Here is a 72,089-nt window from a genome sequence, read left to right on the forward strand (position 1 = left end):
ATTTTATCAATGCATTGGCATGAGATTCAGAAGATAACAGCAAGGATAACATCGAGATCTTAGACGGGGTATGGCCCAACTGTTCTACCACATCGAAATCACTCTTGCGGATGATTTTCAGCACTTCTTCCATTTCTTGTTTGGCAACATCTTCGGGAGTAACTTCGACCGGTGTCTCTGACTGAGAAGGATTGACTGGTTCCTTTCCTCGAGTTTCAAGGACAGGAGGTGAGATTTCTGGAGAGAAGATCCTTCCGCTTCGAGTAATTTTACTAGTCCCAACAATGCCACTAGTATTAGCAGCATTATCCACTTGCTTCACGCCATGGACGTAAACATCACCGCCATAATTCCACGGAATAGCTTTGCTTGAGGAATACGGGATCGGGCCAGGTGCAATGATGATTAGGGGAGCAACCCTGGGCTCAGCAGTAATCTTCACAGGCGCCCTGGTAGCGGTAATCTTCACTGGAACTTTGGACCTAGCAATCACAGATATTTCTTCAATAGGGTTTTCCGCCTTAGGAATCCTTTCGAAGAGAACTGTACGATCGTCCATCAGCCGTTGAATACCATTCTTCAATTTCAAACAGTCCTCGGGCCGAAGTATGCGGAGATTGCAATCTTCAGCACAACCTGGAAATAAACCAGCTTGCAATAAATTCCTCTTTATGATCGGGAGAGGAGATGTTAAGTCCGCCACATTGGAAACGTGATCGTCATCATCCACGGCATTAACCGTCTTGTCATGATTAGGCATAGGGGCAGTGATGACATTAGGGGTCTCCGGAGGCTCAAACTCAATTTCTCCAGCTTCGATCATATCCTGAATCTTATTCTTCAATGACCAGCAATCGTTTGTATCATGCCCGGGGCTATCGGAGTGATATGCACACCTGGCATTAGGGTTATAACGAGAAGAGGTAGTGTTGGGATTCGTAGGAGGATCTCTGAGGGTGATCAAATTTGCCTTTAGCATTCCCTGCAGTGCCTGTGCCAAGGTCATATTGATCCTGGTAAACTGCCTTCTTGGCCTGTCTTGTTTGGGCTGGAAGTTTTGAGATGGTGGTGCTGCAATCGTAACTGCTCCAATGTCGTGGTCACGGTTTTTCTTGTTACGACCCTTTTGACCGTACACAGCATTTGATTCGTTCCTCCCCTGATAGGACCTTTTGGTGCTTACAGAGGTAGCCGCCTGTATCTTTCCACTTCGGATGCCGCTTTCAACACGTTCACCTGTCAATATAAGTTCAGTGAAACCTGATGAAGAACTTCCCAGTAGATGGCTGTAGAATGGGCCGGTCAGTGTGCCCATGAACATATCCACCAATTCTCTGTCAGTCATAGGGGGTTTGACTCTGCCAGCCAAATCTCTCCACTTTTGAGCATATTCTTTAAAGCTTTCTTTAGATCCCATAGTCATATTCTGCAACTGTAGCCGGGTAGGTGCTAGTTCAGAGTTATACTGGTACTGTTTATAGAAAGTTGTTGCTAAATCAGTCCAGGTGCGGATGTCAGAGCTCTCGAGCTGATAATACCATTCCAACTGTGTGCCAGCCAGGCTCTCTTGGAAGAAATGGATCCATAGCTTCCTGTCAGTGGTATGCGGCTGAATCTTTCTCACATAAGCTCTCAGATGCATCTGAGGACAAGACGCACCATCGTACTTAGTGAAAGTGGGGATTTTGAATTTGCGAGGAATGGTCACATCGGAGACCAGACCCAAACTTTCGAAATCCAGACCGGGCGCCTTCTGACCCTCCATAGCTAGCATACGTTCTTCCAGCAACTTGTACTTATCATCTCTTGGAGAGTACTGTTCATTTTCATAATCTTCATCGTCATCCTCAGGGTTGGAGAAATCAGCATTCTCTTCCTCTGAATCATTCTCCGCCCCTTCTTCTGGACCATTCGGGATTCCAAACTTGACTCCTGCGGCCTGTCCTTTACGCCTTCTTCCCGGGTTAATGAAACTCACAGCTTTCTTGTCTTTCTTCTTTTCGAGCAAAAAAGCCTTCAGTTCCTCCTGCCCCTTGGATAAGCTTAGCATCATCTCCTTGAATTGAGCATTCTGAGTCTGGAGATCTTTGACAGTTTGTTCGAGATCCATTTTTCTTTTTGTAATCGAATTGTGAGAACATTGAACTTGTAAAATACCTGTTATGCAGTGTTATGTTATGTTATGCAATGCATGAAATGTTTTCAAGGACTTTTGGAATTTAACTTTGCGTAAATCACCAACGAGAGAGAAATGTTTATTGCTAATTTCTTTGATCAATGTTCATTACAAAAGGAATAATAATAAAAATACAATGAAAGCTCAAGTCTCCCAGGGGCGACTTCTTTTTGGGCGAAGATACGCATTGAGTCTTCGTTCCTCATTAAGCTGACTGGTAAGTTCTAACACTTTCTTCCTTTCTGCGACGAACTGAGTCTCGAAAGTATCCCTTTCTTCTCTCAACTGGATCCAGGATCTCTTTAGTTCCTCAACATTGGTAGGCATATCTGGATAAGGAATGATCTGAGGAGCACCTCCTTCAGCTTCAGGTTCGACAATCTGAGGTCCGATTGCAAGATATGGCATGACAAGTTCACGAGCTCTGGCGCGTACCCATCTGAGATAAGGTTCCATAGGAATAAAAAATTTCTGTCCTAACGTACCTCTCTTCACCATGCCCCAAGCTCGTACAAATCTTTGACGGAGGCCTTGGGAATCGTTGTCATAGTCGAACACAATGCCTTCGATGATCATTTCATGTGGACCATCTCTTCGAGCACAACCAAACTGTCGCAGAGCTAAAGCAGGATTATAAGTAATACCTCCTCTTATTCCTAGGAGTGGTACATTAGGGAACTCGCCACAACGGTCAATGATGGTAACATTTTCCTTGAACTGAGGACACCAACAGATGTCTGGGTGGGAGAGCGACATTATCCTTTGAGACCATTTCAAATTCTGCTCGTTCTTCAAGACTGATTGAGGAAGGTGCGAAATAAACCACCTAGACAACAAAGGTATGCAGCACATGAGAGTCCCTTGCTTCTTCATGGTACGAGTGTGGAGGGAATGCAAAATGTCTCCCAGCAAGGTAGGTACAGGGTTATGAGTGAGAAATATCTTAATAGCATTCATGTCTATGAATTGGTCTGGATTAGGGAATAACACCAAGCCATAGATTAGCAATGCCAGGATGTCTTCGAAAGCACGGACATTCATAACTTTTAAGAATTCTCGGGCCTTATTTGTCAGGAATTTGGCAAGTAAACCCTTAACTCCACTCCTTGTTACCCAATTAGCCTCAATGTCGGACTTCGTCATGTGTAAAGCTGCGGCAACTTCTTCAGCCTTCGGAACCTTTTCTAAACCACTGAAAGGTATTTGATCAAGGATAGGTATCCCAAGCAGTCTGGAGAATTCTTCCAGTGTAGGTACCAACTGATAATCTGGGAATGTGAAGCAATGATGTTTAGGGTCGAAGAACTGGAATAAAACTCTCATCATATCTTCTTTGAAACCAGTGGTAACCAAATTGAGGAGAGAACCGTGTTTCTTGATGAACTGGGCATGATCGAAAAGTTCTGACACTAAGTTCTTGAGTTGAGGAGAGATTGCTACAAGATTAATCCGGATGGTCTTCCTGGGAGCCATAGCTTTACAAAACAGAGCAAAGTTAAATCCCTAAGTCCTTGAAATGGTTAGTACAATGTTATGATGTCATGATGTTATGATGTTATGATGTTATGAGGTTAAATAAATAACAAGCGCAAGCAAGTCACACAACCATCATTCCTAGGTTTTAAGGCTTGCATGAGTTCCATAGGTAAGTACCCTCCCCACTGAAGTTTAGTTGGTTCAACCTGTCCTAGAATAGTAACCGGGTTCTAAAAGGATCTCCAATCATTGACCTTCCCTCAAGTCCACTTCAGTGCAACACCAAGTGGTTGACCGAAGCTTCCCTAAAGTCCAATCTCAAGGAGTGTAGTATCGAGTCTCAACCAACCCCAGTCGGAACCGAAGTCAGTTATCTCACTACTTTCTAATGGCCAGGATGAGTCAATTAGGGTTCTAAAAGTCTGGTTAATGCTTTAATGACACCACGCAGATGCCAAATTTTTCCTCAAGTAAACATGAGGAACATCAGGACATCCAAAGTGTCACATTAACCGTAGCCATCATTTTAACCATTCCAGTATACGCCGGATAGTCGCGATGATCTATTGCTACTTACCTAAGGTACACTAGATCCGGGTGTAGGATCTTTCACTCAAGAATACCCAAGCAATCCCTTAAAAGTAAATCAGACAATTTTAAATAAGTGATCTTGTTTTTTAAGGTAACCTCTCTTGTAATAATCCCCAGCAGAGTCGCCAGTTCTGTCATACGGTGAACTGACTTGGGGTGTTTTTCTTTTTATCGCAATGTCGCGGATAGCAAGAGTCGCCACCGACTTTTCTTTTATCCAATAAGGAAAGGTGGAAAAGAACAGGAAAGACCTTAATAGATTTTGGGTTCGGGAGGTACATTATACAAAGGGAAGGTGTTAGCACCCTTTGTATCCATGGTTATCCATGGGCTCTTAATTGCTGGATCACTTATATTTTTGTCTGAAAAGTGTTCGTGAATTGTTAAAAAAAATGTTTCGAAAAGAGAGTTTAACTTTGTAATGATTCTCGTATGAATGTATACAAAGTATTTATCTCGTTGGATTTTGAAAACGGTTTAGAAAATGTAACTTGGTAATGATTCTAGTATGAATGTATACCAAGTGGTGATTTTCTAGGACTTGCAAAGTGTGAGGGGTGGAAAATGTTTTAGGTTATGATCCAGCAATTGAGAGTTATACCTTCCTAAGGTCGTTATGAACGTTTCCTATCCTTATGAGGGTAAAACTGTCCTTACTATTGAGAAGTAAGTAATTTTACCCTTTGGATGTTTAAGGGTCGTTATAGGGTCATCGATAGGTCATTGAAGGCAACAGTTGTAAGGATACCTTAGCATTCGAAGGGACGATTATCATTTAACCGTAGGCTACACCGAAGGGTCATCGAGGGACAAAAATCATATATTCGAGGCAACATCCGAGGGACCATGATTTATTTTATGATGATTTGATCGAAGGGTCTTTGCTAAGTGTATCCCCACATTCGCGGGACATGACCGTAATATCGTAAGGCAAAAGAGAGGTCCAAGATCACATATTTAAAGGCCATGTTTTAAAGTTAATTAAGTAATTAGGGTGAATCTCCACATTAAAATCAATACATTAAAAATAATACATTAAAATTAATACATTAAAATTAATTAAGCAATTTAGGGCAGCTCTTCACAAGGGTATCCCACAAATAAAGTGGAAGACCTAAACAACAATCTTTTCCTGGGGTGTGTGAACCTTTGCAACATTCAGCAAACGGGTTAGAATACCAAATCAGGGTGCAATCGATGATTACACCGCAAAAGAAATCACAACAGTAATATGATCAGATAAACAATGGCTGGCTATGATAAAACATGAGTGAAAAATCAGAATAGAAAAGTCGGCTACTGTCAGGTTCGCGCCTGCCTCGCCTAGCGAAGGCTTAGCGAATACTCGCTTCATGCTCGCTTAGCGACGTGCTAGCGAGCGACTGCGGATTCTGGTTTTGATATCAGTACAATTTCAACCAATTTTATGCCTTATGGCTTTCATTACAGCAATTATATGGTTAATCATTTAAGGTATTCAAGTGCACACTACAATTCACATGACAAACTTAAGATATTTTCATAAATTTAATCATAATGCCATATGCAAATTAAGAACATAAGGTAGTAATAGCAATTGTAACCTTGAATTGGCCGACCGGATCGAATTGAGCGGAAGTGACCTTGCTGCCGCCGGCTTTTCCTTCAGGGTTTCTCAGAATTCTCAGGGTTAGCCTCCAGGGTTTTCCGTCTGTGAGCGCGAGGGTTTGCTTGCTAGGGTTCTCCTTTCGTCCTTTTTCGTTCTCTCCTTTTCATTACTGAAGTGCTGGTATTTATAATGCTCTTTTTCATGACCTAATGGGCTCAGAATGAAGCCCGAAATTTTCTGTTGTCTGTCAGCTTCGCTAGGCGAGCGTGTAGCGAACGTGTAGCGAACGTTCGCTAGGCGAGCGTGTAGCGAACGTGTAGCGAACGTTCGCTAGGCGAGCTTGTAGCGAACGCGTAGCGAACAGGCCAGTTTGGGCCATTTTCTGGATTGGGCCATTCGTGAGCTGGGCCTTTGTTCCTTTGAGATCAGTGTCATAAAAATGAGTCGGAGTGCCCTGAAAAAATGTCTTGAAATATTAATGGGCAAATTTTGGGGTATGACAGTAACCTATGTGTTCCGCAGGAAAATTTGCAGGAAAACTGGACATGCATATGAACATGATGAAGATCATGAAGATCTTCATCCCAATTTTTCCAGAAAAATTCAAACACTCCAGAAATGAAAAATGAAAACAGCATTGTGTAGATCTTTCATCATACAATCAAAATCCATAAACATTTCATGAAAAAACAATCACACATGCACGGATCGAAGCAAATAAAAATCATCACCAAAACTTTAAATGCATGGATCTAACTCAAATCAGCATGAAATCACTCCATTTTTGTTCCAGAATTACCACCAATAAAAGATCTACACATTTAGCATAATGATTTACAAAATTAGAGAGGTCGAAAATGTAACCTCTTGATGAGCAGCAACTGAAATCACGTATTTCCAAGGTTCTTGATGCTCCAATTCCTCTCCAATATGCTTATAGAAGTAAATGATGATGAAATGAAAGCTTAACAATGCATGAAATAAGCTCAATCTTCAATTGCCATGGATGCTTCACTCTTTGAATATGAACAAAACAGGCACGATTTCTCTTGAATCTTGGTCCAAATGTGCTCAACAACACTTCCTGATGATGAATTAAGCAAGAGAAATTGTTCTTGTTTGAAGAATTTTGCAGAAAAAAGTGAGAGAAAATTTTGAGAATTTGTGAAATCTAGATCTAGAATTGGTAATTGTGATGAAAACAGTTATGATTAAGCATATATACTCTATGCTAATCATGTTTAGGAAAGGATTAGGGCAAATGCACATGTGATTAAGGAGTTTGTGGTGCGAATGCAAAAAATGAGATTTCATGCTCCATGCACCTCTATGCACATGAACAGTGCATGTGCTTGGTCCAAAACCACTAAAAATGATTCCATGCACACATTGAAATGGATTTATTATGCATATGTTCCATAAAAATGAGTTTATGAAATTTCTTCCCAAAATCTTCATGAATGAGCCAATGCCATGCAAATGAGAATTCATGTCAAATGATGATATGCTTGGAAAATAAATGTTATAAGGATCAATATGCAAAAAGAACCACTCAAATTGGCCTTTTGGTTTGAAAGTTATGCTCATTTGAAGTTTAAACCCCACTTTGCCATGATTGAACCATATCTCCTCAACCACACATGAGAAATTCATGATCTTGGACTTTTTGGAAATGGGAGAGAAAGATCTTCAACTTTCATGTTCAACAAAATTTCATTTGAAGCTTTCTTGATGATGTAATCTTGAGTTGAAGTTGGTCAAAAAACCTTTCCATTTTTGGAAACTTCAAATTACAGGTCACTTGCTATTTTTGGAAAGTCTTGATATGGCTTCAAATTCTTCAATGTTGATGTTTGAAATGTCAAATGAGACTTGTTTACACATGATTGAAGCATCTCTAACCACTTCCCACCTCCAAATCCACAGTTGAACTGACAGTTGACTTCTATTGACTTTTTAGGGTTTTAGATGATTTGCACATGGACTGATGATCTCTGAGTCTCCAATACTTGGCCAAATCACTTCAAAATGATCCTTGAATCATGTGAACTCATGGGAACCACCCTAAGGCTTTGATCTCATGGAAAAATGCACTTGTTGCCTTGCACAGTTGAATCTCCTAACCAGTCTTGCCTGATGACATGATGGACTATGCAATGACAATGCAATGTTAATGACCTAAAATGAAAATGTATATACAAATGAGAGGTGCAAATTTGAGGTGCTACACCCAGCAGGGTGGAGATTGGAGAGATATCGAGTTCCTCGACAGAGTTGCTCGTGTTGTCCCCTGAGGGGGATATTTCTTATACATTCATCATTTAGAGAAGCATAGCATAATGCATAACTCATTGCGTAGCATTTCCATGGTTATGGAGCATTACGCTGTAAAAAAATCATGCATCAGCATTGCAAGCATAAGCTAGTCTCAAGCCGTGGTTATCGTTTGAGAATTGGTTTAGCTGGTTGGTGAAGATGTTACTCTGAGGAGTTCGGCATCGTGATTCTGAATCGACAGTATTCCCCAGTAGTGCGATATTGGAGGAAGAATTCCCGTCGTGCGGAGATGGAAGTTGGAAGATGTTACTCTGAGGAGTTTAGCATCGTGATTTTGGATCAACAATATTCCCCAGTAGTGCGATATTGGAGGAAGAGTTTCCGTCGGGTGGAGATGGAAATGAAGATCGAAGAACGTTACGCGATCAGCGCGAAAATCGGGGTTCAAATGGAGAAAAGGAAGTGCTACGGCATTTTCTGGAGAACGGGGTTCAACTGGAATTGAAGATTGTATCCGGGATGAGGTCCTCAGGATTGTCTTCTGATCATGTGTCACCTTAGACTTTGACTGAGGCCAACAGAAGTCGTTATGGGTGTCTTCTAAGGAAGAAATGCACATGTTACCTTCCTTTTGTGAAGGTATACCCTCTGATATGTCGCCATCAGAGTGGTGTTTGGTGTTATTTCCGACGTTGCCAACGGAATTAGCACGGGGTTCAAATGGAGAACGGGGTCCAAATGGAGAAAAGGAGACACGGGGTGTTTTCTGGAGAATGGGGTTCACAACAACGATCGCGAGTTATCGTCAGGCGACTGGGGTTCAAATGGAGAACGGGGTTCATTGTTTGGCAACATAGGTGACATGAAGTCGTCGGGGTTCAAATGTGGGGATCAGCAATCATCCGCGCGGAAGAAAATATTAGTTTTGGGGTTCAAGAAAAGCAAAAAAAAATCGAAGAAGTTTTGGGGTTCAAGAAAAGAAAAAATAATAATAATAATTCCCAGCGAAGCGCAAATTGTTCGTCTGTTCTTGGTATTCAACCACTCTTCACTCTGATCATCTAAAAGTTGAGGTTGTTCATATCGACAGGTTCACAGTGGATTGAACAGGGGCAACTGTAACACCTCAAAATTTGCCCTCCTCTCTTGAGACTAGTTTAACACATTGCATGTCATATTTTAGAGCATTAGGCATTGCATTTTGTATATCATTTGGAAATAAGAAGGTCATCCTCCAAAGTCTTTTCAGAAGATGGGAAGTTACATGATTCAAGCCTGAGGGTCTCTATGAATTGATGATCAACCATCTGAGGGTTTGCACTTCAATTAGGGTTTCCTGATCCTTCAAGAGTCTTGAGCATTATCTTGTTTGCAAGGATATATTACCATCACCATGGTTCTATCATCATCCAGGGTTTCATTGTTCATGCTCAAGTTCCTTTAGATTAGGGTTTTGACCTCTGGTCAACCCTAATCAATGACTTTCTTCCAACTAGGGTTTCTCAAGGAGATGAGGTATTTGTTGGGGATGAAGATCACATGATTGCTATGAGGAGCTTACATGATCTAGGGTTTCATTTTTGAGCAATTTCCCCAAGGGGTAGAGGCTCAAGATGATCAGGGCATTTCAAGGTCATCTGAGGACCAAGCAAGTCAACTGTGCAGTCAACTAAGGGCTATGAGGTGGGGAAATGAGTTGAGACACCTCAATCATGTTCAAAAGAGGTCCATTTGTCATTCTAAACATCTATCTTGAAGATTTTGAAGTCATGGCAAAAGTTTCCAAAAATGGAAAGTGACCTCTAATTTCAAGTTTCCAAAAATGGCAAGTTTTTGGTTCACATTCAACTTGACTTTACAACATCAAATAAGCTTCAAATGGATTTTTGGTAAACATGAAAGTTGAAGATCTTTCTCTCCCCTTTTCAAAAAGTCCTATATCATGTCCATCTGATAATTGGTTAAGAAGTTATGGCCAAATGATCACCAAGTATGCATGGAAGTTCAACATGGCATAACTTTTGATTCAAGACTCCATATTGGTCCACTCTTTTTGCAAAATACTTCTCATGACCAAAGCTTTCCAAATAAATCATTTTCTTACATGAAAGAAACTCATATGATCATTTTTTCATACATGTGCATTTTGGAGGGAATTTTGATAATTCAAATTTGGATGATCATGCAAGCCAAATACCATTCAAATCTTGTTTATTGGTTGATTTTAAGTGAAATCATACCCTTGCATGGTACTGTTCACGTGCACATGGCCACATGCTAGCTCATTTTTGCAAATTTGCACATTACTTCAAAATCCATTAATCATGATTAACCAAGGCATAAGTGGATTAGCATTGTGATTAACACCTCATATAAATAGCAAACCCTAACTGTTTTTACTCAGAACAGAATTTGAGATCTAGAATTTTCCATTTCCCTCCATTTTTCTTTCTCTTAGAAAATCCAAATTTCTTCACATAATTCCTCAATTTCTTTGCATATTCTTATTGATCATGGAATTCTGAGCAAGGATCATCATCTGGATAGGACAATTGAGCTGGTTTTCGTGCATATCAAGAGTTTGAACATGGAGATGGAAGCTTGAAATTGAAGCAGATCTAGGAGTTTTCGACGGTTTCTTTGTGCTTAAAGCTTCAAGGCAAGGTTATTAGAGTAAAGCTAGAGCTCTAGAGCATCTGAGGACACGAGTTTAGATCATTGCAATTTCAAGTAGGTTGAATTCGATCCTCTTATTTTGCCAATTTCTTGCCATGAATGTATAGATCTTGTTACACTGAGCATGATGATATGATTTGTTTTGAAAATGGATGAGAAATGAGCTTGATATATGAACTGGAATTTTTGATGTCAATTATGTTTTGCTTCGATCCGTGAGATTTAGTAGGAATTAGGTTAAATGAACATGATATTTAGAATCAGAATTGAAAGATCTTTTGAACGGTATAAATTTCATTAAATTCTAGAAAAATCTTCATGAGTCTCCGCCGCAGACGGCCGGAGAAGACGGTTGCTCCACCGTCTGCAAATGCTAGGGTTTTGCCTGGCCTTTGATTGAAACGCTGCGTTTCAGGTGAACGCTTTGAGCCTTGGTGCGTGCGTTCGATTCCCTGGCCTATGTGTTTTCAGAATTTCGTTTGAATTTCTCACTTCCCTTGCTTGCGTGTTATTGACTATGTGCTAGCGTGTAGGAATGATAGGTTGCCATGCTTTTGACTTGCTTGTGTGTACATTTGACTGCTGACAGTGCATGCCATGTCAATTAATGATGCGCTGCGTTTCATTAGGCTTCTGGACCTGGTGTGCGTGCGTTCGATTCCTCGCTCATGCATGTTTCTGAATTTCATTTGTTTTCTCCATTCCCTGCGTGTGTTCGAACCTGGCTGGATGCATATGCTGATTTTATTCAAATCTTTTCTTTCCCTCCTTTATTTCATGTTTATTTCATTTCATTTCTTCAATTTTAAAAACCATAAAAAATAGTAGATTAATCCAAATTGATCCCAATTTTTTATCACATTCTTGTTTTGATCTCTAGTTTTTTATAGCATTTATTTCATGATTTGTTTGTTGCTGTTTTTTTAATTGTGAATTGTTGATTGAACCTTATGCCAAATTGACATGTTACATTAAATGCTTTGTGAAATGCTATGTGTTGATCCAATTGATCTGAAATTTGATATGCTTGATCTTCACATGTGCTATGATTTTTGAGCTTTGGTTTGGAATTTTTATCATATGCTATCACTGTTTTGGACACATGGAGATGTAGTGTTACAATTTGTGTCACATTTTTTGGATGTTGCATTTGTGCATTTTTGTTCACCTATCATTTGAGCTCTTCTGGATTTGATTTTTTGCACATTGCTTGTTCATAACATGAATAACTTGCATAAAACATTTCATGATCATTGGATACATTTCTGTTTTGATTTGGATTTTCTAATTTGATTGTCCATTTTGTGCACATTTGCTTGCCCTTGCCTTACATTGATCATTTGATGCCTTTGCCTTGTGAATGGATGTTGGTCCTTTTGAGGACATCTTATGACATGTTTGAACTTGCTTTATGCAAAAGATTGACTTCTGTTTTGATCATTTGGTTTGGTTTTGGACCTAGTCTTTGTACTAGTATTTTGTGCATGAACTAACCTTGACTTGTGTTTCAGGTTTGGACACTTAGCATTAGTGGTTGAGTTTCTCACCTTTTGAGATGCAAATTGGATTGTGTTCTGAATTCTTTGTGTTTTGTAGGAGTTTGAGTTGATGTGTTGAGCTCATTGCTTCATTTGCTTGTTTGACCATTGCTCATTGAATTGTGTAACAGTTGGACTGTTTGTCTGTTTGTTTTCTGATTGGTTGTCTGAGATATTAACTGTTAAGCTTTTGTACAGGTACATTAGTTGCTTGCTAGCTTTCCTTTTACTTAAGCTTTGGATTGTGGTTGATACACCACTGAGGTAGTTTAGCCTTCTTACTCCATGTAGTCTGGAAGTCCTGTCACCTTTTTGGCAGGCATTTTGGCTGAAGTCCTCCTTAAGAGGCTCTGTTTGTGTTTGTTTACATTTGTGCCAAAGACCTCCAAGTGAGGCATGTTACTTGATAAGTCCTCCTAAGTGAAGAGGAAATTGACAGATAGAAGGGATTAGCAATCAATCCCCTGTTATTCAGTGAGTCGTTCTTTATGCTCGCACTACGTGCTGATGCTCTAGAACATGTACCCAAGATCTTTGTCTAGAGTCAGTCAAGTGGAATAGGGTCCCTCTTTCTGGATCCCCATGCTTTCTTTGTCATTGAGCTCACCCTGGCCAGGGTTAAGAGCATGAGGTCTCATCCTCATTTCCATTTTGATCTGCTCACCCTAACGTTCAATGTTAGTGGTTAAGAGCCCCAGTTAATTACCCTTACAGATTGGCTTGTTTGTCGAGGTTGATATGACCCCTATGGACTAAAGCCTACCCATTGTTTGGGCCTCTTGTATGAATATAGTGTGTGATACTTGTTCACTGATGTTGATGTTTTTGAGCTTATTTGCTTCCTGTGTGAGTTAGGTTCTGTTAGAGACCTCAACTTAGGGATTATGGATTGCATGACAACTATTAGGCTCGAGTCTTAGTCTCCCTATTAGTTTGTTGTTTCCCTGGTCTCTGGTTAGGAGAGAGTTTCTCCCCTGTTAAGGGGAATTACGTCGCCCTGATTCTCATACCAGATGAGATACATAGGCAGGAGATCGAGCAAGATCTCTCCGGGCGCCCTTCTTTCTTTTTCAACCTTTTTGTTTCTTTTGACGTCTCAGCGTCTCTTTGTGTTTGTGTGACAACTATTAGGCTCGGGTTCCAGACTCCCTATTAGTTTGTCAATCTGATAACCTTTTTCTTTGGTGTTCGCTGGTTAGCGTTTGTTTGTTTGGAGTCGGATGTAAGCCCATGTATTGGCATTCTGTTTCCTGTTTGTTTGTTGTTGTTTGGAGTCGGATGTAAGCCCATGTATTGGCATTCTGTTTCCTTGTTTGTGTTGTTCATTTGGAGTCGGATATAAGCCCATGTATTGGCATTCTGTTTCCTTTTAAGTGTTTCTTTTAACGTCTCAGCGTCTCTTTTGGTGTTTTGTTTCGGCGTGCGTTAGCCGAGCTACGAGTGCTCTGATTCTTCCTCTGGATAGAGAAGATACGTAGGCATAGGACGCGATGTCCTAGCGAGCATGTTTCCCATCTCCCCGAACTACGTTGACTCTGATGTTTGTTTCTGACAAACTACGTAGGCCCAGGATGCGACATCCTGCCGAGTCCACTTCCTCCGTCTTCTATCACCTGTTTTATTATTCCAGTTTGTGCAATTTCTTTGAGCAGTTTATTAGCAACCTTATTCTATTCTTTTCCTATTCTTTTGAGCGTGGATCCCGTCGAGTACAACGGACGTGAGGGGTGCTAATACCTTCCCCTCGCGTAACCGACTCCCGTACCTTGCAATCTCTGGTCGTAAGATCGTTCCTTTCCCTTTCTTAGGTTAGTCCTGCGCTCTCTTTCTGTCATAGGATGAATAGCGTCGGTGGCGGCTCTGTAAACTGTTTTTTTTCCGCCGGTTGTTTTTCGCGTTGCGACACACCTGCAGCCTTCTGATGGAACCTTTACTTTCCTTTATTAGTTAGAGTCACATAAGGTTTTGCACGATACTAGTTCCCAATTTTCTTTTTACTATAACTCTTGTAATAAGCAGATTTGGTCGTGTTGTCCTCATCGTAGATTCTACACTTATTGACCAACACTGAGAATCGGAGAATCTCCTGATAACCAACGAATCTTGCTTTCAGGATGTATGCCACTCTCAAACTTTATGCATTTTGATCCTTTAGCTTCCACACCATTATAGTGGACACTAAATCTCACCAACTCTTCAAACTTCGCTAAATAATCAGCAAAAATCATATTTCCTTTCTTCACCTCAAGGAACTCAATCTCTTCGTTACTGCAAACATTAGTCGAAAAATAATTCTCTAAAAACTCTTTTTTGAAGTTCTCACTTGTGATCTCAGTACATGCAGTCCCCAACCTCTGACGGACATTATCCCACCAATACTTAACCTTCTCAAATAGCATATATGTTGCAAACCACACTTTTTACTCAACTGTGCAACCCATAACTTGAAAGATCTTCTCAATCTCCTGCAACCAACTTTGAGCACCCTCTGGGTCATATCTTCCTTTAAAAGTAGGCGGATTGTTCCTCTGATCTTTCCCAGCCCATATAATTCATCATCTCCAGCATTCTGATTTTGGTTCTCCTGCAACACTTCATTCGTTTGTGCTATCACATTAGCCATTACTTTCAACATATTAGTAGTCGCACGGTCGATTTTGCCAGCCATCTCTTTCAAAACCAGCTCAAATAGGTTAACTAATTACAATCAGTAGAGCAAATAACTATAAAGCATTAATAGTATTCACACACATGTCACGCATAAGTGTACAAATTAGTCACAAACTAGGCCGAATGGTCCAACCAGGCTCTAATACTAATTATGTAACACCATAACCCCATAACTCTTTATTCAGGAATTAATTCAATTAAATTCTCTCAAATAGGGCATTACACATTCTTCACCAAACATTTACTTAACGAAACATTTATTAAAGCAGCGGAATAAAAAACATCATTTGACATAACAAGTCTCAACACCAAAAAGATAATGAACCAAAACATCTCCGAGAAAACATAAATTGTAACAAATAACATGTCTCAAGTGTTACATATCAGAGCTTAACAAAAACTAAATAACTCAGAAAATAGTAAAATAATGAAGATTCCTCAACGCCATCCTCCATCTCAAAAGCAACTACTCGTTTACCTGATTATCTATACTCCAATGGAGTACAAAACACCACAACAAAGAAAATGGGGTGACAATATGCTCAAATATGTTAACGGCGCAAAAGTAATCAGGGGCACTACACATAAAACATTAACACGACCATGTCATTCACCACTCTCACCAATCATCAAAAATATTTATAAATAATCACAATTATCACCAATTTATAAGTACAAATGTATATGCAATGTAATCATCTCCTCATCACCAAATGCATGTGGTAACAACCTTTTTACAAATTGGATGTTAGATTTATGTTATTGAACAATCCCATCACCAATATTTGGACATCAAAGTTATATTACAGAATTAGTGTCTTCATCAATCCCTATCTCTGATATAGATGTTGCATGAAAATTCCACAACAATGTAATATGAAAATCATCACCAATAGTTCTTATTCAAACCTCAATATTCACCATTATGCAACACCATATGATAACATCACCAGTAAACATGTAAACATATTAATATGCAACAATAGATCAACGAAAAATGATTTCATCACGACACCTCGCTCCAACTCACCAAGCAGTAGTAACCAGTAGCAAAAGTCACCACCATTAAAAACAGCTCAAAAAAATCAAGTCAACCTATTAGAACCGCTTAACTGTAGGGGCCGACAATCAACCCATCACTAGGTTGACGATCGTCACCCTCTCTCACAAAAAATTGTCACTCTGATGACGCCTAGGCTAGAAGCCCATCTCGGGGACCATGACAGTCTCCTCGTCACCATGGTGATGTCTGTCAGCTCTCCTAGCTGTATGACACTCGTCCCGTCACGCCGGTGACGCCCTTCACCACTGTGCATATTGCAGAATTGGTGTTTTCTGCCATTGGAGCACTCCCAAAGCTCCTATCTCAACCTCAAATCATCCAATTAGAACAAAAATACATCACCCATATTATCTTAAATTGAAACTTCATCAAAACAACCATAATTACACATCGACATCAATTTATCATGCAGTTTGATCATTGTGTTCATCACATCATGTATAATTTCCAGTATAAAACAAAACACGAATTCCACATATTTCATTGTAATCATAATAGATCTTCCACAACCTTTTTCAAAAAATACACAAGCATCAACAATGGTGGAAAAGATGAGAAAACCTAGAGGGTGGTGAGGATCGATCTTTATCCTTCATGCATTTAACATCAATATTAGAGTAATATACATACTTCAATTTCCAGCAAAGATCCAAGCTTTTGGTTATGGCTTCTTCTCCAACCCAGGGTTGCCTCTTTTTCACTCTTGCCTCTTTGCTCAAATTCTCATGTACTTTGTTTTTCCCCTCCACCTTTTCTCCTTATTTTTCTTTTTAAATCAAAAACCTAATTCTAATTACTAATTTTTATATTTCCCCCTTCATCTTTTGGGATCTTACTCTTTACCATACTAATTTCCTTATTATTCTACTTCCACCCCCATATCTCACTACTTCATATTTTACTCGATTTTCTATTAATTTTTAATTAATGAAAATGGTGATAATTCATGTAAATTCCACCCAACCTCATACCTCCCCCACAAAATACACATAACACACTAATAAATTATTTAAGCGCATATTTAACTTAATAAAATAATTTAATTTAAAAGTTGAGGTGTTAAAGTTTGTATCTTTAACCGGTTAATCACTTATGTTTAACTTGTTATCATCAGTTGTCATCATTAGACAAAGGTTATCATCATCAAAAGTAAAATAGTTGTCCTTGTTAAAAGGACATAACTTGCAAAACAAGGTTCCATGCAATTTGTTGGTGTAAACCCTAGAGGCCAATACTTTTGGTACTTTTATCGAATTATTTATTAATAATAAATAGGATTTTTCTTTATTACGTGTGTTTAATAAAGTCCCTAGAATAGTTAGTCTGTTTAATGTATCAATTGTGACTTGATCATAAGATCCCATTAAATATAAGCACATTATTCTTAAAGTATCTGTAGTCGAACTTTGTTGTGAAGTGGCATAACATTAAAGCATTAAGATTATTATGTATATAGATTGATAATCACATCTCACGGATCATGGATAAGGAGTTATCAAGTCTTAAATATAGGTATTAATATTAGGAGTAATATTTATACTGGATTGACCCACTGTGAGAATACTACATAGAATGTTATGCAAAGTGTCATAAGATATTCTCATAGTGATAGGGGTGTATACCACCCTTCGACCTGAAACCACTATGGACCCTAGATGTAGAGTCGAGTGCTTTATTGCTGATCAAACATTGTATGTAACTAGATGATCATAAAGATAGTTGATGGGTACTCCACGAAGCATGATGAGGGACGTGAGTGACCTAGATGGAATTTGCTCATCCTGTGTAACAGGATAAATGTCTAAGGGCCCAATATTGAACTGGTAAAGGATAACACGGTTTATGTCTTATGTTCAATATAGACATAAGGGTAAAAAGGGTAATTGTACACACAAGTATTATCACAAAAAAGGGATTTGTCAGATCACATGACATTTTTGTGTCTTGGGTAGCAGTGATGTGTTGCTAGATATCGCTCATTGTTTATCATGTTAAATATGTTATTTAATATAATTGTCAATGTTGCGAAAACCTATAGAGTCACACACAAAAGGATGGATTGATGAGAGATAGAGTAAATAAGGAACATCGTAAGGTACAATGCACTTAAGTGAATTGTAGAACATCGTAAGGTACAGTGCACTTAAGTAGAATATGAAATATGATAAGCTACCACGCGCTTAAGTGATTTTCTGTATACCATAAGATATTGGACACATACACTTAAGTAGGTTTTTTAGCTTGTAGCCCACACAAGTGGTTCTGTAAATAGAACCCTTGTGCATAAGCGTTTGACTAGATGAATTTTTCTCTCTCTCTCTCTCTCTCTCTCTCTCTCTCTCTCTCTCTCTCTCTCTCTCTCTCTCTCTCTCTCTCTCACACACACACACACACACACACACACACACTCAAAGCATTCATTTGTAGCAGCTAGCACTGAGTCTGAAGGAATATGTTCGTGTGGACTGAGTAGAGGCGTTGTCACCATTCAACACTCGTGATCACTCCTTAGATCTACATCAAAGGTTTCAATCATCACAAGAGGTAACGCTTTCTATCACTGATCATGCCCATTCGTAAGGATCACTAAAGGAAAAAAATTAATTTCCGTTGTGTTTTGGATCACAATTTTCCTTCACAATCATCATCTTATAATACATTTCATGATCACTTTCCTTCTAACTTAATAAAATTAACCCATTCTTACTTAGTGGCCTATATGAATCTCCATTGCCCATGAGACTATCGCGATGACTAAGTAGTTATTTATGCAACTCAAAGTCATCATTATAAATAAGCATTACTACAAATAACACATTTTATGAAAAAACTTTTACCTCAGCCAATGAAAATCTGAGGTCATGTGACCTGAAACACGCCATTTTTTTAAAAGTTTAATGTTATCCCTCAGTTTTGTTGAAAACTAACAGGTTATGTAGCTCGAGATTTGAGCTTCGATTCCCAGCTCATGCAAATTTATGCTTTATTTAGAACCAAAATTTTGCCATTATTTATTAATCATCTTATACTTCGGTTATCTTAAAACCCGACATTAAAATTTGATTAATATTTTATTTAAATAAATTGAACGCAGTTTTTACCTAAGTATTATTCTCTCCGTTTTTTTTAAAAATTGAGATGTAAACTCTAAATAATATTTTACTCAATCATCAGAATGTTATGTTTCATTCACTTTTTACTCCCTAGCACTTTTCTTCGACTGCAACATCATTCTCTCAACCTAACAAACTGAAACACCATCTTCTCCAAGGAGGAATGAAGCTTGAACCTCAAACCAACACTTTTCTTCGACTCTCTCATCTTCTCCGGTATGTAAAACTCTCTCATAGAATGTTGTCATTGTTGTTGTTGTTGTTGTCATAGTCGTTATTGTTGTTATTGTTGCCATCATTGTTGCTATTGTTATCGTCGTTGTTTTTGTTTTGTCATGGTTTTTGAGACTTAGGGTATAATGTCGTGTTGTCATTTACTATTATTTTTGTTGTCATGATTTTTGAGACTTAGGGTATAATGTAGTGTTGTTTTTCAAGTATTTGTAGTTGTTTTATTATTATTGTTTTATTATTTTGGAATGTTCATTTTTATTTTACTTTCACAAGTTGTATATTATTATGGATCATAGTTGGATGAGAGTAAATAGATTAAGTAAAGAGTATGAGAATGGAGTGATTCATTTTCTTGAATTCGCAGAAAAAACATTCCTAACGATAATGGTAGTTTTTGGTGTCCTCTTAAAATTTGTCAAAATACACAAAAACATCCAAGGGACGTTATATTCAATCATTGTGATTGTGATGTAATTATTCAAAATTGCATGTCTTGCATCTCGAAAAATACGATCCTTCGCGGGACACTCGCATGCTCGCGGAAAAAATGATTTGAAAAGAGTCGACGTCGAACTTTATTTAATTCTAAAAGAAGGAAAGGTCGATAAAACCCTAAAAAAATAAAATGGTCATCGCAACCGAATTTGGGTTTGGGAGTCGATTATGCAAGGGGAATGTATTAGCACCCCTCGCGTCTGGTGTACTCAACGGGAACCTTTTAGTTAAACTTGTGATTGAATGTTAGCTTATGTCATTTATTTTCTTCGAGTAACTAAAAGTTTAAACAAAAAAAAAGAAAGGAGTCGCAAAAATATATATTAATGTGTCTAACAAGATTGCAGGTCTTACTCCTACGTATCTCCGGGTGCGATGGAGAACTCAAAGCTACATATTTCTGGGTAGAAAATGTTTTTTTGTTGGTCGATTTTAGCGAAAGGTACTTAATTACATTCAAACAAAAAATATTACTTACTACCCAAAACATGGAGAAGTGAACATTGGTATCGCATCAGAATGGATAACAAAATCCGGATTCTCACATATTTGTTCTCGTCACATTCGAGTGGAAAGCATTCTAACTTCTTATGTATGTAGGAGCTAAGCTTATTTGCATCGTCTCGGCATGGATGAGCATCTTTCGTTTATGAAAAGGGTTTTCGATCACAGGGGGCGAGAAAAATAGAGATTTGATATGTTGAAATTTATTAGGCAAATGATGAATGCTCTGTAAGAACCAGACGTGAGCCTCATAACCAATTATTTGGGATTCCATCGGAATGCTAGACTCCAATGATCCTTTTTATTCAAGGTATTTAAGGAATTTGCTTAATGCACAACGAACGCTCGATAAGAACAAGACATGTGCCTCGGAAACGATCACTCGGGGATTCAAGGAATGTGAGACTCCAATGATCCTTTTCTTTCGTATTTGTTAAGAAAAAAAGTTTAAAACATTAATCGAGATTTGAATCGCATCGAAATGATTAATCGAGGTAATCGAGCTTTTAAAATTCACTTGGGTTGGACTAAGGTTTTTATGTGTTTGAAAATACTTCTTTAACTATTTTTCTATATTTATTATGATTATTATTATTTATTTAATTGATTGTAATAATTAAATAAATAACAAATAAAATCCAGTAATAATAAAATAAATAAAATCAAGGGGTTTTGAAAATCCACTTGGCGTTGGACCAAGGGTTTTTAAATTATAAAATATATTTATCATCGTTATAAACATTCATTCAATTTAGTTATTTATTTAATCAAATTAACAAATAATAATAATAATAATAATAATAATAATAATAATAATAATAATAATAATAATAATAATAATAATAATAGATATATAAATCTAAGTGAAGCAAAAATGATATGTGGAAGTGCATGAGGCATGAGATATATGATGGAGCAAATGGTATTTAAATAAGGAATTAATTAACTAACATTTGATTAAATTGATTATTTATTATTTAATAAAATAAAATAAATGAATAATAAAATAAAAATAAAATAAAATAGAAAAGAAAATAATAAAGTGGATGGTATAATGAAGTAGATAAGTGATATAAATTTTGTAAACAAATATATAAAAAGACAAAAGGAATGGTCCAAAACCACTTAAAAAATAAACAACTAAAATAAATAAGTACCAAAAAGGGGGGTGGACGCAGCAATCTGGCCTAAGGAGGAGGCTCACATGCGTATGAAAAAAAACAAAAAATCAGCAAAATATATCGTATGGTGGTGATCAAATATGAGTTTGTTCCTCTTTGTTCATCAATATTCATCATTATTTTGGTTATAATTTGCTCAATTTTTCATGGAATTAAGTAAATCATTAATGAAAATTCATTTACTCGATCTCACAAATATCATGGAAATCTCATAATTAAAATATAATCAACGATCAAAAACCAAAATTAAATCATATTTAATCATTTTTGCTCATGGAGGTTCAAGAATATTTTAAACTCTTGATTTTGAATCAATGGAGTTTTCATACAAAATAGTGTTGATTTAAGATATTAATTAAGTGCAGAAATAATAATAATGCAAAGGAAATTAAATAAACAAAAAAGAATTCACATTTAATCACTTTTGTTCATAGAGGTTCAAGAATACTTTAAACTCTTAATTTTGAATCAATAGAGTTTTCATGCAAAATGGTTATGATTAAGATATTAAATAAGTGTAGCAAAAATAGTAATGCAAAGAAAATTAAATAAACAATAAACTTTAAAAGCCTACTTAAATAAAGAAAAATAAAAAGTGACATAAAAATTAGAGAGAAAATTGTGCAAAGTTTTGATTTGTTCTTGTGAGTAATTCTTGGTGAGATAGGAAGGGCTTTATTTATATGCTCTAAAAATGATAGTTTATGAATTATGAAAAAGAGGTGAAAATGATGTGATTGCCTTCTAGAAACTTAATTAATTAAATAGTGAATTATGATGTAATATTTGCATGGAATAATGATGTAATATATGAGAGATATTTTGCGTCTTCTAGAAACATTGATTTTTGTTTTTATGATGCATGAAAATGATTAATAAAATTCAAATGGATATTGTTATGATAAATAAAATGATCATGAAATTATTTTTCAAAATGGATGATGAAAAAATATAATTTTAGTCAATTTCTTCAACATGTACAATATTGACTTTTTACTATAATGCATATGATTATGGTGACTTTATTTGATGATAAAAATGCATGTGGATAAAAATGCAAAATTTGACAAATGAGCATGTATCAGATGAATGCACTAAAATGATCATCATAAAATAATCTTTTTGATAAACATATGGATTTTGATCAAATTTTAAAGAAAAAAAAAGTTCGGTTGAAAAGACTCAAACTGATTAAACTGCGGCTGCAAAAGGAGTCAAAAAACTAAGACTGACGTGTCGGGTTTAAACTACATGAACCGTCAATTAATAAAATTGATGTCAGCAAGCTCGATCTCGAAATTTTTTGGCCTCTAATTTTACGTACATTTAAGAAGTGATTCAATTGGTCTGTCTGTATAATCGAAAATTTATTTTGAGCGACTTTTTAAGCATTATGTAAGATGAAATGTATGTTATGATATGCAGATAATGCAGAAGTCGTGATGTATGTATAAATTTATTGAATGATGGTCAAATTATGGTATGAGAACACGAAATGGGTATGGCATGATAAAGTGACAAAAAAAGCCATATGTCACATAGAGTTGAAGATGATGAATTGATGAATGATACTCTAGAAGATATGATTCGTGATATTAGAGTTGATGCTTTTAAGAAAGTCCATGTGCAAGATACTTTGAAAAGTGACATGGAAGAGTCGTTATATCTGGGATGCAAAATTTTACAATATTGTTAGTTGTTTTAAGACTATTTAATCTTAAGGCAATAGGTGGTTAGACGGATAAAATTTTCACTAAATTTCTTGAATTGTTGCAAGAAATGCTTCCATAAGATAATACGTTATCAAATCATAGTTATGATGCCAAGAAGATATTGTCTCCAATGAGTTTGGACTATGTCACAAAACATGCATGTCCTAATGATTTCATATTACATGTATGTCATAATGATTGCATCTAGTAAGGGAGATTGGAATTTGTGTTCCAGTTTATTTATGGTGGATGTGTCCGGTAGAGAGATACATAAAGATTTTTAAAGGGTCTACAAAGAATCATCATCGTTCGAAAGCTTCAATTGGTGAACGGTACATCACCGGAGAAGCTATTGAGTTTTGTACAAACTATTTATTAGAAGCGAAATCTATAGAAGTTCCTGAGTCTTGTCATGATGAAAGGTATAATGGTAGAGGTATTCAAGATTTAAATGTTAAGACATTTGACTGAGATGTAGTTCTTCAAGCATATTTGTTTATATTGAATAACCTTAAGGAAGTTAAACCTTACTTGACCATTCACAAAAGTCTTATCAAAGAAAAATTATCTCAGATGAGTGAAAAAAAATTGTTGAGAGAACATAACAAAACTTTCATAACTTGGTATAATGAAAGGGTTTCTAAAGAGAGTGGTGCATCAGAGACAATTAAATAGATGTCACATATGCCTAAGTTTAATGTTATAACTTGGAATGCATACGATATTACTAAATATTCATTCTATACACAATCAAAGGATGATTGTAGTACCTGTAGCGGTAAATTCATGACCATTAAGCTACGGATAAACTTAATGTCAATAAAACCATAGTCTCCACCGCGCTTTTATTGTTTCCAAAGGAAAAGGGAATAGTACGAACAAAACCCAAAGATAAGAAGTTTTCAAATCAAAACTAATAAAATGCCAGAGATTACAGGTAAGGGGGTTGGTTACACAGAGGGAAGGTGTTAGCACCCAAAGTGTCCTAGGTACTCCTAGGGAGCCCTTTTTTATGTGTGTATGTGTTTTTGGTATAAAAGACGTTTGAGAAAAATAGAGTGTGGGGATGAGAAAAGAATTAATTGATTATATTTTTGTGTTTGACAAGACCTTCGGACTTGCGCCTACGTACCAACATAAAAATGAGGGATCAAAACCTCGTAGTTCGTGGTATCAATTTCAAAGTGAGTGAATTTCTTTTAGTAAAATTTTAAGTTTAAAAGAGGCACAAAGGGCCTAAAATAGTTTGAATGAGTGTTAGTTCTTTTTGTCTTTTCAAATTTTAAGTCAATATGGTTAGATTCATTTACAAATTTGATTAAGAAAAGAGTGTAAAAATGCAATGGCATAAGGCCAAGGTTTCTAATTTGCAATCAGGTCTAAGTTTAGAAATCACAAGCAAAGAAGATTTTGAAAAGGAATAGAGATTTTGAAATTTAGGAGAATGGGAGGAGATGAAGAGACTAATCCTAAGCAAAAAATTTAAAGTTAAGAGTTGAAAAGATCTGACCAATAGGATGCAATCCAATAGACAAGAATGTCATATAGAAACCCGTTTTTCCTTTGGACTTTAGAATCAAGAAATATCAATAAACAAGTAGCAAGATGAAGAGCCAGGCATCAAATAAAGATAGCCATATCCAAGTTAGAAACTTCATAGTCTACTTCGTAATCTTTCTATGTATTAGATGACATACTCCTTGAATAGCTCAGAATAAGGCATTAGGCACAGGTTCAGAGAAACATTTACATCACGACCATGTAGCAGATGAACTCAAGTGGATCCCAATACTTGTATCAGATGAAAGCTCTAATCACAATAACTTGGTCTCAGAAATGTTGGCATTGGCCAAGTCCTTTTGCATAAGGAATGTTGCCTAATTCTAAGTCCAAAGCTCAGATCAAATCCAACAGTCCACACAAACATTTTTTAGGGGTTTTTTGTTGTTTATTATGTACTTTAAGATCCTAAGACCACAAACACAAACAAGATGCACAGACAAATATATACAATCACAATATATGGCTCAAGTGAGCAAAGTAAAAATGACATAAACACAAAACAAGTTAAATGATATGTAAAAAGGCAAATGAAATTATAAATGGCTTGAATTTAAATTGCATAAATTAAATTACTTGAAATTAAAAGCAAGAATAATAAGAGTTAGTCAAATGTTAGTTGATTAGATGTTAGTGGAGTTTTGCTTTTCAATTGATTAAGCCATTCTTTGGAAAACACTCAACCCTCTATTCACAAGCATGGATCCTTGAACCAAGACATCTTCCAAAGGAATGAAAAAAAGGCCAAGTTTCCATATAATACCATGAAAGGGGGGACACTTACAATCTCACTTACTAGAATGTTATGCCTTTTAGGTCAAAATTTAGCACTATGTTAAGCAAACGTAATTGGACTTATGTAGAAGTCACGACTATCTGAGGTCGGGCAATAAAAAATTTGGTGTTAATGCATGTTAGAGATATAGTATAATGAACCATACTCCTAAAACATACCACACACAAGAAGAAAATGATCAAAGGATGGACCTAATCTCATCCATACTTGTATTGGTTCATCTAACATAAAGTTATTGATGAACCAATTAGCCTTAGGATATTGAGACTTCATTGGTCAATGAAAGGGATGGGATAAAATGGGATTGAAGATGAAGAGGGAGGGGAGGGGAGACAAACACAAATTGGTCATAGGAGGAATTTTATCAAATTAAAATCATTCATTCATTTTGGGAGATGAAATGTACATTTTATCAATCCCCTAAATCCAATTATTTTAATCCAACAAAAGTCAAATCAACCTTGACCAAGGCCCAAACACATAGTCAAACTTCACAAGTCAATAAAAATGGCTCAACATAATTTTTATACAATTAATCAATTAAAAATCAAATTAAAATGAATTTAAATTCAATTATGTTTGATCAAAAACCTAAAACCTCTTCAAAACACCAAACAAATGGCCAATAGATTTATCAATTCATTATTTTTGAAAAGTCAGAAGTGTTTTTAAACAATTAAAAAATGCACAAAAGCAATTAAATCATGAAAAATATCAAAACTAATCCAAAAAATAATTTTAATTCAGAAAATGAAAGAGAAAAATATTTGAAATTTTTTGGTGAAAGTCCCATATTTTTCGGATTAATAATGAAATTAATATGAATTAATTAAAAATAAACAATTAAATGAAATAATCAAAAATTCAAAAAAATGAGAACCATCTGATCTCCCTCTTTAATTGAGGTGGCAGATCAGATGGTGATAAACGCGCCTTCCATGATGCACTGCAGTCAACGCGGCATAGGCTTTGTAATCAAAAGCAACGCATAAGATTAAAACATTTAAACTGGATCCTATGGTTGAGATGTATGACAACACATCACCGGAGCCAGAGCTGCGGTCTTCTTCTCTGGTGGACCTCACCGGACAGGTCCACCATCAACCATCACCAAAATGAAAAAGCAAGACATGGAATTAAAGAAAAAATGCTCAGGAGCTCGAATCTGACCTCAATTTTGTCCAATTCCAAGTATATAAAAAGATACAGGGATTTGAACTTTGAGGATCATGAACTGAGTTGCTTCGATTTGACCTCAAAGCAACTCAATCTTCTTGCCTATATTGATAGGACTTCAGACAACCAAAAATCACAAAAAAATGGTGAATAATTGAGAGAGAATCGAAGAGAAGAAGTTTCTGAAAAATCACATTCGAGTTGATCTAATTCCACTTGATCTTGATCTGGATTTGATTGCTTTCTCTTCCTCTTGCTTGCAGAAGTCAATTGAGATGAAAAGGGAAGTGAATTTCTAGAGTTTGAACTTCCAAACAGAAGATGAAGTTCAAGCTCGATTTCAAGAGAAATCTTAAAAAATTCTATGGCAATGGGGGTTTGAATCAGTCTAGCAAAGCTTGGGCAAGGTGTTGATGAAGTTATGATCACAATGCACTTCTATTTATAGGCTATGGGATTGATATTTGCACACTTCCAATTTTGGAAAAATTTGAATTTCTCTCTTGCATGGATGCATGGGCGTGCACTAGGCCCATGAGATGATGTAATCTGATCCATAGTTCAATGTTCATCATGCTTAAATCATATTAGAAGTCCATGCAAATGTGTATGAAAAGTGGAAGTTGAAATTATCCAAATGGTGCTTTAACTTACACCCATGTGCAAGTCCCTTAATTTTGATCCAAATGAGATGATATTGGACTTTTTCGAAAGGTGAGATCAAGGAGAACAACTTTCATGTTGAACACTTTTTCATTTTAAGCTTGGATAATGATGCATTTTGAGGTGAAACTTTGGGAAATCAAACATATTTGAAAATTTTCTAAGTCCCAAGTCAAATGTTCACTTCTTCCATATTAAATAACTTTTTCTATGGACTTCAAATGAGAAACGTTACTTCATAAAAGTTGTATCTCTTTAAAACCTATTCAATTTGGTCACAAATTTTACCTTATTTGGATTTTTCATGAAGGAGTTATGCATTTTAGAAGTTGAGGAAAATAACTTGTTCAATGGTATTGGCCCAAAATGACCTATAATGTTTCCTCTTGGCACATGCAATTGCAAGTTGAATTTGCACTTCCTCCAAACATAAAAGTTGAATTAGACCTCTTTAATTTGATCATGAAATTTTAATGGATTTCATATCATAAAAATTGAGCAAGTTATAGTCTTGGGGAGTTAACCTCCAAACTAGGGTTCAGACAAAATGACCTATAATTTGTCACCATGAAAAATGACTTTCCAAGCAAAACTAGATCTGGACCTAAACATGAAAGTTGTTTGTAATGTCATTTAAAGTAACTTTAAACTTGGAATCATTTTGATATAACAAAAATTGTAGGAGATAGGGTCTAGGGACCAACTTGCTAGCTTGACATTATCTTGACTTTTGGGACTCGTGGAGGATCATATACGCATAATATGATGTAATGTGAAGTATCCCTTAAAATATTTGATCAGTTATTGAAGAAACTTGTTGAAGAAGCAACACAAGATACCCAGATGAATTAAGGTTTCCAAGGCAAACCAACTCCAAACTCTTAATGATTTCTTGATCAAAATAACATGAGAAGAACATGGGGATACATATATTATACTTATTTAAGGTAGAGAAAAATAAGAAATGGGGGTTTGAATTATTTTGGAAAATAAAAACTTTTTAAGAACTTAGACACACACAAAAAAAAGAATTCAACACAGAATTTTATATTGGTTCGCTTGAAATTCAAAGATACTTCAGTCCACCCGGCCAAGGTGATTTCTCCTTCAAAAAGGAATTAATCCACTAATCTTGAAAGATTACACAAACAACCGTCTAAGAGAAATAATCCCTTAACCCTCTCAAGTATTCAGACTTCACAGAGTCACTTGAGGAAATATCTTAGCAATGATATGATAAGTAATGAACAGTGCTTCTAACAATAAGCAAATATTACAGAATATAAGAGCAATAAATGTTTTCATGTTAGAGCAGCAACTCGTGAGAGAGTGAAAAGAAAGTAATGGAAGAAATGTATTCTCGTGTATCGGGTGTATGACTTGTGAAGCGTTTCATCCTTTTTATAGGAGAATGAGAAGACCGTTAGGTGTTAATGACAGAATCTTGGTCATTGAAGAGTGATTAATGTCATTAATCTCCTTGTTCTTTCCAAAGCAGTATGCAACACAATAACTTCTTTCTAAAAATAGTTTCTTTCCAAAGGCAATTTTCTTCAATGTTAAGTTTCCTTGAGTCAGCGAATCCTGTAGTCAGAGTCTTTATTTAGCAATGCTCGCCTTATATCTGACTTTATCAGAGTTCCTCTTTATTTGACTTCTTCATAATGTGTGTCTTCAGAGTCTGGATTCATTCTTCTCTATCAGAGTTCCTGACTTTAGTTTTGCTAGCGGCTGTGTTGGATCAGAGTCAGGGTCTTCTGGTCACGTATCTTCTGAGTAGTATCTTAGCGCTTGATTCTATATCTGATGGTTGTCTATCTGATTTGTTTTGATCAGAGTCCTGCACACTTAGATGAATTTCTTTAGGGTACCATTTTTGTTTCATCCTTTGTTATCATCAAAATCTTAGAGATACATTGTAGAACTAAATTTGTTCTTACAATCTCCCCCTTTTTGATAATGACAAAACAAGTCAGAGTAATAATAAAACAGTACGAATATCTTAGAACCAGATAAAGGGAATGAACTCCCCCTGAGTTAAATCATCAGATTTAACAGAAGTTCTTAACGGACCTTCCTTATGTAGAGTTGGTTTTATGCCTTAGCTATTATCCTGCATAACTTTAGTTGTCATAAGTTATTAAGATTTTATAAATTTTTGCAGTGCCTTGAGAGGTTTTAGATATATGTTTTCATCAAAGTTGTTTTAGTTCTCCCCCTTTTTGTCAGAATCAAAAGACTTAGAAAAAAATAGGCAAGAAACGGATATTCATATAACAGAGAAAATCAGGGACAGATAGGCAGCAACGAAAGCATAGATCAGAAAGCAGAAAGAAACATCAGAAGAAAAAGCAACAAACAAAGAGCTTAAGTGCCTAAGGGTTTGGGGGTGGAGGCATCCTTTGGAGCAGCTGAGTCAGCAGGTTCTGAATGTTGGTGTTGGCGGAATCCTGGTGATCTAACCTAGCTCGTACCACTTGTTGTTCCTTTTGCAATTCCTCTAGAGTCTTCAAGACCAGAGGAGCAAAACCAGAGGTAAATTGCTCCCCCTGAGTCAAAGCATCAGCCCTGGCCTTGGCAACTACCTCTATAGTAATGTGTGTTGCTTCTTCAGTGTTGGCTTTTGCTTTTGCCTCAGCCTCAGCAGCAGCAGCAGCTTCAGCAGCATCCTTTTCTTCAGCTTCTCTGATCCTCTGCTCTTCTTCCAGGCGAGCTTTATCTTTTGCTTCCTTTCTGGCCTTTTCCTCGGCCTCTCTGGCAAGCGAGCTTGGAGCCTTATACCAGCATCTCTGATGAAGTCGTTGTGGACTTGTTCAGAGAGGCCTTTCAGTTTGGAGGCTTCAGAGGTCATCCATTTGATCACTCTATTCCAGTGGATCCTTACTACAGAGGGATCATCACTGTTGCCAGAGTTGATAGACAAAGACTTGATCTTCTCCACTGAAGACTCTACAAAAATAGTTATTGCTTCTTCTAAGGTGGGGAAGGCAGTTTCGTGTTCAGAGTTAGAGGTTGAGGAGGATGGAGGAGTTTGGTTGATGTCATCTGTATTTAGAATAGGAGTGATGACGGCAGCAGAGGTTTATGGTGGGGGAATATCAGAGGGAGATGGTGTTGTTTGTTCGGGTTGAGGATTTGGTTGAGGTTTAAATGGTGAGGGTATTGGTTGTTCAAGAGGTGTATTAGGTTGTGTAGGTGGTGGTGTTTGAGGTAAATCATATGGAGGTGGATTTTGTTGTGCGGGTGGTGGGGAAGTGACTTTAGGTTCAGGTTCAGTTTGCGATGGTTGTTGAGATGCCAGAGCACGAGCTTGAAGTTGAGCTGGAGTGGGGGATGAGGGGTCAGAGGGTTCATTGTCAGAGGAGAGAATATAGTATGGTGGGTATGAAGGTGAGAATGATGATGGTGAGGTAGTTTCATTCAGCATTTCTGCTTCAGAAACGGGTAGTGTGGTGGTTGCAAGGTTAAATTTGAGAGATGGTGGGTTAGAGGTTATGGTGGTTGAGGGGGGTGTTTCATATCAGGTGTATCTGGGAGTGGTTTAGGCAAGATAAGAAGCAATAGGCTTAAGTTTTACAGAGTGGGAAGGAGGTATAGACTTACTTGGAGAGTCAGCCAGAGGGACTGGAGGTCTTGACCCAGAAATTTCTCCCAGCTTTGCCTTCTTCGCCTTCTTAGACTTCTCAGAGGGCTCTCGCATCCTCTTCATGAAGTTTGGTGGATGCTCAGGTATCCAGTCCACTGAGAACTTAGAAATGTCCACCCCTTGGTTTACAAGATCTTGTAGATAGTAAGCTACCACTTCTGGAGGGTCAATCTTGAAGAACAAATAGAGATTGTTGGGAATCTTTCTCTGATCCTTGAGTGCTTTCCAGGAAGTGTCTAGAGTTGGTTTAGCTTTGAGTTGCTCAATTATCCCCATACCCTTCAGATTCTGAGCATTTAGAGGTCTCCTAGTGTCAACAGTGACATCCTCCATTAGATTGTGATGGATCAGGTGATCCACTAAGCCACTCTCGATTAGAACATCTGAGATAAGTCTTCCTAGAGGAATATAGTTTTTGGTCTTCATATTATTTCTAGTATCTTTGACAGAGTCTCTGAGATACTTGAAGAGCAGTGCTGGCAGACACAGTTTCAGCCCCTTGTGGATGCAGTACAGAATGCACTTCTGATCTGTGTTGATGTAGTCAGAAAAGTTTGATGCAGGGCGATGATGAATGGTTCCTAGGATGATCTTCAGCCAGACACGGAGATTCTGATGGAGTTCTTTGTTCTTGGAGTGTTTGCCCTCAGTGTTCTGTTGAAAGATAGTGGAGTTTATTTCCTAGGACAAGTATTTTGCCCTAGGGTTGATGTTGTAGATTCTTCTTCCTCATGTTTATTCCATATTTAAAAGGGAGGAAATTGATTTCTCAGTGATGACTATTTTGACTCCCAGAGCGTGAGAGACGATGTAGTGATCATTTGAGCCTGTGAAACGCCAGAATTCCTTCACCAGATATGTGTACACAGGGTCGTAGAGTCTCTGAAAATAGGTTTCCCACCCTTGCATTCTTAACTCTTTAGTTAGGTCTACGCCATTTCTCTTCATATTTTCAAAATCCACCAGTGATTCGCACAGTATCTCAAGCTTCTCAAATGGTGTTGCTAGGTGGATGTGAGGTTCACGGTAAAGAATGTGAGGTTCCGTGTAGATGGGGGTTGAGACAATGCCAGTAGTTGCAGTTGATTGTTGAGTATAAATGGGTGTTTGATCCGTTGAATCCATTTGTTGTGAGTAGTTGTAGACAGATTGTTGTTGAGCATCCATGTAGAACAATGTTGAAGATGAAGGTTTGAACGAAGAACTTGATGAAAATGCAGAAACCTTGATGAAGATGATAAAGAACTAAGAGAAAGAGGGTTTTTGTAGGCCGTGAGTGTAAAGTGTGAGATTGTGATGTGTGAAATGAATTTATACCCACATAGATGCATGCAAAACGACATCATTATAAGTAGTTTAGATGTTAAACAATTAAATGAAGCACGTTATCCAAGTTTGCACGTTCGGAGGAGAAATGATTATAGCCCATGATGGAGGTCTAATACCTAAATCAACATACTGCTCGAGGAGATTTCAAGAGTCTGTCTCTTGATTTCTTCTAGACAGTTGTCTAGAAGTTTTAAGGTCAGACGCATGATGCTCCACATGTTGATTTATTTTATCTTTAGGAATACCAAAGGGTTGGGTCCTGAGAATTTCTGATTCAGATGACTCCTAACTGGTAGAAGCATCAGAGTCAGATCCAGATACCAGATGTTTAATTCAGAGTCTTATTTTTCTATTTTAGAGAAGCACATTTATTCTTGACAAATTTGAATGTTTACATTTTTCAAAATAAAAGAGAATTTGTCTTCTGCGAGGGGTTTAGTAAAGATGTCAGCCCATTGAGGGTCTGTATCAATAAATTTTAAAGATATTACCCATTTCTGAACATAGTCTCTAAGGAAGTGATATTTTATTTCTATGTGCTTAGCTCTGGAATGCAATATAGGATTATTACTTGAGCAAATGGCAGTAGTATTATCACAAAAGATAGGAACGTTACTCTCAAAGATCAGAAGGTCTTCAAGTTGATTTTTCATCCATAGCATCTGAGTAGTGCAGAGTGACGCCAATATATATTTTGCTTCTATAATGGATAGGGCTATGGTTGATTGTCTTTTGCTAGCCCATGATATAAGATTATTTCCCAAGAACTGACAGTTCCCAGATGTACTTTTACGTTCCATTCTATCCCCTGCATAATCTGCATCACAATAACCAGAGAGCCTATACTCTGATGTTTTCTCATACATCAGGCCAAGGTTAGGGGTTCCTTTCATATGCCTGAGGATTCTTTAACAGCTGTTAAATGAGATTCCTTGGGATCTGCTTGGAATCTGGCACAGAGACATACATTAAAGAAAATATCAGGGCGTGTAGCCGTCAGATAGAGAAGATAGCCTATCATACCATGATAGAGCTTCTGACAAACCTTCTGGCTAGTTTCTTCCTTCTCAAGAATGCAGGTTGGATGCATTGGTGTCTTAGCGGGTTTGTATTCAGCCATTTCGAATTTCTTCAGAATGTCTTTTATGTACTTACTTTGGTATACGCAGGTAGCTTCTGAAGCTTGATTGATTTGAATTCCCAGAAAGAATTTTAGTTCTTGCATTAAGCTCATTTCAAATTTTGTCTGCATTAGCTTAGAGAATTCTTGACATACATAGGGGTTAGCTGAACCAAAAATAATGTCATCAACATATATCTGGCATATCATGAGATCATTTCTAATTTTTTTACAGAAGAGTGTAAAGTCAACCTTTCCTCTAATGAAATCATGTTCCAGAAGAAAATTACTTAATCTTTCATACCAAGCTCTAGGAGCTTGTTTTAGTCCATACATAGATTTCTTAAGTTTAAAAACGTGTTTTGGACATTTAGATTTTTCAAAACCTGGAGGTTGATTGACATATAATTCTTATGATATATAACCATTAAGGAATGCGCTCGTGACGTCCATCTAATATAGTTTGATGGAATGATTTACAGCAAATGAAACAAGTAAGTGAATAGATTTTAACCTGGCGACTGGGAAAAGGTTTCATTATAGTCAATGCCTTCTTGTTTTCTCATGCTAATGTGTCCCAAGCGTCTATGCCATACCCATTGCTCAATAGTTCCGGAGCCTCTGATTCTTCCTTTCTGATTTCCTCTGAAACCAACGAAGCCAACATCTTTAAGTTCCAGGCTTTGGAACATATACTTTCTTCCCGTCATGTGTCGCGAGCATCCAGAGTCCAGGTACCATGATTGGTGTCTTAACTCTGCTTCATAAGATATCTGCAACATAAACAATCTTATCCTTTGGTACCCATAATCTTTTGGGTCCTTTGTGATTAGTTTTCTCAGAGTTTCTTAGAGCTTTGGGTTTTCTAGCATTATCAAAACTTTGTGCTTGTGTATGTGTGTAGTGATAAGAAAAAGGAGATTTTGGTTTGTCATCTGTAGGGGATTTATCTTCACTGGGGACATGCCTTATCCCTCTTTTATTATTCTGACTAACTCCATAAATCATGGATGCCATTCTGCTTCTTTCTATCCCACTTTTCAAAAACTTTTGAAAAGATTTTTCATATTCATATATTATTGTGTTAGAAGTTTTTGGGGCTTGAGATAATGCTTCTTCAAGTTTTAAACATTGTTTATTTGTGGAGTCTCTTTCTTTTGTTAGAGTTAGGTTTTCATCTTTCAATTCTGAAACTGTTATCTCAAGCTTATCACATTGCTCGATGGTTCCTTCAAGAACCCTTTTTAGTGCTTTAAATTTTTATTTAAGTTTATGATATGAGTTCAAAGATTCAGAAAGTCATGATTCAAGGTCAGAGCGAGAAAGATCAAAAAATACCTCTTCATGATCAGATTCTCTATCTGATGTATTTCCAGAGGTGATAGCCATAAATGCAACATTTGCTTGTTCTTCAGAGTCTGATTTCAGAGGAATCAGATTCACTATCGTCCCAGGTATCCATTAGTCCCTTTTTGGTTTTGAATGAGCTTTTCTTGAAACTTTCTCTTTTGGAGCTCTCTTTCTTCAGGTTTGGACATTCGTTTCTGTAGTGACCTGTTTCCTTTCATTCATAGCATGTTATTTCTTTGTTTGACTTACCTCTGGAAGTTGATTCTGAGCGATATCCCTTGGGTCTTGGTCTTTTGAAGTTGTTATTCCTTTTTCTCCAAAGTTGTTTTACTCTTCTGGTCAAAAGGGATAACTCTTCTTCATCGTCAGAGTCTTCCTTTTCAGAGTTGTCATTGTCTTCCTCTTCAGCTTGGAAGGCTTTGTTCCTTTCTGGTTTGCGTCTTTCAGATCTGGACTTCAGTGCTACAAACTTGATCTTCTTTTGAGGCTCGTCTTTCTCAAGTTCTATCTCATGACTTCTGAGTGAACTGACGAGTTCCTCAAGGCTGATATTGTTCAGATCTTTTGATAACTTTAATGCTATGACCATTGGTCTCCACTTCTTTGGCAAGCTTCTGACTATCTTTTTGACATGATTTGCAGTTGTGTAGCCCTTGTCCAGAACTTTGAGTCCTGCAATTAAAGTTTGAAATCTAGAAAAGATTACCTCTATAGCTTCATCGTCCTCCATCTTGAAGGCTTCGTACTTCTGAATTAGAGCCAGAGCCTTTGTCTCTTTGACTTGAGAATTTCCTTCGTGAGTCATCCTCAGGGAGTCAAGTATCTCTTTAGATGTTTCCCTGTTGGTGATCTTTTCATATTCATTGTAGGAAATGGCATTTAGCAGTATCGTTCTGGCTTTGTGATGGTTTTTGAAGTCGCGCTTTTGATCATCTATCATTTTGCTTCTGGCAATGGCAACGCCAGCGTCAGACACAGGAGGTATGTAGCCGATTGTGACTATGTCCCATAGATCAGCATCATATCCCAGAAAGAAACTTTCAATTCGATCTTTCCAGTAATCAAATTTTTCTCCATCAAAGATTGGAGGTTTAGCATTGTAACAATCTCTTTCATTGGTGTTGGCCATAGTATTTTTCTCACGCTGGATCTCTCTACACTGTTAAGTGTTTGATTAGAAAATCAATAACAGAGTCGAAGCTCTAATACCAATTGAAGGTAGAGAAAAACAAGAAATGGGGTTTGAATTGTTTTGGAAAATAAAAGCTTTTTAAGAACTTAGACACAAAAAAAAAAGAATTCAACACAGAATTTTATATTGGTTCGCTTGAAATTCAAAGCTACTTCAGTCCACCTGGCCAAGGCGGTTTCTACTTCAAAAAGGACTTAATCAACTAATCTTGAAAGATTACACAAATAACCGTCTAAGAGAAATAATCCCTTAACCCCCTCAAGTATTCAAACTTCACAGAGTCACTTGAGGAAATATCTTAGCAATGATATGATTAGTAATGAACAATGCTTCTAACAATAAGCAAATATTACAGAATATAAGAGCAAGAAATGTTTTCACGTTAGAGCAGCAGCTCGTGAGAGAGTGAAAAGAAAGTAATTGAAGAAATGTATTCTCGTGTATCAGGTGTATGACTTGTGAAGCGTTCCATCCTTTTTATAGGAGAATGAGAAGACTGTTGGGTGTTAATGACAGAATCTTGGTCATTGAAGAGTGATTAACATCATTAATCTCCTTGTTCTTTCCAAAGCAGTATGGAGCAAATAACTTCTTTCTAAAAATAGTTTCTTTCCAAAAGCAATTTTCTTCAACGTTAAGTTTCCTTGAGTCAGCGAATCCTGTAGTCAGAGTCTTTATTTAGAAATGTTCGACTTGTATCTGACTTTATCAGAGTTTCTCTATATTTGACTTCTTTAGAATGTGCGTCTTCAGAGTCTGGATTCATTCTTCTCTATCAGAGTCTTCTGGTCACGTATCTTCTGAGTAGTATCTTAGCGCTTGATTTTGTATCTGATGGTTGTCTATCTGATTTGTTTTGTTCAGAGTCCTTCACACTTAGACGAATTTCGTTAGGGTACCATTTTTGTTTCATCCTTTGTTATCATGAAAATCTTAGAGATGCATTGTAGAACTAAATTTGTTCTTACACTTAGAACCAATGTGAACCATTTCATGATTGAGCTCCTTGCATTGAGGGCCTCAAACCCTAGATATGAGATTGATAGAGCATAGGTGAGAACACACACTACCTACAAAAGCAACAAACTATGTATATTGACATATTTTTGGAATTTTTGTTATAAATAATAGAAAATGAAGTATGATACAATAAAATATGCTTGGTGATCTCTTCCAATGCAAACCCAGTGAATGGGGGGTAAGGAGGATGCCAACTTGTGATCCCAATGCTAATGCATATGATGAGATAGCATGAGAGATCTTAGGGTCAAAATTGGGGTCTTATAGTACCGTGAAAAATAGTGGGGTTGTGGTTAAAGTTGAGCTCATGTGCTTCTCTAGTTTGAAAAATAAGAATCTTGTACTAGCATCTAAAACGTACTTTGAGGTCATTTAAGAGATTATGGATATAGATTGTGTTACTTTTAAAGTGCCTTTATTTAAGTGCAAGTGGAATCACACACTTATGAATTAGGATTCACACGGGTTGATCTTCGAAAGGCGACTTATATGAATGAACCATTCATTATGGCATCCTACGCAAAACAAATTTTTTATGTCACTGATCCTTATAGTACAAGATGATCAATTATTCTACAAGGAAATATATTCCTGATAGAGATGAAAGTCAAGATTTAAATTTTGATACCCACTCTTTCGTAACACATGCACATCTCTCATTAGAAGAAAATGATTTCAATGATGATGTGCATGTTATTCGTCATGGTCATCAAGATGCGGTATGGTAAAATTAGTAAGTAAATATTTTAAATCACTTAATAACATTTATTTACTCATTTATCTTTTTATATTCTTTTTACTAAAGATTTATTATTGTTGTTGTTTATGATCTTAATTGCTTTCAAATCTTGTTCAAATTATAGGTGCTTAACAACCAGTGACAAATCAAAGAAGAGAACTTTTGGACGGCCTACAAGACTTTTCATTTTGGTTATTGCTTTTGTTGGTTAATCGTTGTTTTAGTTTTAGTTTGTTGTAAAATTAGAAGGTGTACCTTTTCCATTTTGAATTTGCAAATGGTGTAAACAATGAATATTGGTACAATAATTTTGTTTGAGAAACGGGCAAAAGGTACAAAGTATCACTATTATAAATAATATATTTTATGATGAAACTTTCACCTCATCCAACAAAAATTGAGGTGTAAACCATAGACGCGTCACTTTTTAATTTATTTTTTTAAAGTATCCCATATATTCTCTCGATTTAGTTGGAAACCGATGGGTAAAGTATTTAGATGACGCACATTCGAATCTCAGTAACTACATTTTAGCATTTTTTAATTTTTTAAAATATTTTAATGACATATTACATCGATTTTGTTGAAAACCAATGGATAAAATATGTATAGGACACGTCTTCGAATCCCAGCAACTATATTTTTATAACCTATTACCTTAGTTTTGCTGAAAGCATAGGGGTAAATGATAACACTGAAATTCACCGTATTTTCGACTCCAATTTCGCATGCATTTTAGTAGTTTTATTGTCATTTTTTTGTGTTATTACTATGTTTCTCTTTGTTTTCAGGTTTTTTTAATCGGAGCCCCGATCGAGAAAATGAGTGAAAAAGAGCTAAAAACCCTAAAATTCAGCATTTTGTACTTGTGGCTCCCACTGTGGCTGACGCCATAGACCCTGCCATGACGTGTCCCAGCTCAACTTCCCTCAACTGCCACGTTCCCCACTACTTCCACTAAGGCGCCTCAGATTGGCCTTGTGGCGGGCGCCACAAGAGGAAAAGTTTTCCCTCCCATTTTCAAGTTGAAGGGCATCCTTGTCATTTCCATCATTTTACTCTCTTATAAATAGAGACTCGAAATCACTTATTCAACCATCCAAACTTAGAGCAGAGGAAGATCCAAACTTAGAGCAGAGGAAAACTTAGAGAAAACTTTGTTTCACTTAGGCATATATTCAGTATTTTAAAGTGGTAATCGCTTCGCATTGGGGTGTTACCACAATTGTGTAATCAAGTCTGTGATTAAGTCTGTAATCGAGTTTGGAGCACTTTGGAAGGAAGTTAGTCCTGCCGCCATTTTCATTTCCGCTTTGCATTTTATTCAACCCTCCGATTGGAGCAGGTTTTTATTACTTCGCTTTACTTTATTTATTTCCCGCACTGCCTTTACTTTATTTATTTCTCGCACTCGCTTTACTTTATTTATTTCTCGCACTCGCTTTACTTTATTTATTTCTCGCACTCGCACTTTACTTTTATTTATTTCCCGCACTTGCACTTTACTTTATTTATTTCTCGCACTCGCTTTACTTTTTATTTACTTTCCGCACTCGCTTTACTTTTATTTAAATTAATGCACTTTTACTTTACCATGTCTAACTAAATCTATAAGGTTAGAATGTGAGGATCGTAATTGAACCGATAATCCGTACAATTGTTCGTAGAAACACTTAAGGGCTATTTTAACTTTCAACTTAAGTTTTCCCGCACTTCAATTTCCGTTGGGTAAGATCGAAAGCCGTCTAACGTCTATTTAAACTTAATTGTTTTTAACTATTTCAAAAACAGCGAAAGCGCTTTGTTTAGTTCATTAGGAGTCTTATCTTAAGAAGAAAAGAGATTTTAAAACTATTTTCGAACGCGTTTATAAGTTTAGAGTCTGGTTCATGAGAACCTCTTTTGGTTAAGAAATCCAGGTTAAAATACTTTTCAACTTAGTCAAGATACTATATTTCTTAAAAATAGGTTTACTACTCTAACGCAATGCGCGCCTTTTTATAAGTGACAATAAGAGGGTTTGATTAGGGAGTACAACTCGGTTCTGAATATGCGAAAGCGACAGTTCCGGTTAAATTGGTTCTTTTCAAAGTAGGAAACACTGTCCATAAGTAGTTCTATTAGCAAGTACTTGGATTATTAATTGATTATGTGAATTACATTCGACCCTGTCTTTATTAATTGAACTTTATTCAATACTTTACTTTTCATTGCACACTCTAAAAACACCTATTTTGATTACCTTTGATAAACACCATAACAATAAATAACGATAGATTGACACTTGGTCTCTGTGGATTCGACAATCTTTTATATTACTCTGACGCGTTCGTATACTTGCGAAAAACACGCATCAAGTTTTTGGCGCCGTTGCCGGGGACCAATTTCGTCAAATTTCATTTCCCTATTGTTATATCGTTTAGACTTAGGCTATTTCCCGCCGGTCAATGCGAAGAACTCACAGCACCGGAAGTTTAAGCTTAGTATATCCTCTGGCAGAACATGAACGTTACGCTCGCGCACGTTTATTCTTTCATAGAATTAAGAGAGCTATGGCCGAAGATCAAAACCAAAGACCTCTTAAGGATTTCGCTCAACCATCCAACGAAGAACCTAGTTCTAGTATAGTAAACCCAACCATCCCAGCTAATAATTTTGAACTTAAACCCTCCCTGTTGCAACTAGTGCAACAGAGACAATTCACAGGTCTCGCTACTGAGAACCCAAACCAACATTTAAAAATATTTCTTCAATTAGCAGACACTTTTAAAGCCAATGGAGCTTCTCCTGAGGCAATACGTTTAAGATTATTCCCTTTTTCCCTCAGAGATAAAGCCATATCATGGTTAGATTCCCTTCCACCCAATTCCATTATGACTTGGGATAACCTTAGAAGAGTATTTCTTGCTAGATATTTTCCCCCAAGTAAGACCGTCGTTCTTCGAAACCATATAACTAGATTTACCCAAAACCAAGGAGAATCATTGTCCAAAGCTTGGGAGAGATATAAAGAGTTGTTACGAGCATGCCCATATCATGGTTTAGAAAATTGGTTAATCATTCAAACCTTCTATAATGGACTTCACTATAACACCAAGATGACCATCGACGCTGCCGCAGGCGGTGCTCTAATGAACAAAGCTTACCCTGAAGCTAGTGCCCTCATCGAAGATATGGCTCAAAACCATCAATCATAGGGAGTCAAACGAGTGACAGTTGAGAAGAAGGAAGCCCAAGGTGGAGTGCGTGAACTAAGCTCTATAGACATGATGCAAGCTAAAATGGACGCATTAGCCCTTAAGGTCGAGCATATGTGCATAAACCCGAATATTGTAGCCGCAGTTTCGTCGGATTGTGAGATATGTGGAACCAAAGGACACCAATCTGCATAATGCAGTCTATTAAACGAAACCCACTCTGAGCAAGTGAACTACACCCAAGGGAACCCATACTCTAATACCTATAACCCTGGATGGAGGAATCACCCGAACTTCTCCTATAAAAACAGTAACCCAATCCAAAATAATGCACCTCCGAGACCTAGTTATCAAACCCCAAGATCAAATCAACCTATGCAACTTGTGCCACCAAAGCCGAGCCTTGAGAAAATTATGGAAAATTTTATCACCGCTCAAACCCAACAAAACAAGGAGTTCATGAACCAAAACATTCATGTTAACGAATTGATTACCTAGTTAGGAGCCAAGGTTGACCAAATAGTTACTCATACCAAGATGCTTGAAACCCAGATCTCTCGGGTAGCTTTAAACCAAGCCCCTCAGACCACACCTGGAGGACAGTTCCCTGGACAACCTCAACAAAATCCGAGAGGACAAGCCAATGTCATTACCCTACGAAGTGGGAACGCTTATGATGAGCCGCCAAACCCAAATTGAGTGAACCAAAAAATTCTAAGGAATGTACCAAACCCACGGATGAAGTAAAGGAACCAGAGGAATCTGAAAACCGGGAAGGTCGAGAAAAAGGAGAAGAACCTAAAGATAAAACTTATGTACCACCCCCGCCATATAAACCACCTATACCATATCCGCAAAGACTCAAACAAACCCAGATCAATAACCAGTATCAAAAATTTATTAAAGTTATAGAAAAACTTCACGTAGAAATCCCTTTCACAGAAGCCATCACCCAAATACCTTCTTATGCAAAGTTTCTCAAAGACATCCATACCAACAAACGTAGACTTGACGATCCGAAGCCTTTGGAGTGTAATGCTATTTCCGAGAAATTAGCCAAAAAAGATAAAGATTCTGGAAATTTCTTCATTCCTTGTCTTTTGGGTAGTCATGTCATCGAAAAAACTTTTCTAGACTTAGGAGCTCGTGTGAGCTTAATGCCTTTAGCGGTTTGTGAGAGGTTAAACTTAGGAGAATTACAGCCCACTAAGATGTCGCTTCAGTTAGCCGATAGATCTGTTAAGTATCCGATAGGCATCTTAGAAGATGTCCCTGTTAGGATAGGTCAGTTATTTATCCCTACTGATTTTGTTGTCATGGACATCAAAGAGGACAATGATATACCAATCCTTCTAGGTAGACCAATCGTATCGACTGCATGAGCCATAATAGATGTCAAGAGAGGAAAGTTGACCTTTGAGGTAGGTGACGAGAAAATAGAATTTATACTTTCGAAATTTCTTATGGCACCTGTGATGGGAGACGCATGTTATCCCTTAGATATCATTGATGAATGTGTTAGAGAATTAAAACAAGAAGAAATTATAAAAACAATTAAGTTACCACCAACTCTCATAATGGAAGATGATGACTTTAAGAAACCCTACATCGATGATAACCTTTACGAATGTTTATCCCTTACCCCATATCCTATGACATGCCCTAAGAAACCAACCTTAGAACTTAAGGAACTGCCTAAGAACCTGAGATATGAGTTCCTCGATGAAGAGATGAACCGTCCAATCATAATCAGTGTTACCTTGAGCCAAGAGGAAATAAACCAACTTTTAGACGTTTTACGAAGATATCCCTCAGCCTTAGGATATAATATCTCTGACCTGAAAGGTATAAGCCCATCCGTATGCATGCATCGGATTTCGCTCGAAGAAGATTCAAAACCCTCCAAGGAACATCAGAGAAGAATAAACCCTATAATGAGTGATGTTGTTAAAAAGGAAGTTCTTAAGTTACTTGAGGCAGGTATAATCTATCAGATCTTGGATAGTAAGTGGGTGAGCCCTGTGCATGTAGTACCTAAAAAGGGAGGCATCACAGTCGTGCAAAACGATAAAGGCGAACATGTAGCAAAATGTTTAGAAGGAGGATGGCGGATGTGTATAGATTATAGAAAATTAAATAAAGCAACCAGGAAGGATCATTTCCCTTTACCATTTATAGACCAGATGTTGAGCGTCTAGCCAGACACTCTTACTTCTGCTACCTAGATGGATACTCTGGATTCTTCCAAATACCTATCCACCCCGAAGATCAAGAAAAACTACCTTTACATGTCCTTATGGAACTTTTGCCTACAAATGAATGCCATTCGGCCTCATTAATGCCCCAGCCACTTTCCAACGCTGCATGATATCAATCTTTGCAGATTACCTAGATGGTATCATAGAAATGTTTATGGATGATTTCTCGGTTTGCAGATTTGATTTCCACAATTGCCTTGCTAACCTTGAGAAGATCCTGGAGAGATGCGTGGAGGTGAACCTCGTGCTAAACTGGGAAAAGTGTCATTTCATGGTGACCGAAGGAATGGTTTTAGGACATATAGTTTCCGAAAAAGGTATAGAGGTAGATAGAGCTAAAATAGAAGTTATAGAAAACCTAAAACCACCAAAAACCATCAGAGAAGTCAGAAGCTTTCTTGGACACGCTGGATTCTACCGGCGTTTTATTAAGGACTTCTCCAAAATAACTAAACCTTTAACTGGACTTTTAATGAAAGATGTTGAATTCATTTTCGATGAAAAATGTAATGACGCATTTAATCTTTTAAAGCAAGCGTTAGTATCAGCACCCATTATGAAACCACCTGATTGGTCAGAACCTTTTGAGATAATGTGCGATGCTAGTGATTATGCGGTTGGAGCCGTTCTAGGACAAAGGAAAGAAAAAATTACATGCAATTTATTATGCCAGTAGAACCCTAGATGCTGCCCAACTTAACTACCCAACAACTGAAAAAGAATTACTCGTTGTAGTTTTCGCTATAGACAAATTTGAATCTTATCTAGTAGGAGCAAAAATTATAGTTTACACCGATCATGCTGCCATTCGTTACCTATTAAGTAAAAAAGATGCCAAGCCCAGGTTACTCCGACGGATTCTATTACTACAAGAGTTTGATTTAGATATAAGAGATAAAAAAGGCACTGAAAATGTAGTAGCCGATCACCTTTCTAGACTAGAACATCTAAAACCAGAAATAGTACCCATAAATGATGATTTCGCCTATGATAGACTGATAGCTAGACTAGAAACCATTGAAGATAATAACCTAGGCCCTGATGAGCACTCCCAAAATTCCTTAGCAATAAGTAACGTACCCTGGTATGCAGACTTTGTTAATTACCTAGCTGCTGATATAGTACCCCCTAATCTTGACTACCACCGCAAGAAGAAATTCTTCCACGATGTGAGAAACTTCTATTGGGACGAACCGCTCCTTTTCAAAAGGGGTAAAGATGGCATTTTTTGTCGTTGCGTTCCAGAAGAAGAGGTAAATAGTATTATCGAGCATTGTCATTTTGCACCCTATGGTGGACATGCGAGCACCTCTAAGACATACACCAAGATTCTTCAAGCTGGCCTATTCTGGCCTACCATGTGGCGTGATGTCTATGCTTGCATTGTCAAATGTGATAGATGCCAACGCACTGGAAACATTTCAAGGCGTGATGAAATGCCTCTAAGAAACATTCAGGAAGTAGAACTCTTCGACGTATGGGGTATAGATTTCATGGGACCTTTCCCACCATCCTTAGGAAACAGGTATATCTTAGTAGCTGTAGACTATGTGTCTAAGTGGATTAAAGCTATAGCTGCACCCACAAACGACACTAGGGTAGTAATCAAACTATTTAAAAACTACATATTCCCTAGATTTGGAACACCACGTTTAGTCATAAGCGATGGAGGATCACACTTCATATCAAGGATATTTGACAAACTTTTAAGAAAATATGGAGTTAGGCATAGAGTAGCAACACCATACCACCCACAGACTAGTGGCCAAGTAGAAGTATCCAATATGGAGATAAAACAAATCCTAGAGAAAACTGTTTCTATTTCTATGAGAGACTGGTCTCAGAAGCTTCAATAAGCATTATGGGCCTATAGAACCGCCTTCAAAACCCCTATAGGAACTACTCCTTACCAACTAGTATATGGAAAATCCTGTCACTTACCGTTCGAATTAGAGCATAAGGCCTATTGGGCCATTAAAACTTTGAATTTAGACTACCTGGCCGCTGGAGAAAAGCGTACCCTTGACATTCATAAACTAGAAGAACTTAGGCAATCTGCCTAGGAGAATGCAAAAATGTACAAAGAGAGAACAAATGCCTATCACGACAAAAGAATAGTAAAGAAAAACTTCAATATAGGCGATCTTGTTCTCCTTTTCAACTCTAGATTACGACTCTTCCCTGTAAATCTACGCTCAAGATGGATTGGCCCTTTCGAAGTATCCAAGATTCTGAGATCCGGAGCCGTAGAAATCAAGAACGAAACCTATAGTCCATTCATTGTAAATGGACAAAGACTGAAGCTCTACGAAGGAGGAGACATTCCAGCATACTACTCAAGCCACACTCTGATTGATCCATCGATTCCTACTACTACAGGTGTATAAATTCTAATCGTCAAGCTAATAACGTTAAACAAGCGCTGCGTGGGAGGCAACCCATGGTTTTTCATTTTACTTTTTCGCATTTATTTTATTTTATTTTTTTTTTTATTTTTTTTTTTGCCGAGACTAAATATTTGAATGGTTTGTATTTTCAGGATCACTTTCCTAACTTTTACAAGATGTGGGATTTCGACGATATGCACGTAGCCTATAGAGATGATGCTCAGAGACAGTGCTACATCGCTCTTTATCAGCGTCTTATGGCGCCCACACGTTATCCTGATCAGCACTGTATGGAGGCACTGGGTATCGAGCCGAGTATCCGATTCCTAAGCCACCAGCTTCACTGGGATGAGTTTGCTGACGACTTGAGTAACACCTAGAGGAACTTGACATTGGAGTTCCTAAGTTCATTTGATTATGACCCATACTCTGGACCGGATGGGTACGCTGCTTTCAGGATCTTTGGAGTTGAGTACTCTTTCAGCCAGAAAGAGTTCGGTGACCTATTGGGTTTCCAAACCACTCCTGATGCTATCCCGGAGACACCTATGGGATATTTTATGGGTAAGGAGGTGGAGAAGTTTTGGAGTGATATATCAGGTGGTGGAAGCCAGGATCCATCTACGCAACTGTCTCATGTTATACATAACCCTGCCTTTAGATACTTCCAGATGATATTGGCACATTCCTTCCTAGGAAGACCGGATGCTGAGACATTACTGAGTGAAAAGGAGATCTTCCTACTATTTTGTGCATCCCAGTCTCGCCCAGTAGCATGTGGGAACTTTCTGTTATGTGGCCTCAGTGGTGTCTCCAGATCGACCGAAGGAGTCATCCATGTGGGCGGGATCATTACACAGATTGTTGTCGCTTTAGGTATATCTCGCAAGCTGTTGCATCTTCGGACCTACTGTGGGTACACTACCATGGACATCGACTTCTGTTTGACCAGAGGGTTGATGAGGAGAGCCTCTTTCCACCCATGTCAGTTCTGATTGCTAGTCGACAGCGAGGCTATTCATTATTTCACACTGCCTGATCCTATGATGACTAGTGTGCATGACCCAGTGAATTGGAGTTATGCTCTGGAGGGCCAAGGAGAGACCATCGAGGAGCCGAGATCACCACCCATTGCTGAGTACATGCCTACACCACCTTCTCCCAGGATCACTGTATTCTCTAACAATCTATCATTGCAGATCCCAGACATCCGCACCCAGATTGCAGAGTGTCGTAGAGAGATTGCAGAGCTTAGACAGGAGGTGGCTGACCTCACTTTACAGATGGGAGTATCTGATCTTACCCACGCTACCGAAGCTGACTGTTTATACCAGGAGATCGTAGAGCTCAGGCAGGAGGTAGCCATGCTCCATGGATCTACTCAGGAAGACGACATCCCTACTATATGATCTCACCATTTCATCTTATTTTATCTTTTTTTTTATATTTCTCGCATTTACATAACTCATTTTATATCATCGCATTTGGAATATTTTATCAACTATGTCTACACATTGATATTTCTACTTTTATATATATATATATATATATATATGTCTTATGTTTATTTTATTTACATTTTTTATTTTAGTTGTTTATTTATTTATTAGTCTAATATTTAAATTTTTATTTTTATTTTTGCTTTTATAAATTTATGCAAGCCAATGATACTAGGAAAATTACAAGACAAACGCTATCCGGACCCCTCAAGCCAAAAGACAAAGAGAAGCCCAAGCCATAGGACCAAAATCCGGCCCAACCAGATTTTGCCTTGTGGCGCCCGCCATAGACCCTGTGGCGCCCGCCACAGCGTCTGTAAAAGCTCGGGGCAGACTCCCTTTCTTCACCATTTTCACACCTTACAACCTTCCAAACCCATTTTTCCACCTTGCAAAAACATCCTTGAACCCACAAAAAGCTCACACCTTTCTCATCCTCACACCATACAAATCATTTTTCCGATTTCCATTTTCATTTTCATCCGTCGGATTTCATAAAAATTTAACCTTTTCACATTCCACTTCATCTTCTTCATCACGTTTCAAGAGCTACACAATGGAGTTTAATGGATTCATTCTTCGAGGAGGGAAACCGGGAGACAGGCAAAGGAAGATTATCGAACGATTGCAAAATCGGGAGATCCTCCCGACAAGGTATGTTGACAAAAATTGTCTCTACACTTTAGGTATCTATCATAGCATATTTCATTTATTAGATAATTTAGGTTTGCATAATTTCTTTTCAAATAAAGAACCTACCTATGAGCGATTGGCAATCAAATTTTTTAGTTCTTTAATCTATATTGTCAATCCTAACACTGCTAGCACAGTTGGTACTGTCAGATTTAGAATGTTTGCTGTTGAATATGAATTCAGTACTAACGAACTAGTAGGCTTGTTAGGAACCCCTCATGGAGACGGTGCTATTTGTGAGGCCCATTTGGATTCGGATTGGTCAGTCGAGGTGTTCTCCTTCTGGCAGAGATTGTCAAACACTTCCATAAATTCTTTTGAAGGAGTTCTTGCCTCGACTATCCATAACCCGGCCATCAGAGTTTTTAGATATCTGTTGGCATGTACTATTTTTGGCCGGGAGAATCCAAATAAGGTTAATGCTAGAGAGCTTCTATTTTTGCAAGGAAGCCTCACAAATAGACGAATTAACTCGGTCCCGTTCATGCTCGCTCATATGACTTTAACTTTAAATAAAGCGGGATCGATTTCTTTTGGAGGATTGATTACGTCTATTGCTCGGGCGCTTAACCTGAACAATGAGATAGCTACCCTAGACCCCTTACCTCCTCGCACAATTAACCTAAAATTTCTGAGAGACATGAAATTGTGCCGATTGAGGAGAGAAGGAGGCTATGTGCTTATGGTTCATGGTGTAGCTATCCCATCTGTTGTTTTACCATGCACTAGACGTACAGATGTACGAGATGAAAGGAATTGGACCTACGCTTTAGATGCTCCACCCGTTCTGGGTCCTCTTCCTCCTAACATTCCTGATGAGGCAGGACATGACACTGATGACGAATATGGTCGGAGAGAGAGATCTCTCGTACCTGATGTGTCCCCCCATCACACTTCACCACCACACACCGCACCATCTTCTTCTTCTGCAAGTACCGCTCCTAGCTTTTATATTACAGAGGAGATGTGGCGTGACCACATGGCTAGAGAGCAAAGGCGTGACGACCTATTCTCTACCATCCAACAACAACTGGCGAATAACATGAGCTTCATGCAAGAATCGCAGCGGAGGACAGACAGGTCCTATGACACTGTTTTACAGTCCCTGCTTACGATTACAAATACGCAAGCCCGTCAGCAACAATACCACCAGCAACACATGGCACTCATCGAAGCCACTCAAGGTTCCATTTTGGGTAACCTTCGAGAGTTGAGGACCGCTTAGGATGCCTTGCAGGTCAGGATGGTTCAGCGAGATCGTCGTCGTACCCGATCCCGTCGTCCACCTCAGGATGGCGAGGGCACTAGTGGTCAACAGTAGGTTGCCAGGTAACTCTTCCCTTATCTTACTTCAAAACATTGGGGACAATGTTCGATTTAAGTGTGGGAGGAGACTCTATCGTCTTTTCTTTATTGCTTCTCTTTGCTGTTTTTAGATAGTTTGTTTATTTTTATTGCCTTTTAGTTGTTTATTTTGCTTTCAGCTTAAGTGTCTTAGATAATACATGAGTCTGATGAGTCACCAAATATAGTGTATCTTTAGTACAATCTAATCTCCCCATACCTTTAGCCCCACCGAAATTTTTTTGCAAAAGAAAACAGTGTTATTCCGAAAGTTTTCGGGTTTAAAAGACAGGTTTCGAGTAAGGATGTGGTGACTTGGGAGAACTTTGCGAAACATCAGTCTCTGTTTTAGCACCATAAGCTTCGTAAATATAGGAATCATTCCCGAAACCCCATATACCATGGCCTTAATCATCATTTCAGTATAAGCCCTCAGTAGTTTATCTCAGCAGTCAGCTCCGGCCTACGCATCCTCTACATAGGGGACCGATGCAAATAAGTGAATGATCCAGCAAAACAAAAAAATAAAAGAAAGCAAAAAGGCAACTCTGGTATAGGTGACCCTCACAAAGTCATTTAAACCAAAGAATTGTAAAAATTTGCTACAAAAAGAAAAAGAAAAAGAAAAACTTACCCGTTGTTAGTTGGTTCAGAGGTATCTTAGCGCTTGATTATGTATCTGATGGTTGTCTATCTGATTTGTTTTGTTCAGAGTCCTTCACACTTAGACGAATTTTGTTAGGGTGCCATTTTTGTTTCATCCTTTGTTATCATCAAAATCTTAGAGATACATTATAGAACTAAATTTATTCTTACACTTAGAACCAATGTGAACCATTTCTTGATTGAGCTCCTTGCATTGAGGGTCTCAAACCCTAGATATGAGATTAATAGAGCATAGGTGAGAACACACACTACCTACAAAAGCAACAAACTATGTATATTGACATATTTTTGGTATTTTTGTTAGTAAATAATAGAAAATGAAGTATGATACAATAAAATATGCTTGGTGATCTCTTCCGATGCAAACCCAGTGAATGAGGGGTAAGGAGGATGCCAACTTGTGATCCCAATGCTAATGCATATGATGAGATAGCATGAGAGATCTTAGGGTCAAAATTGGGGTCTTATAGTACCGTGCAAAATAGTGGGGTTGTGGTTGAAGCTGAGCTCATGTGCTTCTCTAGTTTGAAAAATAAGAATCTTGTACTAGCATCTAAAACGTACTTTGAGGTCATTTAAGAGATTATGGATATTGATTGTGTTACTTTTAAAGTGCCTTCATTTAAGTGCAAGTGGAATCACACACTTATGAATTAGGATTCACACAGGTTGATCTTCGAAAGGCGACTTATATGAATGAACCATTCATTATGGCATCCTACGCAAAACAAATTTTTTATGTCACTGATCCTTATAGTACAAGATGATCAATTATTCTACAAGGAAATATATTCCTGATAGAGATGAAAGTCAAGATTTAAATTTTGATACCCACTCTTTCGTAACACATGCACATCTCTCATTAGAAGAAAATGATTTCAATGATGATGTGCATGTTATTCGTCATGGTCATCAAGATGCGGTATGGTAAAATTAGTAAGTAAATATTTTAAATCACTTAATAACATTTATTTACTCATTTATCTTTTTATATTCTTTTTACTAAATATTTATTATTGTTGTTGTTTATGATCTTAATTGCTTTCAAATCTTGTTCAAATTATAGGTGCTTAACAACCAGTGATAAATCAAAGAAGAGAACTTTTGGACGGCCTACAAGACTTTTCATTTTGGTTATTGCTTTTGTTGGTTAATCGTTGTTTTAGTTTTAGTTTGTTGTAAAATTATAAGGTGTACCTTTGCCATTTTGAATTTGCAAATGGTGTAAACAATGAATATTGGTACAATAATTTTGTTTGAGAAACGGGCAAAAGGTACAAAGTATCACTATTATAAATAATATATTTTATGATGAAACTTTCACCTCATCCAACAAAAATTGAGGTGTAAAACATAGACGGGTCACTTTTTAATTTATTTTTTTAAAGTATCCCATATATTCTCTCGATTTAGTTGGAAACCGATGGGTAAAGTATTTAGATGACGCACATTCGAATCTCAGTAACTACATTTTAGCATTTTTTAATTTTTTTAAATTTTTTATGAAATATTACATCGGTTTTGTTGAAAACCAATGGATAAAATATTTATAGGACACGTCTTCGAATCCCAGCAACTATATTTTTATAACCTATTACCTTAGTTTTGCTGAAAGCATAGGGGTAAATGATAACACTGAAATTCACCGTATTTTCGACTCCGATTTCGCATGCATTTTAGTAGTTTTATTGTCATTTTATTGTGTTGTTACTATGTTTCTCTTTGTTTTCAGTTTTTTACTTTAATCGGAGCCCCGATCGAGAAAAGGAGTGAAAAAGAGCTAAAAACCCTAAAATTCAGCATTTTGTACTTGTGGCTCCCACTGTGGCTGGCGCCATAGACCCTACCATGACGTGTCCCAGCTCAACTTCCCTCAACTGCCATGTTCCCCACTACTTCCACTAAGGCGCCTCAGATTGGCCTTGTGGCGGGCGCCATGGCCTTGTGGCGGGCGCCACAAGAGGAAAAGTTTTCCCTCCCATTTTCAAGTTGAAGGGCATCCTTGCCATTTCCTTCATTTTACTCTCCTATAAATAGAGACTCAAAATCACTTATTCAACCATCCAAACTTAGAGCAGAGGAAGATCCAAACTTAGAGCAGAGGCAAACTTAGAGCAAACTTTGTTTCACTTAGGCATATATTCAGTATTTTAAAGTGGTAATCGCTTCGCATTGGGGTGTTACCACAATTGTGTAATCAAGTCTGTGATCGAGTCTGTAATCGAGTTTGGAGCATTTTGGAAGGAAGTTAATCCTGCCGCCATTTTCATTTCCGCTTTGCATTTTATTCAACCCTCCGATTGGAGCAGGTTTTTATTACTTCGCTTTACTTTATTTATTTCCCGCACTGCCTTTACTTTATTTATTTCCCGCACTCGCTTTACTTTATTTATTTCTCGCACTCGCTTTACTTTATTTATTTCCCGCACTCACACTTTACTTTATTTATTTCTCGCACTCGTACTTTACTTTTATTTATTTCCCGCACTCGCACTTTACTTTATTTATTTCTCGCACTCGATTTACTTTTATTTACTTTCCGCACTCGCTTTACTTTTATTTAAATTAATGCACCTTTACTTTACCATGTCTAACTAAATCTATAAGGTTAGAATGTGAGGATCGTAATTGAACCGATAATCCATACAATTGTTCGTAGAAACACTTAAGGGCTATTTTAACTTTCAACTTAAGTTTTCCCGCACTTCAATTTCCGTTGGGTAAGATCGAAAGCCGTCCAACGTCTATTTAAACTTAATTGTTTTTAACTATTTCAAAAACAGCAAAAGTGCTTTGTTTAGTTCATTAGAAGTCTTATCTTAAGAAGAAAAGAGATTTTAAAACTATTTTCGGACGCGTTTATAAGTTTAGAGTCTGGTTCGTGAGAACCTCTTTTGGTTAAGAAATCCAGGTTAAAATACTTTTCAACTTAGTCAAGATACTATATTTCTTAAAAATAGGTTTACTACTCTAACGCAATGCGCGCCTTTTTATAAGTGACAATAAGAGGGTTTGATTAGGGAGTACAACTCGGTTCTGAATACGCGAAAGCGACAGTTCCCGTTAAATTGGTTCTTTTCAAAGTAGGAAACACTGCCCATAAGTAGTTCTAATAGCAAGTACTTGGATTATTAATTGATTATGTGAATTACATTCGACCCTATCTTTATTAATTGAACTTTATTCAATACTTTACTTTTCATTGCACACTCTAAAAACATCTATTTTGACTGCCTTTGATAAACACCATAACAATAGATAACGATAGATTGACACTTGGTCTCTGTGGATTCGACAATCTTTTATATTACTCTGACGCGTTCGTATACTTGCGAAAAGCACGCATCAGTAAAGTGGCATATTTTTTATTTATTTATGACCAATTTGATGAAAAAATTAAGTAGCAGATCTTTGTTGTCCATTTATAAAGTAACAATGGTCAAGACATTGTCAAATCATTAATCTACATGAAATATTAGTGATCCGTGTGAAACTCTCACTAGTTAATCAAAATGTGAATGCCACAACTATCCATCTTGCATGCAAAGTGCTAAAATTTAAACTTAACATATTGAAAACAATGATAATGAAAGCAAGAGCAGGAAAATATTTCACGGTTAGTTTCTTAGAGTAATCTTTTCTCTAGTAATTCTTCTTAAAATTGTTTAATGTTAGTTAGGAAAACATGAAAGTAACTTGTTAATTTTAGTTGTAGTTGTATAAGTAAAATGTTTAATATTGTTGTTGTCGTTGTTGTTGAAATTTAGTATTTAAAGATTCTATTGATCTTATTTATTTGTTGTTGTTGATGTTGTTGTTAATATTTAATGTTTAGAGATTACATGGATTTTGTTGTTGTTGTTATTGTTGTTGTTGAGATTTACTGTTTAAGGATTTTATTGATTTTTTTTTTATTGTTGTTATTGGTGTTGTTGTTGATGATGATGAAGATTTAGAATTTATCAACAAACTTGATACTTTGCAAATTAAAATAAAAAAACATATTAAAAATAAAAATTTGTAAACATGGTTTTACCCATCGGTTATTGTTAAAAAACACGGTAAAAAGTAGCGCAGTTTTTAAAATCTAAACAACGCAGTTGATAAGGATCAAACCCATGACCAGTGCCACTTTTCCCCTCGGTTAGTAAAAAATCGAGGGGTAAAGTAGCAGGTTTTTATGTCTCCCTTTGTTACCTCGCATGTGTAACCGAGGTTACATCTCTTTCGCGTCCGAGGTAAAATGAGGTTATTTGTAGTAGTGTATTTGTTTCAGAAATGGTCAAAATATGGTTCTTTAATAATGTATCTATTTCAGAAATGACTAAAATATGGTTTTGTAATACAAGTCCAAACCAAAATATAGAAAAGAAAAAAATCGAGGTAATAATACTACTCTATTACCTCGGTTTCTCAAATAACCGAGAAGAAATATGGGGGGCGCCACCCAGTTATTAAAAATAATTAAAATGCAGAAGTTGAGGATCGAACTCATGCAAAGAAAACCTTACTACTGGGTTATTGCAAAATCGATGGGTAAAGTGACAAATTTTTATGACAAACTTCGTTATCTCACATTTGTAACCAAGATTTAATCCATTTTATATTTGAGGTAAAATTAGTATATTTATGGTAGCGAAGATAGAAGCTAGATACCTCTATGTGAAGGTTGGAATGAATGGTACATTGAGCCCAAACCCGGGCAAATACAGTGCCATGAATAAACAATGGGAAGATGAGGAGAATAATATTTCCACCCAAGTGGAGTCGAGCTGAAGCCATGGAAGAAGCAGATGAGCCAAACAATAGGAGATAAAGGCCATTGAAAATGGCTATGAAGTTGAAGATTGGACGTATTAGCGATTGGAGGTTAAATGCATTAGGTGGGAGATGATCTAAAGGTTATTGGTGAGGAATTAGAATAACTGCTGCAATGCAAATAAGAGTGTTAATTGTGTATGAAATCTAGAACATTGTGTGTCAAGCTCTTTATAGTTTGTAAGAAAAGGTTTGGGAGTACATGGCCTTTTGTTAGTCCCAGCACTACTTCTGCTAATATCAGTGTCCTTATTAATGACTTTTTTCTTACCATAAAATATAATATATAATCTTGGAACTCGAGCATTTCAAATGGAGATTTCAATGAATACTTATGAGCACCACCGCATATTATATTGACGATTTTGCTCCTTTGGTTGTATTAATAATATCTTAGGTTCATGATCAAAATATTTAACAAATTTTATATACTACTTTTCCATGAGAGGACATCTTTGCTTTACTTTTTGACTTTTTAGTTCATGCATATGCAAAGCCATTGTATGTGTGTTTTCAAAACTGTAATGTTTCACACAGACATCTATATGCCAAAAGGTTGCAGTAGGAGCATAAAAATATATATTGTTGAATTAGGAGAGACTAAGAGACATTTAGGTTCAACCGTGTGTTTTGAAAAGCACTACGGAGACTTTATTATATAGAGAGAGATTATAACTAATTACATGATATAGTCGATGTGGGACTATTCGATATACAAATATTCTTAATATTATATTTACAAATATCAACACTCCCCCTCAAGCTTGAGCATATAAGTCAAATGCACCAAGCTTGTTACATATATAATTAGTTTTGGGGTTTCGTAGAGATTTTGTAAACACGTCTGCCAATTGATCATTAGAGTTGACAAAGTTTGTGACGATGTCACCTGATTCGATTTTCTCTCTGACAAAGTGACAGTCTATCTCAATATGTTTGGTCCTCTCATGGAAGACTGGATTTGAAGCAATGTGCAACACGGCTTGATTATCACAAATAAGTGTCATTGGTCTTGCTTCTTCAATTTGAAGTTCCTTGAGAAACTGTTTTAACTAAATAATTTCATATGTTGCCATTGCCATGGCCTTATACTCTGCCTCGGCGCTTGATCTTGCGACTACGTTTTGTTTCCTACTTTTCCAGGATATAAGATTTCCTCCAACAAGTACACAATACCCAGAGTTGGATTGTCTATCAATGGGTGATCCTGCCCAATCAGCATCGGAGTATCCAATTATCTGAGTATGTCCTTTATTTTCATACATTGGACCTTTTCCTGGAGCACGTTTGATGTATCTCAGAATCCGGATAACAGCATCCATGTGTTCCTGACAAGGGGAGCTTGAGAACTGACTTACCACTCTAACTGCAAAAGAAATTTCTGGACGAGTGACTGTGAGATAATTCAACTTTCCAACCAATCTCCTATACCTTCCTAAGTCAGATAGAGGCTCCCTCTGATTGGATAATAGTTTGACACTTGGATCCATAGGAGTATCAGCTGGTTTAGCATTCAACAAACTTGTTTCTTCCAAAATATCCATAGCATATTTCCGTTGAGAAATCACCAAACCATCTTTATATTGGGCTACCTCAATACCCAAGAAATAGCGAAGTTTACCAAGATCTTTTGTCTGAAATTGATTCGAGAGATGTTGCTTTAACTGAAGTATACCCTGCTGATCACTACTAGTTATGACAATATCATTTACATACACAATAAGATAAATACACCCTTGAGCTGAGTGACGATAAAAAACATAATGGCCAGCTTCACTATGGACCATACCAAACTGTTGTACTACAATGTTGAATCTGCCGAACCAAGCTCTCGGAGATTGCTAAGACCATAAATAGACTTGTGTAACCTACACACCATATTCGATGACTCCCCCTGAGCAACAAATCTAGGTGGTTGCTCCATATATACTTCCTCTTCAAGATCGCCATGTAAAAAAGCATTTTTGGTGTCAAGTTGATGAAGAAGCCAATGTCGAATGGCTGCAATGGCTAGAAGAAATCTAATAGATGCCATCTTGGCTACAGGCGAGAAGGTATCACTATAATCCAATCCAAAAATATGAGTGTATCCTTTGGCTACCAAGCGAGCTTTAAATCGATCAATCTTACCATCTAGACCAACCTTCTCTGTATAAAGCCAACGACACCCTACTAAAGATTTCCCATGGGGTAGAGGAACCAGTTCCCAGGTACCACTGCTTTGAAGAGCACACATTTCATCAATCATTGTTTTCCTCCACTCAGGGTGAGACGAAGCTTCACCTGGAGTTTTAGGAATAGAAACAGAAGACAAAGAAGACAAACAAGTATACTACAAAGAGGAAAGACGATGATAACATAAATCAATATAATATGGAGAAGGATTTCGTGTTTGACGTATACCTTTTCGAAGGGCAATCAGAAGATCGGACTCAGGTTGCAGGATCAGATCCGGTGATGGCAGAGGCGTCGAAGGAGAGTCTACAATAACCTCAAGGACAGGTATGACCTTAGGGACGACGGGCATTGGGTGACGATGATGATATGTTTGAAGTGGTCGAGAAGTGGGTGGGTCAGGAGCCCTAGACTGATTAGGGATGATGGTAGACGGGACATTAATAATTGTCGGGAAAGGTGTGGGAATACTTTCTTGAATGGGTTCCGGACTTACGTGACTGGACTCGAAATATGGAACCGACTCGAAGAAGGTAACATCGGCCGATAATAGGTATCATTGTAGAGTATGTGAATAACAACGATAACCTTTTGGGATCGATGATAACCAAGAAAGACACACTTTAGTGATCGAGCTGAGAGTTTATCAAGACCAGGAGAGAGATTGTGTACAAAACATGTGGTCCCGAAGACTCGGGGAGGAATTGGGTAAAATGGGGAATTGGGAAAATGGATTGAATGAGGGATTTTATTGTTAAGGACAGATGAGGGCATGCGATTTATAAGGTAACATGTCGTTAGCACAACGTCCCCCCAAAACCGAAGCGAAACATTACCATGGAGAAGTAGGGTCTGAGTGGTTTCTACAAGATGCCGATTTTTGCGTTCGGCTACCCCGTTTGGTTGAGGTGTGTGAATACAAGATGTTTGATGAAGAATACCATTACGTGACATGAAATTCTGAAATTGTTGGGATAAATATTCATGGGCATTGTCACTTCTTAAGGTACGGATAGACACACTGAATTGAGTTCTTATTTCTTGATAGAATTGTTCAAAAATAGAAAATAATTCAGATCTATTCTTCATTAAGAATAACCATGTGCAACGTGAAAAACCATCAATAAAGGTGACAAAATACCTAGACTCAAGAGTAGAGACAGTACGCGAGGGACCCCAAACATCGGTGTGAACTAAAGCAAAAGGGGACGAAGCTCGTTTATTGACTCGATTGGGAAACTGACCACGAGTATGTTTCCCTAGCAGACACGGCTCACAATGTAAATTGGATACCTTCGATAAATTTGGCACCAACTTATGTAGTTTGAAAAGACTTTGATAACCTAACTGAGCATGGATAGTGAGTGGAGAATCTTTGGCTGAGCATGTCTGAGATGACACTAAGAGGTAATAAAGGCCTTGAGACTCACATCCGACACCAATCATCCGTCCCGAACCCCGATCCTGCAGGGTAACATTATTGTTAGTGAAGGTGACACTACAATCAAGAGAATGAGTTAAACGACTGATTGAAAGTAAATTAAATGGACAATTAGGTACATAGAGGACAGAAGTAACTGAGAGAGAAGGTAGAATTTGAACAATACCAATCCCTTCGGATCGGATTTGAGAACCATTGGCAGAAGTTATAGTAGGTAAGAAACAGGATGTAGAGAGGGAAGAGAAAAGATTTTTATTACCGGTAACATGATCAGACGCACCAGAATCAAGGACCCAAGATCCAAGAAAATATGATTGAGAGAGACAAGCAAATGAATTACTAGTGTGCGCTACCGAAGCAGTAGAATCTAAGTTCTGATAATTCTGATACCACCTGAGGAAATCATCGTAGTTTGGCGTAAAATTATGAGGAGTAGCCATGAGTATCGGATCTGAAACAATTGCCCTATAGAGAGTGGAGCAGTGGAAAAATTGTCGGGATCGGCCGTCGGACGTGTTGTCACGTGCGGAGGTTTCTGCCGATGAAAAGTGGGGAACGGCTGGATCAGAAGAGGCACATCTACTGGTAGGTTATCGGAGAATTTTGAAAAGTGAGAGGCAAACCGGAGTGATGACATGGTTTGCAAAAAAAATTGTCACCGGAAGACGGTGGGTCAACCGGGTAAAGCACGACGAAGAAAGAATTGCCTCTTAGCAGGCTCTAGATACCATGTTGAATTAGGAGAGACTAAGAGACATTTAGGTTAAACCGTGTGTTTTGAAAAGCACTACGGAGACTTTATTATATATAGAGAGATTATAACTAATTACATGATATAGTCGATGTGGGACTATTCGATATACAAATATTCTTAATATTATATTTACAAATATCAACACTCCCCCTCAAGCTTGAGCATATAAGTCAAATGCACCAAGCTTGTTACATATATAATTAGTTTTGGGGTTTCGTAGAGATTTTGTAAACACGTCTGTCAATTGATCATTAGAGTTGACAAAGTTTGTGACGATGTCACCTGATTCGATTTTCTCTCTGACAAAGTGACAGTCTATCTCAATATGTTTGGTCCTCTCATGGAAGACTGGATTTGAAGCAATGTGCAACACGGCTTGATTATCACAAATAAGTGTCATTGGTCTTGCTTCTTCAATTTGAAGTTCCTTGAGCAACTGTTTTAACCAAATAAGTTCATATGTTGCCATTGCCATGGCCCTATACTCTGCCTCGGCGCTTGATCTTGCGACTACGTTTTGTTTCCTACTTTTCCAGGATATAAGATTTCCTCCAACAAGTACACAATACCCAGAGGTGGATTGTCTATCAATGGGTGATCCTGCCCAATCAGCATCGGAGTATCCAATTATCTGAGTATGTCCTTTATTTTCATACATTGGACCTTTTCCTGGAGCACGTTTGATGTATCTCAGAATCCGGATAACAGCATCCATGTGTTCCTGACAAGGGGAGTTTAAGAACTGACTTACCACACTAACTGCAAAAGAAATGTATGGACGAGTGACTCTGAGATAATTCAACTTTCCAACCAATCTTCTATACCTTCCTAAGTCAGATAGAGGCTCCCCCTGATTGGATAGTAGTTTGACACTTGGATCCATAGGAGTATCAGCTGGTTAGCATTCAACAAACTTGTTTCTTCCAAAATATCCATAGCATATTTCCATTGAGAAATCACCAAACCATCTTTAGATTGGGCTACCTCAATACCCAAGAAATAGCGAAGTTTACCAAGATCTTTTGTCTGAAATTGATTCGAGAGATGTTGCTTTAACTGAAGTATACCCTGCTGATCACTACCAGTTATGGCAATATCATTTACATACACAATAAGAATGTGTGATTGGGTCTAACTCAATCCTACAAAACCGGTTGGTAGAGTGAGGACTACCCCCACTTATAAACACATGTTCAAGCCATATATTATCCGATGTAGGACTTTTAACATATACAAAAATAACTTGCCTTAAGTGATTAGGAAAAAAGTATGTGCATACTTTTAAGGCACTCGTCAAAATCCAAAGCCAAAGATTAGGAACGCTTCTGTTTCACACGAAAACCCATCCATATTCTCCTCGTCAGTCAAATATGATTGAAGAGAAGAATCCTAGGAAAAGTAAGAAGTGGTGTGGCGACATCAAACTATATGAGTGGCAATGTAGCCACTACGATTTGTAAAGACGAGCGAGTTGACGAAACAAGATAATTTTATAATTAATACAAACAAGATAACGAAAAGTTTAAAGGTGAAATTGGGTTTTTGTATTAAGAATATATTATGGAAAGAATGTGTAATTGTGATTTGGTAATGCTTGTTATGTGTTTATAGACAATTTGGTAATCTGTAAGTGTTGTCGGTGAATAGGATATAGGAGAATGAGGAGGATTTTAATCGTCAACTCACTCCATTATTTTTATAAACAAAATTTGACTTTTATACTCATTAAATAAATGATGTATTTGAATTATATATATTTAATGAACTTAAAAGTTAAAGTTAACTTAAAAGAGAGAATGGAGAGAGTAATAATCAAGAGGGAGGGGAGAGGAAAATATGGGCATAGGGCATGTTTTTTTTTCTTTTTAAAAATAAATTTTTATAGTGTTACATAATTTTGTATTAAAAAAATTTACAAATAAATGTTTATAAAAGATATAAATGAAATTTGTTTGAGTAATTATTCTTAAAATATTATATAAATATTTTAGGGTTAAATATAAAAAATCCCCTGGTGAATTTCACTTTATCCCTGTAATATATATATTTTTTATTACCTTTGTAGTAAAAATTCATTTTTAAAGATTAAAATAATTTATTTCTTTAAAGATAAAAATAAATAGACTTTATGTTTTGTGAAAAAAATTAATTGTTCGAATAGACCACGGGATGGGAGAAATGGAATTGATTTTAAAGAAAAAGAAGATACAAATTAATGTAATTTTTTAATAATATAATATCAGTAAAATAGGATTGGAGATGAAAAAAATAATAAACTAACAATCAACCTCAATAATAACAATAAATTACCCGTTTGTTTTAACTTTTTTTTCTAAAGTGACTTTTATATTGAAACATATTTTTGTTTTAAAAAATTATAATAATTTTTAATAAAAATTTCAAATAAAAAATTTAGTTTGAATAGTTGTTCTTAACATACTATTTTAAATATTTCATCATCTTATTAAAATATTTATTGAATATCAAAACTTAAAAAAACAATGACTTAATTTTAAAACCATTTCAAATAGTTTTTTATAAAAATCATTTTTGAAATATAACTTTTTTAAAAAATTGCAATTTTAACTATGTTTTGATCTTCAATAATGTATATTTATATTTTAAGATGTCAAAGTTAATATTTCAATTTATAAAAAATGAATTCGGAAAAAAAATGATATTTTGAAAAACGTTTTTATAAAAATCATTTTTGAAAATACAAAGAAAAAAATATATTTTTTTTAAGTTAAAACAAACATACCCCAACTTGTATCAATCTAGTAATATCTATAATATTTATAAATGTTACGCTTTCAATAGAAACAATATACTCTCTTATATGTGATTTTAGAAATGGACCCAACTTCATCCATTTCTTCAAGTAGTTAAGCCCCACGAGCAAGAACTTCAGCTGACTTGGCGCTAAGGAAAAGGGACCCAAAATGTCCACACCCCATTGATAAAAAGGCATAGGAGATGTGACAAAGTGGAGAATTTCAGTTGGCGCATGGTGGAGATTGAAGTTCCTCTAATATTTGTCTCATTTTCTAACAAACTCTAAGTTACCCTATACCATGTTTGGCCAATAGTAACAGGACGTCAGTAGATTATGAGTGAGGGCTCACCCGCTAATATAACTCTCGCAGACCCCTTCAAGGACCTCTATGAGAACAAGGGTGGTGTCATTCTCACCTAAGCATCTAAGCATTGAGGAAGCTTTTCCCATCTTTTATAACTTTTCTCTTACTATGGTATACTTTGTTTCAAACCTTCTGATCTTTTTCGCTTCGGACTTGTCTAAAGGATGTTCCTTTATTGTCAGGTAGGGCATTAAAGGGGCCCATCTAGGTTGGGGCGTCGACGACACGTATGGCGTTGAATTCCTCGTTCTATGTGATGGGAATGGCTAAGATCTCCTGTATCATTGTCATATTGTGGCATGGGTTCTTAGTGTTGGCAAGCTTTAATAAAAGATCTTCCCAAACATTATGCTCTCTAGGTACATGGACTATTTCAAATAATTTGAAATGTTTAGCTAAGTTGTGTATTCTCTATTGGTATTTGACGAGTTAGGTCTCATTTGTCTAATACTCACTAACAACTTGATTGGAAATAAACTAAGAATATTTTTGTGCTCTAAGACTTAAAACACCCATTTCTACGGTGGGGTTCATTCTACCAATGAGGGATTCGTATTCAATTTGGTTATTACTAACTCTGAACTCAGACTTCAAGGATTTATCTATAAGGATGTTGCTTGGGGCTTTCAGTACTACCTTGACGCCACTTCCCTTAAGGTTTGAGGCGTCGTCTATTTGCAGCTTTCATAAGTATGAAACCTCACAATCCACTAGAGAACTGAACTTTACTAAGAAAACTGCAAGTACCTGATATTTAATGATGCCTCTCGATACAAAATTGATGTCATATTCATATACGTCTAGCGATGTTTCCCTTAAGGTTGTAGGTGTTATCTGCTGATAATAACATTTAGATGTTGGGAACCTCTTTGCCCACTAGGAAGTTGAAATCTACTAAGAAATCTTTCGGTACCTAAGATTTGATGTTGCCTCTTGGTATAAAATTGATGTCGTATTCTATTAGCTCTACTGACCAAGACAACATTCTTCCCGCCGTACTGAGCTTCTTTAAAATTCAACGGATTGGATAATTCGTCTTTACCACCATGTGGTTCCCCTAAGGGTATGTTTGGGTCGGTGGTATGGAATGTAATAGATTGGAATGGAGTGATAACTAATGTGATTTCATTGTTTGGATATACAAATAATGGATGGAATGGAATGGAACATGATGGAATCCATTCCATCCAATTCCATTTAAATCTTTATTTTTTCTTTCATCCAATTTGGGGTGTATGTGATGGAATGATGCATTTTTAATAAAATAATCAAACAATAGAGTGAGATCTATATTCCATTTCGCTCCGTTATGTTCCATTCTGCTCTGCTCCGTTATGTTCCATCAATCCAAATATAATCTAAAAGTATGGCCCCGACATCCTTGTCGTTATCATGACCACTAACGATAATCTCTATATCTTGTGATACTTCATTTTCGTGCCCTTGAACACTTTGATGAAGAGGTAGATTGGTTGTTGGGTCTAATCTTTTTTTAGGGCCAATACAAAGCTCATCGTCTTCTCTATAACTAACGAATATAAATATAGTGGCACGCCCTTTTTTGGGCGTGTTATACCCGCCGAGTTGTCAAAAAGATTCTTATAGATACATATCACGAAAGTTAATTTTATGCTTTTTAAAATAAATTTTACCAAAAAAATTAAACTTTTAGTAGAAATTAGATTAAAAATGACAATCTGATTAAAATTAATAGTATTTTTTTGGTGTAGTAAATCTGATTATTTAAACTTATCATTTAGTTGGAGTGATGTTCATATTATTAATCAACCCCTCCGATTTGTATATAACAAGAAGAAGAAATAAAAATTATCTTGATGAATGACACTCAAATATGGTAGTTTTAATTTTTATTAAAATAATTTTGACCATAAATGTTATGAGCATTAATTAAACTTCTAGTATAAGTAAAATATTACAAAAGTCACTTAAAAATATAAAATATTTGTTGCGGTCGGTTTAACACTTTCATTTACAACGAATTTTTATATTTTAGATAAAAGTAAAATATTTGTTGTGGTCCATTTAACATTTTTGTGCTATTTAATATCCTCCTCTTTTATATTTTGGTGGATTTCACTTCTTTTTAAATATAATATGTTATTTATTTAAAAAAGACCACCAATTTAGACGATTATGCTACATGTTTGATATAAAAAAAATTAATATAATCGCATCAAAAATTCAAGGTTGAATTTAATTTATAATATTTTAGATCATGATCGTAAAATATAATATTGATTAAAAATTATTTGATATATAAAGAGTTATATGAAAATCATTTCTTTATAAAATTCATTCAATCGAGTAATATTGATTTATATATTTACTAAGTGGAATCGATTATATGGATCTACTTTTGTCATAGTATTTTATCTACGACTATACTTTTTTTTAAATCGTTAATCTTGAGATCTTTTTTAATAATTTCTCTTATAGTTTTTTAGGTCCTCCTCTACCTCTAGTTATTTGACTATACTCCATCGAATTTACACTCTTTACAATAAAATTTACAAGTCTTCTCTCTACATGCTCAAACCAACTAAGTATATTCTCCGCCATCTTTTCAATTATAGGTGTTACCTCACCACTCTCTCTAATATTCTCACTTCTAATCTTATCATGTCTAATCTTACCACACATCCAATGCAACACCCACATATATGCTACATTTACTTTATTCTCATGTTGATTCTTAGTCGCCCAACATTATGTCTCGTACAACATCGTCGGTTTTACCGCATCCTGATAAAAAAATCCCTTCATCTTAAGTGGTACCTTTGTGTCACATAAAATCCTAAAAATCATCCTCTATTTCATTCACCCGTCTTGAATTTGATGGTTTACATCCCCTTCTATTTCTCCATCATTTTGTATTACGGACCTAAGATATTTAAACTGTGTGACTTAAGAGATGATATGACCTCCAATTTTCCTTCTAGGCTATAAATGATTCTCCTTTTGTTGAACTTACATTCCAAAATTAAAGTAAAAAGGTAGAGGCTTAGGTTTACACCTTGACGCAAATCTATTGTAATGAGGAAATCATTTGTCTCTCCACTTATGTTTGTGCACTAGTGAAAACCACTTCGCACATATCTTGGATAACTCGAATATAAGAAATCCCAACTCATTTCTTCTTTATAGATTTCCACAAAATCTCTCTAGGTACTCTATCATACTCTTTCTCCAAGTCAATAACAATTAAGTGCAAGTCTTGTTGGTCCATTTGATATTGCTTCATCACACACCGTAGTAGAAAAATCACTTCCATGATCGACCTCCCAAGCATAAAACCAAATTGATTCTCAATAACTTGAGTATATTTTCTTAATCTTAACTCAAACACTTTTCTAATTACTTGATGTTGTGAATCATAAGCTTGACCCCCCTATAATTTGCAGAACTTGTATATCCCCCTTGTTCTTATATATTGGAACTGTAGTGCTTCTTTTGTATTCATCTGATATTTTCTTCAATCTCATAATTTAATTAAAAAGTTTGGTGAGTCACTTAATACCTCTATCTCTAAGAATTTTCCATACATTAATAGGAATTTTTTTCCCAACCACCTTACTCTAACTCATTGTACTTGCTAAAAAAGTACAATAAGGTAACCATGTGTTTGTAGGATTCTTTGTAATGTTTAGGGGATTCAAACAACATGTAAAGCTAGCTCAAACAGATTGGTGAGAAGCTATGTCCATTTGTTTCTCTGGGAAATTAAATATCCCTCACCAGTCTTTATTTATAGAGGTCTCATGGGTCCGGGCTAAATAGAAGTTATCTCAGCTCTCTTAGTTAGAGATGCAGAGAGGAAGAGACTAGTTCTTCCTGAATCAGGGAGGAGGTAGTTATCTTCTTTAACTCCCTCTCTGAGTTTGTTATAGTGGTATATGTCATCTCCCATGTCTATTGGATAAGTTGACGGTGAGAATTAGTCTAAACTGATGGACCTCAATTGGAGGGTCTGTTATGGACATCCATACGACCTCATTATCCATTTTGGGTGACCTATAGCTTTGCAAGGAAGCATCCCCCCCCCCCCCCCCTCGCCAGTGTATTTTGCCTTTCATATTCTTTCATGGATTATACCCTATTAAGGCCTAATATAACTATATTAGTATACAATTCCTCAAGTACAAGGGCTTGCAAAAGGTGAAGTGAATTAATCATAGCAAATGTAGTTTGTCTCTGTGGGAAACTTTAAGTTGAGTCCCTCATATGAGATTTTCAGTTGATCCCCTCAGGTGAGACTTTAAGTTGAGTCCCTCATATGTGATTTTAAGTCGAGTCCTTTAGGATAGACTTTAAGTTGAATCCCTCAGAAAATATTTTAAGTTGAGTCCCTCAGTCGAGACGAGATAAAGTATGATGTTGAAAAATCTAGAAGCGTCCTTATGGATTTTAATCGAGCTACAAGGGCATAAGTTTCATCAAAATATATGCCTTTCTATTGATTTTATCTCTTCGTAACAAGTCTGACTCTATTCTCACAATGTTTCCATCCTTATCATGCTTTTTTCAAAAGACCCAACGATTTCCAATCACTTGATTAGATGAAACTTTGGGGGGAAATTCTCAAACCTTGTTTCTCTCAAATTAATTTAACTTTTCTTGCATAAAAAGATATCATTCTTCTTTGATGAATGCCTCGTCAACTTCCTTTGCCTCAATTTGGGAAACAAAGGCCATATGATTACATATCTTTCTAAGGAGTGTTGAGTTGTAACTCCCTTAGAACCACCTCCAATGATATTTTGAATATGATGGTATTTAACGGACCTTTGTTCTTTGGGAAGATCTTGATGTTCTATGTTTTCTTCTTCGGCTTGAGTATCTTCAGTTTGACTTTGATCTTCCTTTTGACATTGATCTTGATCTTTATTTTTATCATTATCTTTCAGAGATATTTTCTCAAGGATACATGCACAATCAACAACTTCTACCTCTACACACAAGGGGTTAGACTCATCAAAGATAACATGAATTGATTGTTCTATCATCAAGATCCTTTTATTAAAAATTCTAAAAGCTTTGTTAGAAGTGGAATATCTTAGGAATATTCGTTCATAGGATTTTGTGATAAATTTCCCAAGATTATCTTTTCCGTTATTAAGGACAGGGCATTTTCATCTGAAGATATGTGACTTAGAAATATCTTGCTTCCTTCCTTTATGCAACTCATAGGTCGTCAGCTTTAGAATTGGTCTTATAAATACATGATTCATTACATAGAAAGCAGTGATTACTGTTTTGGCCTAAAAGTATTAAGGAAGGTTAGTCTCATTGAGCACCGACCTCGCTAGCTCTTATAGAGATCTGTTTTTCCTCTCCACTACCACACTTTGTTGGGGAGTTCATGGAATGAAAAAGGTATGGTGAATTGCATTCTCATTACAAAACCTCAACATAATTATGCTTTAAACCATCAACAAAAAGAACATCCTCAAGTGTTGAATTGGTAAACTTACCAACGGTACCAATACCAATGATTTTCCCTTGTTGTTGCCACCATGGGAGACAAAGCCTCATTTCTTAAGAGTGAATGAGGAGAATGGAATTTTATCTCTGATCATGTGCTTTGAACAGTCGTTATCAAGATATCACTTAGTGTTTTATAGTGTAAATTACTCCTCGTTTTCTTTGAGATATGCCATGAGATATATGTTGGTTTCTTAATCGTATGATGAATCCATGTCGTTATTGTCCCAGAAAATGTAAACTTTCTTATTCTCTTTTTGGGGTTTCTTGAACTTCTTCTGATTTCTTATTCTTTTTCTAGTCTTGAGGACAATTTGGTCTTATGTGTCATTTCTTTTCAAATGGGAAGCATATAGGGGTTAAGGATGACCTTCCTTTTTTCCTTTGTTACTCTTCTTCTTGTTTTTCATGTTTCATGAATCTTCTAAAGTTATGAATGATTAGCATCATTTCTCCATCAGAGTTTGACTCTTTTTCTTCCTTTGTTTTGAGAGCTGGAGTTTTCTTCTTGTTGTCACATTCCTTATCATCTGCAAGTCTTTTTAGCTTTATCTTATGTTCCTACAATTTACCCAAGAGTGTAGGCAAGTCCATGGATAGCAAAATCCCTAGATTCATAAATCGCAATGACTCTAAATTGTCAACTGCAGTTTAAGCATCTAAGGACTTTTACAACCAAGTCCTCCTTTTAATAAACTTTTCCAAGGATTCTTATGTGATTAACGACGTGGGTAAAGCGTTTATGCATATCATAAATATTTTTGTCAGGTCTCATTCTGAAGAATTCATATTTATGAGTCAATGTGTTGATCATTGCCCTACTTACCTCGGTTGTTTATTTGTGGGTAACATGGAGGGTGTCACGCATTTCTTTAGCAGTCTCTCAGTGAAAAACACACAAAAACTCATCAAGAGAAAAAGCAATGGTGATGATAGTTTTAGCTTCCAGACTGCGTTGCACTTTTTCTCTTTCCTTTTTCGGCCAATCATCTTCCTTTTTGCTTACCATAATATCATTAACTTGATGTGTGTGTGTGTGTGTGAACAAATGGACCATTTTTAACAGTCTTCCACATATCAAAGTGCATCCCATCTATGAAGATTATTATTTTTAGGTCATTTTATTCCTCCTATGACAGTTAGTATTGAACATGAGTTAGGTTATGATACAACTTGTTGGACAAATATATCTAAACACAAGAGGGAGTGAATTATAATATTCAAAAGCTGTGATTAATTTAAAAATCATATTTTAAAAAACCAATTTATATTAGTTTAACAGATAAACATAGATAAAGCAGTAGAGAACAGAAAGAAAGATTTAGAGAGAAAAGAAAATTAAACAATGGAAAGTAAAAAGATATGGATAGAGAGATTACACCAGAATTTATATATGTTTTACCTAACGACTTGCCTTACTCTTGTCCTCGAGAATTTCCTTACACTTACTTTTTTTTACAACCTTGAATCTTCAATATACCTTGCTAGATGCATCATTGATTCAACACTTCATCTAAGACTTGACTTATTTTATCTAATGAGACTTCATAAAGCCTGTTTGATAGACACCATCGTCAGAGGTTGTTTGACCAAGGAACCTCATGGACTCCACCGAACGCTGCTTAATATTAGGTGTTGTCATCATCAAAAACATTATGTTTAACTGTCACCAAGATTATCTGCAGTTAACTCTACCTGCAAGCATAAAGCTCTACGAAAAATATTAGTGGAATGTGTCATTTGTTTGGAATTCACTTGTCGCTTGGCATATTAAAAAATAAATACCAATATGTTGGGAACATCAGTGGATGGATGGATGGATAGATCGATATATGGATAGATAGATAGATGGATAGATAGATGGAGATAGAGATAGATAGATAGAGATAGATAGATAGATAGATAGATAGATAGATAGATAGAGATAGATATATATATATATATATATATATATATATATATATATATATATATATATATATATATATATATATATATATATATATATAGAGAGAGAGAGAGAGAGAGAGAGAGAGAGAGAGAGAGAGAGAGAGAGAGACAGACAGACAGAGAGAGAGAGAGAGACAGAAGACTTCAAATGCAAAAAAAGAAAGAAAAATAAAACAAATATGCATCCATATAGTCGAACAAAACTGTAGAATCAAGAATGCTACCATGTACACAGAAAAAGGAAAAATATGAATTCAAAAGAGTGACTAATTCCCTAGGCCGGCCCAATCTATAAAGTTACAAGTATCCTTAAAATAACCATCAAAAGAATGCTTGTAGCAATAAAAGTCTTTATTTACTAATTTTGTGTTGTGGGACAAGCTTGTTTTCTTAAACTCATATTTTAGTCTATTGATGATAATTGTATTGGACCAGCAGGCTGCACACAAATTCTTATTCTCACTTTCTGATATTTGAGTCCTTCCTTTAAAGCACAAGGCCTGAAGATCGGACATCATGATTCATGACAATCTCAATTTTATACAAATGATCTGGGGTCTTTTTAATTGAGTAGGTTAAAATTCGGAGAGTATAAAACAGAGAATAAGGAAAATATTATTTTCAACCGAAGTTTTGGTCCAGAGTGAAAGATGAGTACACTATACTATTCACCCTTTACTTCTGTAGCACCATGCAAACATGAAGTTATTTGCATTCAAGATCTTCCACTTTCCACCTAGCCAACCAAGGTTTGGATAGAGGATACCGGTGGAAAAGGGATGGAAATGTAAACTTTTGTATCTAATCTAAATAGAGAAATTATAAAAGCTGTAAAAATATGTAAAAATCAATAAGGGATGGTTGAGCAAGGTATTACTTCCATTTTATAAAATCCTCTTATAAGGAAAAAAAATGTCTAATCAAAATAAAAATTCACACTCCTTTCCCTTTACCGGCAAACCCTTATATCCAAAGGATAAGAGATCAAAGACAAAAAGCTGGTTTTTCCATATGAACAAGTGATTCTTGCAGACTGAGGGCCACTTAATTGCAAAAAAAATAAGACCCATAAAAAATCTCACTTCTTTGAGGAATAACTCCTATTCCAAGTTTACAACACATGAAACTTCTATTAATAGAAATTATGCATCCGTCAAAGTCAACTATACATTCTTATCCTAAAATGACGACAAAAAACCATGCATGAAATGAACGAAGAGGGAAACAAACCGGCAACAAAGAAACCTATGGTCAGTACCTTAACAATTCAACTTACATTAGTAATTCCCTCTTCTCTCACTGATAAACTACTTTACTTAATCCCAAAAAACTAACATACCAATACGTTGGTGGGGGAGGTGGTGGTAGAGGCGGAGGAGGAGATGGTACCGATGGTTGGGTCATTTTTTTGTTCCTTTCGAGCGAGAAAGCGCGAAAGGGAATGGAACTTTTTTTTGTTATACTTGTAAATTCTGTAAATTGTTTCTTTCTTCTGCTCGTGTTTCTCTGTGTATGGTGCCCCTCTCTCGGAAATGAGCCCAACAGAATGGTTTGTAGGGTGGATGGAGTGTGTGAGATTGAGGATTAGGGAAGTTGGGCAAAATTCTTTCCCAAGCTGGGAAATTGGCACGTGACAAACAATGTGGGTTTAATATTTTGATTTTGGTTTAAATCACAAAAAAAAATAAACTCCTATTTTAATAATTTTAACTTAAGCTCTTTCTACTCTTTCGTGCTCTCCAATAATCGTAAAAAATTAAAAATGTCTTTAGTGTCTAGAGATGCATCCCCTAACGTATTTTTTAAGTTATTTTTTAAATTTGTTAAAAATTCACCAATTTCCTTTTACCTTTGATATGGCTGACATAAAATGGTTATTCTGCTAACTCGAGAAGTGACTCATTTGATTACGATATTTCATCATCGATGGGGATGGGTACCCCTAATGACATAACTAATGGCTTTTAGGCGAATTTTCGTTTTGGTTCGGACCTGGTGGTTATCTTTGTGTTAGCTCAAATTTTTGACACCCACTTCAAATTACCAAAATTGGAAAGCATGTACAGCTGGCTTCGACTAAGAGGTGATTTGACCAGCTGAAGGTAGACTGGCTTAGCTGATTAAATAAAGATCAAGCTTATAGCTGAAATTTCGGAGCGGTTCCTTAAGGAGCGGTTAAAAAGCGGTTTCGATCAAAGATTTGAAATTTAAATAAAGGAGGGAAGAGTATCTTCGATAGAAACCGCAAAGATACACGTGGAAGCTGAGTGAGCGGGCATACACATGCAGGACGCCACGCGCATCGACGTGATTGAAGCACCCTCATAGCGGTTATTTCGATCCAGTATAAATATAGGGTCTTAGAGTTAGAAAAGTGTGT

The 72,089-nt window shown here is 36.6% G+C and overlaps 2 protein-coding genes and 1 non-coding gene across 3 annotated transcripts; all 3 read right to left on the reverse strand.

The window, feature by feature from the left end:
- Positions 1-30,571: 30,571 nt before the first annotated feature.
- On the reverse strand, positions 30,572-30,916 carry LOC127137685 (vegetative cell wall protein gp1-like). Its single transcript, XM_051064121.1, has one exon. The coding sequence runs from the start codon at positions 30,914-30,916 to the stop codon at positions 30,572-30,574; it is 345 nt and encodes a 114-aa protein (XP_050920078.1).
- Positions 30,917-40,821: 9,905 nt separating this feature from the next.
- LOC127077557 (small nucleolar RNA R71) lies at positions 40,822-40,928 on the reverse strand. The gene has a single exon (XR_007787353.1). It is a non-coding gene; the product is annotated as a small nucleolar RNA R71 (small nucleolar RNA).
- Positions 40,929-55,799: 14,871 nt separating this feature from the next.
- On the reverse strand, positions 55,800-56,237 carry LOC127137686 (secreted RxLR effector protein 161-like). Its single transcript, XM_051064122.1, has one exon. The coding sequence runs from the start codon at positions 56,235-56,237 to the stop codon at positions 55,800-55,802; it is 438 nt and encodes a 145-aa protein (XP_050920079.1).
- Positions 56,238-72,089: the final 15,852 nt, after the last annotated feature.

This window comes from Lathyrus oleraceus, chromosome 4, assembly GCF_024323335.1.
Source record: "Lathyrus oleraceus cultivar Zhongwan6 chromosome 4, CAAS_Psat_ZW6_1.0, whole genome shotgun sequence".
Lineage (NCBI taxonomy): Eukaryota > Viridiplantae > Streptophyta > Magnoliopsida > Fabales > Fabaceae > Lathyrus > Lathyrus oleraceus.

Coding starts and splice junctions, on each gene's coding strand:
- LOC127137685 (XM_051064121.1), bottom strand. CDS start 30,916: ATGCTGAATGAAACTACCTCACCATCATCATTCTCACCTTCATACCCA.
- LOC127137686 (XM_051064122.1), bottom strand. CDS start 56,237: ATGGATCCAAGTGTCAAACTATTATCCAATCAGAGGGAGCCTCTATCT.